General features: G+C 41.8%; 1 protein-coding gene across 1 annotated transcript; it reads right to left on the reverse strand.

Moving 5' to 3' along the window:
* Window positions 1-24581: 24581 nt before the first annotated feature.
* GPR37 (G protein-coupled receptor 37) lies at window positions 24582-40571 on the reverse strand. The gene is made up of 2 exons (XM_063323305.1): window positions 39297-40571; window positions 24582-27680 (listed from the first exon to the last, which is right to left on the reverse strand). The coding sequence occupies exons 1-2, from the start codon at window positions 39984-39986 to the stop codon at window positions 26862-26864; spliced, it is 1509 nt and encodes a 502-aa protein (XP_063179375.1). The 5' UTR covers window positions 39987-40571; the 3' UTR covers window positions 24582-26861.
* Between the last annotated feature and the right edge of the window lie 31518 nt (window positions 40572-72089).

The raw sequence follows: 72089 nt of genomic DNA on the forward strand, positions 1-72089 counted from the left end.
TCCCAGCTCCCTTTCTTATGATAATGTATTATACCAAATTGAAGATGGCAAGAAGAAAATTACTTGGATGATGTCTTAACGCATTAAACTAAGGCCTGCTCTCACTGAAGCCCACAGCAACACTCCCATTATTTGCTTAATGCTGATGTTGTATTCTCAGCCGCGTCATACAGTGAAGAACAGCTAGTCACACAGTGCTGAATATATTAAAATGTTAACAGAATTAGGAACTTGAATTCCTTGCTGCTATGGTGTTCTAATTTGATATTTGATGCCTTGTTAAAATGAAATTTCCTTGTCTAATCCTAAACAGAGTTATTCCTGTGTCACCTTCCATTGACTTTAATATTTAGTCGCCACACCTCATTTTAAAAGGATCCTATTTTCACACTTCTCTTTCACAGGACTGGTGAATAAAGGAGAAATTTTTAACTTGAATAATTCTCCCTCTGGAAATGCTGTGTTTCTGTAATAGCCCCAGAGGGCAATCTTTATTCCAGTGCAGATGCACATTGATTGAACTGTCTTCTAAACTTTTGAGTTTTCAGTTCTCACCGAACATTTGTCTTCGAAGGTACACAGTCACTTTGGTTTTAACAGATAAGTCAAGTTACCTCATAGGGAAACAAATTAAGAAAAATTTTTCTAAGACTACTTTAGACTTTTTATTACTTATAATTCAAGTTACCCACCTCCTAGTACATTAACCAGTGACAGTTTTTGTAGTCATAATTTAAAACTATTTTGGCCTGGAATGTATAAGCTATGTTTATCACTGAATCTAACTGGCAAGATCACTGTAATGAAGCAAGGAAAGGAGAAACAAGCCAGAAGCCTGACTTGTTTCTGGAGACAAACCATCTTCTATTATTAGTGTTGAACAATTATATAAAAATTATTATAATATTGAAATGCTATATAAGATTTTTGCATCATCAGTGTGGTAATCAATATAATTCATAAAAGAAATATAAATACAGGGCTAATCAGTATGCCAACATTAAATCATAGCAGTATTATCTAATTTCTTTGTATAGCTCTATTTACATTCACATGTAATAACTTAGGGTTCGTTAATAACAAGCATGTTTTCTGTGACTTTAGATGCTGTCGTGGTTTATGACTTAGCATCTCACGTTGTAGGGAGTCAGCATTTATAATTTTCCCTCAAACACCTTACTTTTGATAGATTCTACCTTTGTGCAAATTGGGCTTTAAACCACACAATAAAAATGGGACTCATGGCCATCTGGGGCTTTCACCTTGTTTCTCTTACACTCGCTTTAGTGAGTCAGACAACTCTGTTATGCTTGATTAAGTACTTGACTGAAATCCAGGGGGATGACTTGCAACTCATGTAGGCATACCAAGCTCTCTCTACACCAATTCACTCAGTTACAGATAATCATACAGCTAGAGACCGTGAAGAGAGATATTATGGGCCTGGGACATACACCAAAGCAGACAGAAATCTGGCTAATATGCTACTGGTATCACTGGAGTGAAGCTGACTTGGGTTCGTGCTAATGAGATATACAACTTGAATTGCAGAAGTCCTTGCCTTGTCGTGACACAAAAGGTCTCAAAACTGGAGTAACAAGGATGCTACATGGTGGTTGGACCCTGGTGGTAGAAGTTTCCACAGGCTCTTCAGGGGTTTTCTATCTCCCTGGGCTCCTCTGGAGTCCTTCAGCCTTAATGGCTGAACCTTGTGGACACTTCCAGGCAGCAGCTGTGAGGCCACGGTCTTATGTGTGTTAGAACTGGATCTACCCCGCAGAGCAACTCACCTTTGGCTTGGGTCATGCATGGGCAAATGTCCTCTCCATATAGGATTTGTGCTGGCTATGCACTTTTACCCTGGTTTTATGCCAATTAGAAAAGAAGAGCAAAAGCCTGATCTGGCATAAAGTTAGAGAGATGCAGAGAGATAATACTTGATCTGGCAGGCAGCCTGGCAATATGAAGTTAGATTATTAATATTTTAAAATAAACTTGAGTCAGCAAAGTAGGTACACAGCACATCACTGCCTTTCATCCTATGCCTGCCATGTTTTCGATTCAGCAGCAGGATAGGTATGCCATTATGGTGGTTAGAAAGGGCAGCAAGGACTGTATGCATATGGTTCAGAAGTAAGTCAGAGGCTGTAAGTTTTTCCAAAACTGATTTTCCCATTTCTGTCACTAATATATGTCTTCCTAGGAGGCAGACCCCTGAGGTGTCTTTCCAGAGACTTTCAGGGATGCACGCTGAAGTTACTGAACTCATTATGATTGCTTTGTCCTCCTAGTGGTACTACATCCAACTTTTTCCAAACTTTTTCTTTACTGTACTACAATGAGTGAACATTATTTTAAAAGTCCAAATCTCCTCTAAAATGCAATTTCCTTTCTGGAAGGGCAAACCTTGTTACTGATGCTATGGTTTCACGCTGAATGAGACCCGCAGAACTTTTTATTTACTGTCTTTATCCTCAAATACTTTTAATCACCCTTATGAATTCTAATGCTGGTAATTCTTAATACAGAATATTTGTACACACAGACAGATAAGAAGATACAGACTTATGCATGCTTTCAAATGATTTAATCTTAATGTGACTGTTGACTTTGTTGTCTGTTTACTTGGCTTTTAAAGATTTAAAGCCTATTCCAAGGTGCAGAGCTTTGCCAAAAGTGATTGTATCCTTCACAATGGGGAGAATCTGCAACTGTGTTCAGAAACTTTTCTAATTCCTTAGTATTACGGTCTCTTTCTGTGAATCTCAGAGCAATCTCCCACATCATTTAGCTGACGACACTGGATGAAAATGTTTTCAATTCAACGTGTCTTGTAAGGTAGGTGCTAAGAACCTGACCTGAATTTTTCAAGTAATTAATGTTTAAAGTCACTTGCTAGCAGAGGGTAATCTCATAGAGGCAAGGTATGTCTATTTATAAAACAAGCAAGAAAAGGGAGTGTGTAAATTAATTACTAGTCTTTTGAACCTTTGTGAATAGCTATTTTTACTGTGCGGTTAAGATTTATGTGGTTATTTAACTTTTCTACATGTAAGCTACTTTATTAGAGAACTGGGGAATAGGGGGCAGAAAAAAAATACTGAAGTGCTTGTCTTCCAGCAATTCAAATATCTCTGACACTGGTGATACCAAGAAATGTCAACATGTTCTAAAAACAGTCTGCTATTAATATATTGTATGATGTATGTACAAATCCATTAGACTCTGTTTGGATTCTGGAATGAACATAGAAATGAGTTTCTTTTCAGACTTCAGTCAAGACCTCATTCTTTTCACATTCATATCCAGCTACATTAGACTCAGAGAAACTTAGAAAAATAGGGCTGAAAGAGACCTCGAATGATCAGCTGTCCAGTGGTTGCCCCAATGCAGATTCTCTTACACCTAGGTCAGTCCTGAACAGGTGTTTTTTATAAGCCGCGGTGAAGACCTCCAATGACGAAGACTCCTAAGACTCCCCAGGCTATCCGTTAAGCTTGCTAGAATGAATTCCAGCGAATTTCAAACTAATCCAGATGTTGTGAAATTGGCTCTGGACTGAAATCTCCAGAGTATTTCAGTGTGGAAGAACAACCAGCTGTGTCGGGGCTCTGAGGAACCTTCTTTCCTTCGCTCCTGGATTATGTACATGCAAGGCTGAGAGACATTCACATTCCCAGCAGTGAAAGCATTCTCGTTCTCCCCCACTTTTACAAATACAGCCTCTCTTGTTTCTGCCATAACCAGCGTAACGCCTCTCCTCCTCTATCTAATGATCTTCCCTTTGGATCCATCACAAATAGCCGGGGGGAGAAAATACAATTACATCCCCTAAACCCATGTCAGGCTGCCAGGCATTGCACTGTATGTGAAAAACAGAATGAGTCATAAGAAAAGGAAAAGCCACAGAGGATCCAACAGATATTTATTCATTTTTGTCTGCACTTTTGTGAAAACTTTGAAAGCTGGAGACAAAGATATTCCTTATTCAGCTACAGTCCCATACGTCATGAGCTGTGACCACAAAGCTGCATATGTACCACCAACCAAGGGCTTTGGTTCCTCCCAAATCTCTATTGACATGGCTGCCTCCTGAACAGCTTAATTACCAAGCGTCCTTCAACAAAATATGAATAAAATAAAGACACCTAAGATAATTCCCTGGCAATGAGGCCAACTGGCATGGAACAGCCTGTGTCCATACTATTAATTATCTTAATTTTCAGAGCAGAAATGCATGCAAGGCATCTGGGAATGATCAGTGAACGGTATTCCCTAGTCACCCCAGAGAGAGGTTTGGAGGATAATTGTGACCAGAACTGTTCTGAAAATGTAGCAGCATAGACATATGGGTACTAATGACTACAGCGCTTCCGGGCAAGGCGTGTTACTCCCATAGGTATGAAAATGTTTACTTTGCTTTATCTGAGCCCGCATTTCTAAGCTGTATCTTATGGCTGCCCTAATCAGCTGGTATAGGCATAGAAAAAATAGATAGATAGATAGATAGATACATACATACATACATACTAGATACATACATACATACATAGAACGTACGATTGTAAGAGCATATTTTCTTTCCCAGAACTGGAACCAAGTTGTAACAGATCTAATTTAGAAATTCTTGTGGTTTGCCTGAGTTAGAGCTGACTCTCCAGGCTGACATACAAATGACAGTCAGTATTTCTGATTCACATTAGTGCTGTGGGCTGGGAAATCCTGCGACCCCAAGTCTTGTAATCCAGGGACCAACTTTCCCCAAATTTTTGGACAGTTAAGATTTGGCGTTGTGACTTGGGATTTTCTATTGGCCCAGTTTATTAGGGAAGTGGGATAATTCAGCTTTAACACTTTTCTCTTGGGGGTCCTCTGAAGGCTGTAAAAGCACCACACGGCCCCAGTAACGAAGTGTACATCTCAGCTTTTTCCCCTCTCTGAAGTGCAGCGCTCTTCCAGCTGGACAACCAGCGTCTACCAATACCGGTGCATATTGCTTGTTCCCAGTGCTCTCACGGGAGCTGACTGTAAAGTCGATTCTTTTTAAGTTGAGCTCTGGCTGAGCTGAAGCAGAGAGCAACTAATGACCTCAGCCAGGTACATCATGCCTTTCCCCTGTCTCTCCTTATTCAGCCGTTTTAATCAGTTATCCCAGGGAAAAGGAATCTTCCTCTCATATTGTGCACATAATAAGGTCAAGCAGGCCCGTGTGTCCATCAGCCCTTTATTACTGATTTTGATACTTGAGATCTTCTATTTTACAGGATTTAAAAAAAAAAAAGCCCACAACAACACAAAATGGAAGGTAGTATTTAAATTATTAAAGCCCTTGGCTGAGGTTTTCAAAGGAATGTACTCTGAGGCAGGAGAAACCCAGGAGCTGTATTGACTTTAAATAATTCTAGTATTCCAATTAGGAAAGCTCTGAGCTTTTTGTTTCTTAGCTGCCTGAAGACATGTCGGCGTTTGGCAGGCTTTTTAAAAATCCCTATAATTCTGATTTAAAGGCTTTTATATCTAGTCCTAAGGCAACACCTACGTAATAAAATTGTTTGCAGTTATCTTTGGTAGCAAGAGATGGTAAGAAGGCAATTGGAGTTGTTCGGTAAATCCAGCAGGTTGCCTGGTAGAAAGAGACTGAGGAAAACCATCAGCAATGGCTGAACAGGAGAAACAAGTGCTCGAGAAAGGCCCTGAGAAACAAATTCCCTGCGGCGTGCTGCCTCATCCTCAGAGCGGGATTATTGCCATTTCTCAGGAAAACCAAACTACAGAAGGATGAGAATAAGCAACAACACGCATAACGTCAGAGATTTTTTTTTCCTTAATGATCCCGCGGTTAAAAAAATTTACAATTTTCATTAACTAGAAATTCTATAGATTGGCATATTTTTCCCTGTCATAAAAGAATTTACATATATGTTTTGTGGGAAAAAGACTGTGGCTTTTCCAAGTGCTCTAGAACCTTCATTTCTGATTGGAGGCTTTGAGTATTAAAGAAATGCTATTAATTATTTATCAGTTATCATTATTACTACTGCTGTTGTTTTGTTATATTGCCACATATTACTATGCATTATTGGATATTATGGTTATAATGTATCACTATAGCATAAATATCAACAATAATAAATAGTAATAATATGAACAAAATTAATATTAAGAATATCAACATTGATCTTAATAATAAGCTCCAAGTGTGAAATAACAACCATGAATAAGAAAATGCTTTATGTGCCGGAATTTAATCCTCATAGTTGTGAATCAGAGTCACAAAGTTTCTAATGCTGAAAAACTTCAAGCCACTTTTTGAGAAATACACTTGTAAATTTAGAGAGCTCAAATTGAAATAATCTGGCATGGCATATCATATTAGAAAATATGCAGATGTCAATCTACAAATTACTGTTAGGAAAGAAATGAGTCTGTGTGATCAATGATAGGACATTCTTTTTTCTTGAGATGTCTTCTCAGTCAGAATTTTTTAAACAAAGGTCTGTTCTTCAAGATTGCTCTTGGAGTTGAAATGTAAAATCTAGATGAAATCACCCATAATTTATATTTTCAATTATTTCCCTGTTCAATGGTTTTCTCACAGAAAGGACATTGATTTGTAGCCCATGAATCATTTTTTAAAAAAATTAATTATTAAAAATTATGTGTCTGGAATTCTGCAGCTTTGTTTTAAAAAATGTGTCCAGCAGAGCACGTGGATTTCTGACATCTCTCATGGGATGGAAGAACTCTCCCATCAGCATCTTCGTTCTTAACGTAACTGCTAAATATCAATGTGTTTAAGCATTTAAACTACTACACATTTTTATATGGTGGGCAACACAGACACACTCGTCAGGAATGTGTTTATCCTGCTAAAAATTGTGGCCTTGATCTTGCCTCATTAAAGTGAGTGGCAGTTCTGCTGCTGATTTTGTGAGGAACAGATTCAGGCAATCAACAATCAGCAGAGAAAAACACATTTATACCACTAAGATGTTAATGTTTTTGATTTTCTCTCAAAGGTATATTTTTTGGCTGGCTTTACTTAAGAAAAACACAGAAACGTATTTAACTTAAACTATGTATTTGGGTCCCATTGATTTTTAATGGTACTCAATCATGTGCCTAAACAATTTGGTAATGACAGTCTGAAACAGGAAGCATAAATGTAGAAGGGAGTTGAACAAGTAAAACTTAATAAGCAGGTATGCCAGTATGAGGTAAAAGTAAATAGTTCTCTAACCCGCATTTATGTCTTTTCAGTATTATCAACACATTGCTTATCTAAATATGGGTTGTTTTCTACCTCATAAGAAATAATCGAAGTTAACTTTGCTGAGGCAAGAAATTTAAGGGAGAGAGATTTTCATTAGACAGCTCTTCTGCACCGTTATATCAGCATCTGATATGTTTAGTTACTACATGTTTTTCCTCTGCACAAAAGGTCTAATACAAGAAAACAACCTGATATTTTGCTGCATGACAAAGCTTTCCATTTATTAAAATGGGAGTTCTTTAGGATGTTGAATTTAATATATATTTTGGTATGTCTGCTTTAGTAAATAATGGGAATGGGGAAAGCAGGGTGGTTACAGATCTGAAAGTGTGCATGTGCTACAAAGTCATATCTACTATCCAAACTACCAGCTTTTAATGCACTAAAAATAAGTATATCAGCATAATTATTGCTGTTTGTTTCAATTTTAATGAGGAAACAAACATAATAATACATTAGAAGAAAGAAGGCTGACAGGTGTATTAGCAAATGGGCTTATAGAAGAACAGATGCAATTTTATTTTCATCGGGGAGTTAGAATAACAAAAATAACTTAAAATTAAGAAATACCTAGACAAGATAATCATAGAACCATAGAATCACAGAATGGTTTGGGTTGGAAGCAACCTTTAAAGGTCATCCAACCCCTCTGCAATGAGCAGGGACATCTTCCACTAGATCAGGTTGCTCAGAGGCCTGTCCACCCTGACCTTGAATGTTTCCGGGGATGGGGCATCTACCACCTCTCTGGGCAACCTGTCCCAGTGTTTCACCACCCTCATTGTAAAAAATGTCTTCTTTATATCTGGTCTGAATCTACTCACCTTTAGTTTAAAACCATTACCCCTTGTCCTATCGCAACAAACCCTACTAAAAAGTCTGTCCCCATCCCCATATTTCTTATAAGCCCCCTGTAACTATTGAAAGGCTGAAATAAGGTCTCCCCAGAGCCTTCTCTAATCCAAGCTAAACAATCCCAAGTCTCTCAGCCTTTCCTCATAGGAGAGGTGTTCCAGCCATCTGATCATTTTTGTGGCCGTCCTCTGGACCCGCTCCAGCAGGTCCATGTCTGTCTTGTACTGAGGACCCCAGAGCTGGACACAGTACTCCAGGCAGGGTCTCACCTGAGCTGAGTAGAGGGGCAGAATCACCTCCCTCAACATGCTGGCCACACTTCTTTTGATGCAGACCAGGAGGTGGCTGGCTTTCTGGTCTCTGAGTGCACTCTGGTCTCATATCTAGTTTATCATCCGTCACTATCCCCAAGTCCTTCTCTTCAGGGCTGCTCTCAATCCACTCATCTCCCAGTCTGTACTGACATTGGAGATTGCCCTGACCCAGCTGCAGGACCCTGCACTTGGCCTTGTTGAACCTCATGAGGTTCACATAGGCCCACTTCTCAAGCTTGTCCAGGTCCCTCTGAAAGGCCTCCTGTTCCTTTGGCACGTCAACTGCACCACTCAGCTTGATGCTGTCCGCAAACTTGCTGAGGGTGAAGATCAAAACTTCTATGCAATACTGAAATATCTTAAAACATGTCCTTCATCTATTTGAGGCCACTGAGAGTTGCTACATTACAAAATATTTTATGGGTTTTTTGTATCATTCTCAGTAACTGTTAAATATGATATTTAAAAGGAAAACATCCTCTGTAGCACAGTAGCCAGACAAGCACTGTTGAAAGGCAGGTGAGAGAAGTTCTTCTCTGCCAGATAAAGTGTGATTTTTCCTGTGCTACAACCAATTTATGATATGCTCAGCCTACAGCCAGGGCATAGTATATTCCAGCTCTTTTACTTAGTAGTACAAGAACTGTAGAAGACACCTATGTGATCATATTCCAAGATCACAGGTGAGATTTGAATTGAACATGCAAGCTCTGGAATATTGGAGACAAGCTGTAAATAGAAAGGGAATGTGTTGCAGCAGACAAGAAGCTGTTATCATTACGTATATCCCTGGGCTGTCCTGCAAATAAGGATTAAGCATGACACATCAAATCTACCAAATTTATATCTACTCCTGTAGTTAGACATGCATTTAAGAGGCATTTGATCCCTGTTTATTTCATAAAATAGGTCAGCATAGATCTTCCAAGATAGATAAGTACAGAAGATGCTTCATCACTGAAGAATGTAAATACATTAAGTTATTGGAAGCACAATGAGGAAAGTTGTAGATGTGCATTTAAATAGTTTGCTTCAGTCCTTTTTCTCATTAACAGTAACTTGATCGATTGGATCTCTGTAGGTCCATTTGCTATGTTCAGTAAAAGAGGAAAGACAAAGAAACTCACTTTTTATGTAAAAAGTCAAAGTTTTCAGCCAGAGATTTCCACTTTATGTCCTCTAATGTCCAAATATAAAGAACGTTAGTACGCAGGTAAAACTTTTTGTGACAGTCAAAAAGATATCTGTCATTTGAAGGGTCAGCCAAAGTCTTTCTCTACTGTGTAATGTATTTTTCATATGTATTTTTCTTCTATTTATTATGGCTATTCAGGGAGTCAGGAATTTTTAAAAATCAGATAGACAGATTTAATGAATTCCATAGACAATCCAAAGGGCCGTATTCTAGAAAGAGTATAGTGAGTAAATGGTATATTTGGCATTCATAGTGTTTGCAGCTCAAAGAGCCCTTTGGTGACCTCAGTAATTTCTATGTTAGACATTAGCTATGACCTTTTAAAAAGAAATCTTTCACTGAGAAGTTGTCTTGGGAGAAAACAGAATACTTCAGGCTTCAAGGAAAGACTTTGTTTACTTTTTCTAAAATAAACTTCTGAAAGCAAGAAAACGTATGTGACTGTGCTTGAATATATATGTACCTGTCCACATATTCACTCCTCCCAACAGCCAATGCTCCATAGTTTAATACATCTAATAATTTTGATCAAATTTGACTGAGGAAAAAAGCCACGAAAATGGGGTGTAAATGGGAGTGATGTTATTGATTGTGGCTGATAAAGTGAATGTCATGTAAATTTATCTCATTAGACACTAGAGAATCTACACTGGTTAGGTGACCTAATTAATTTTTTGTTCATAGAAGAAGCTTCAGCTGGAGTTTGCTATCAATCAGGGACACCTCTGGTTTCCACTGCTATTTTCTTTTTTCCTCTGCTTGGCTTGCCTCTCCCAGTAGCCACTACTGGCATTCCAAGGTCTTTGGCCATTCCCGGTCATCTGCTCTATCCACTACCCGGTATCAAAAGCTCTAGGGTCTTCCTCTCCCAGCACTCAAGAACTGCAGCAACCTCAGTCATGCAGCTTGTCTCAGGTGTCCTGACTGACACAAGGTGGCAAGTAGCAAGCACAGCAACTAAAAGCTATGTAACCGATGGGATGAAGCCATTCAATAGCCCAATGACTGTTATTAATGACTCTCATACACTTGGCAGTTCTTTAGACACCATACTGGATGTTTTTCTATCGTATCAAGTATTGTTGAACTAACCTGTCATCCTTGCAGATTCATTCACTTGAGTATTAGTCACTAGCAGCATTAAGTCTTTCATTTATGCATTAGGTCACACACAGCTCAAATGTTTAGAGATTCCCTAATCTGTTTTCTGTATCTTCACTTCCCTTCTGTGACTATTTTAAATAAGGGGGCCATATAGGCAAACCACAGTGATACTGTTTAGACACAAGGATGGTTCAGCTACCCATTTCAATCATCTTCTTTACATCCCACAACTTCAGCTATACCACGCAAAAACTTAAGATTCCTGTTTTCATCTTCAGATATCTACTTCAAGCATAATTCTTGACCAGATTTGTGTATATTTTGCTCTATCTTGACTATGTATAAGCCATATATGTATGTCTAGCAATTTAAGAATCAAGTAGTATAATAATCCTCCACATCTGTGCTGAGATAAAATACCTGATTGTAGCACTGTGTATAGTGTTAATACACACTAATTTGGCACATGTGATGCTAAATTAAAGAAGACATATCATGACTAAATTTGGGTCCACACATGAAAACTTAAAGGCATTCAGGTACCACTAAGAAAAAAAATATTAGAAGGTTCATGTTGAAAGTTAAGTGACATGGATGAATTTTTAGTTCCTGCCGTGCCTTCAGTATGGCTTTAAAAAGGATTCAGAGTATTTTCTGATGCATTTCATGAGACATCCATCAAGCGACTAGGACTTATTATCAACAGGGACTCGCCATTGTCTTATGAAATCAACATGAAGATGGCTGAAGACTGATTAGATGAAATCACAGAGATTTGTGGAGCCTGGCAACATTGCTTACGCACTGTTATCTCCAATTCGGTTATGATCTGTAAGGCCATTAATCATTATGGAGCCATTTTCTAGGGTCAGACAACTCAGATCTTTCCGATATCTTTAAGTGGCAGCCTCCTCTCTTGCAATTCAATAGAGGGAAATACAATACCATTTTCCACAGCCTCCTCCTAGAGAAAATGACGCTTTACAGTCTAGGCAAATGATCTGTGCAGTGGGTGGGAACTGGCTGACAGGCCGCACACAGAGGGTAGGGGTAAATAGCTCTTTTTCTGGCAACCTGTCACAAGTGGGCTCCCTCAGGGATCGATATTGGGCCCAACATTGTTTAATGTATTCATAAGGAATTTAGATGATGGGATCAAGTGTACCCTGATGACTTTCCTAATGATGCCAAACTGAGTGGGGAAGTGGACACTTTGGAAGGGAGAGCCACCCTGCAAGAAGACCTGGATATGCTGGAAGAGTGGGCCAACAAGAACCTTATGAAGTTCAACAATGACAAGTGTAAGGTCTTGCACCTGGGAAAACATAATCCAGGAGTGCAGCACAGGCTGGGATCTACCTGTCTGGGGAGCAGCTCTGTGGAAAGGGACCGGGGGATCCTGGTGGACAACAAGTTCAATATGAGTGAACAATGTGCTGCTGGGGCAAAGAAAGCCAACAGGGTGCTGGGCTGCATCAACAAGGGCATCACCAGCAGAGATAAACAAGTCATTACCCACTCTATTCAGCACTTGTCAGGCCACACCTGGAATGCTGTGTTCAGTTTTGGTCCCCTTTAAACGAAAAAAGATGTGGATGGGCTGGAGAAGGTCCAGAGAAGGGCCACGAAGATGATCAAAGGACTGAGAAACCTGTCATATGAGGAAAGGATGAGAGAATTGGGTTTGTTCAGCCTTGAGAAAAGAAGGCTTAGGGGAGACCATATCACCATGTCCCAGTATTTAAAGGGTGGCTACATTTTACAAGGAGTCACATGGAAAAGACGAGGGGAAATGGGTACAAGATACTCCTAGGGAGATTCTGATTGGACACAAGAGGAAAATTTTTCACAATGAGAACAATCAGCCATTGGAATAATCTCCCCAGGGAAGCGGTGGATTCCCCAACATTGGACACTTTTAAGATTCAGAGTGCTGGGCCGTCTTGTGTAGGCTGTGCTTTTGCCAAGGAAAGTTGAACCAGATGATCCATGAGGTCCCTTCCAACCCACTGTTCTATGATTCTATGAATTCATGATTCTATGAAATGGTAAGATAAATACAGGTGACTGATACTGCAGAGAGCTAGAACTCTTGTATGGGAAGTGAAGTAGAAGAAATTAAACACAGAACTGGAGGTTTCTTTTTTGGGGGCTATTTTTGCAGTACATGCATAATAAATTGCCAATAAATATAAAAATATTTTTTATTATATTCATTTGTTGTAAATGTATATATAAATGTTTTGTTTATAAGCACTTGAAGGCATTTGCAGACACTGTCAGTCAAAAACTTTTCAGGGAATGAAAATTAAACAGCTGTACCATCCTGTGACACACAATATGACACCTTGTATGACACACATTCCTGTTGAAACTGATACTGAAAAATGTTTGTTGATATTTTTAAGGGCTTTAGTTCTTTTATTTTCATTGCCAAGACCATCTCACAGTAGTGACCTGCAGAACCTTACTACTGCATATTTCACAAGGCATATTTCAAGAGGTAATGGTCACAAACTTGAGCATAGGAAGTTCCACCTAAACATGAGGAGGAACTTCTTTACCCTGTGGGTGGCAGAGCACTGGAACAGGCTGCCCAGAGAGGTGGTGGAGTCTCCATCTCTGGAGACATTCAAGCCCCGCCTGGACGCGTTCCTGTGTAACCTGCTCTGGGTGACCCTGCGATGGCAGCGGGGTTGGACTAGATGATCTCCAGAGGTCCCTTACAACCCTATGATTCTAAGGCAGCAGCACATAATTCAAACATAAGAAAATGATAGCCTCTCCCCACCTTTCAGTAAAGAGGGAATGATTCAACACTGTGGTAATGCTTCATACCATAAAAACATCACTACAGTGGTAAAAAATACTATACTGTGCTTTTATGATCTTTTTTGTCTGCTTTTCCCTGTTCTACTCATGCTATCAGTCCAAACCAAAGAGTTAATTGTACTGTGAATTACTACTGAAGGCATGCAACGAGGAAAAGATTCAAATTCATAATAAGATAAAAGGGCATGGAAATATTCCAACACCTTCGGAGGATGCCAAGGAATAGAAAGAATTCCTCATTGTGGCATTAATTTTTCAGCATACCTATGTGTGGCAAACACCGTCTCTTGCAACAGAGGAATCCATTGCATGGAGGAAGGTTTCATCTCCATTTAAATGAATGCCAAAACCCCATCTACTGAGTGCTTTCTGTTGGAGAAGGGGGAGGAGGGCAGGCAGTGGACTGTCTCTCCTGCTGCAGCTCTCCTACTTGACCAATGATAAAAAAAATGAACCTCATTTTTTTTTATTTTCCAAATTAATATCCTTGCCATCAGGCTACAAAATTATCCACTTTATGTTCATTGAGTGTGCCTACAGGGCCTTTGTAGACCGTGAAGGAATGAACTTTCGTTCCTAAGCCACCTGGTGTGGATGTGCCCATGTTCTTACTGCGCAAAGCTAGCACCTTCTGCAGAAGGCTGACTTCAGCAATGCTCTCTGTGGACCCAGAAGAAAACTAGCCTGTATTAGGAGGGAACTAATTCACTCCAGAGGAGAGGCCATGAATAGAGCGGTGTAAGCGCAGCATGAATGACCAGAAAACCAGCAGTTATGCAGCAAAACAGATATTAAAGTGAAATGACAAAGTAGAGGCATTTAGTGGGTTTTTATACCAAGTAAACAGCTTCAACAAGTGAGAATGTGAGGAGCTTCGCAAATTCCCCTAATTCTTCATTTGGATCAGTCACCTAATGTTTAGGGCCAAGTCTCTTCCACAAAATGGGACAGGCAGCAAATACAAACCCACATCTCAAAGATCAGTCATTAGATTAATGGATTTTGCAGGGTATCATTTTGTTTTTCTCTGCAACGCATAGCCCAGGATTTGCGCACTTACCTCTTGAGGTGCTTTTAAATTATATGCCCCTTGCATAAAAAGGCACCTGCCTGATCAGGTATAGGCGTCTTTAAACAGAATGACAGGAGCTGTAATATTCAGTGATGCAAAAGAATCGGTGTGGACTTTGCCCAAGGCAATATCTTTGACCTAGATTTGTTGCCTTTGGTTTTTAGACAAATTATAATTTAATATTCATCAGCTTTTGCATGCTGAGTTGTTAGCTGGGGACAGTATCACCTATAAATAACTTCAAAAAAATAAGCACAACCAGATAGGAACAACTGTGGTCAAAATGGAAATGGGATATGTTTGAACTGCAGAAATAAATAAAACGAGGTATCTACCTAGTAGCTCTGCTGCGGAAATTTAATAGCTTGCAATGACTGATGCCATGATAGACCTGAGCTGACAATTTTCTGTCAGGGAGATATTAGTCTGTCTTAAATTATTCCAGACTAATAAGCACATTAATATTGTGTTGCTCGTTTATCTATGTCTACAGGTTAACAGAAAAAGGGAAGAAAGAAGAAAATTATTAAAAGGTGAAGCCAAAATACTCACCCAAGTAGTTCCATTCAGCTGGAAGAATACCGTCTCCTGTCCCTTTTTACTTTAGAAAATAATTTTTATAATCAGCAATTTAAAAGGCAGCCTCCTTTGTATTTAATTGGCACCATACCTTTGTAGCTTTGAGGTCAAAGAGGTAAACAGCTGTGGCAAATGAATCCAAGCAACTAGCCTGGTAGCTCGTCATGGGGAAGAAATGGATTGTGGCAAGGCATCTGTAAAATTTCCCCAAGGCCATCATGATACAGTAGCTTAAACATGACATATAGTTTTGCAGCCTCCAAGTGATCATTTAGATTAGGTTAACAGAAAGATCGTTCTTTGTAACAATGAGAACAACAAATGGCATCTAAAAAATATTGGTGCTTCAGCAGAAACACACTTACTTAAATTGCGTTTGGTCACCCCCCACAGAGAGGAGAGAAAACCTTTTAGCACTCTTAAAAGTGAGAGACGAACAGCGCAGTCTAGAGCCAAGTGTTTCAGAGGTGGAGGCAATGTGTGAACCATCCCTCACCAGCTCAGCCAGGGCTCCCGATTCCCAACCCTGACCATGCCTCTTGCTGCGGGCCGAGCAGGCTGCCAGCCCTGCTGTCCCTTTGTGCTCGGGAAGATGATGGTTTTATGATGCAAATGAAGGTCGACTGGAAGCCACTGCACCGATCTTCCTCCTGACCACCTGCACCACTTTTTCCTCCTCTGAGACCTGGTATCTCCTTGGTAGAGAATGCGTTCATTTTTACTGTGGCTGCTCTTGGTGACTATGACGAGGCACTTGCTTCTCTGCAGGGATCTCCTGTATAAATCAGTATCGACTAAGGAGATTAGAGGAGTCGAAGACAAAGAGGATTGAGTGCCTATTTCCACCAAGGCCCTAACAGATCTAAAGTGCAGCAACTGCAGAATTACTCAGCTTGTTCAGTCAGAAGTGCCCTCTTTCTTTCCCCAAAAATAAATCTCCATGGGCTGGGGAGCTGGACTGGGTCCTAAGCAGAGAAGCCTGATGATGATGCAGACTGAACAGCAAAATCCAGTTTTTTCTCCTTGCTGGTTTAGTATATTCACACCATAGAAACACAGTATTTCTGGTTTTGACTGTATCTGCACGCAGCTCTGGCGTCAGCGGGAGCCGCAAGCCTGTGGAGCCTGGGAAGGCTGTGCAGGGCAACACCCCGTGCTGCCAGGGGATGCAGCAGCGGCTTTGTCAGGTGCCCCATGGAGAACTGGTCTCAGTGCAGAGATGTGGTGGCAGGCACCTAGACACTCTGCCAAGGGCTTTTGGTGCTGATCTTTCAGTACGTGAAGTTTCTTTTACATCAGAACAATCTCGGAGGACCCCTCCAGTGTACCCCCATAGAACTGAGATCAGCCGCCGATTCAAAGCCCTGGGTACTGGACTATATTATTAGCATAAATTATGGCTGAAGTGTAGTAAATTTTATCTTTAAGAGAGCAGACTATACATTATGTAATGTTCTAAAAAGAGCAAATGCCCCTGATGAATTTATATATTAACTTGCTTATTGACACCTAGAGCTTTTTTTGCTATTTACCAGATGTTGCCTTTCAGCAAACAATCCCCTATAGCAGACTGAAGAAAAGTTACTGTTGAACTTAATCTTAAAAATAAACATTGGAAGTAGGAAACAATTATACACAGAAGATGGGAGAAGAAACAAAAAATAATCAGGACTATGTTTAGTTGATAGCTTTAAAGTCAGACGGAATACTTTGCCCAAATGACCATGATGTGCCATCCTGAGATCACAGGAGCACGCCAAATGGAGCAACGTGCACGAGACTGTTTTAATGCATTTGCAAAAGGATTGATTATGCGGGAGGAGGAAGAAACACAGAGTTTCAGCTGAGGAAGGAACTACTGACAATTATCTTGCGCTGTCATCAAAACCCATATGTAAATATCCAGTAATGGGCTTATGGATCCTCAGGTTAGAAAACTGTTCAGTGTTCATTCCAGTGTAACCTGAGCCAGCTCCATTTAAATAACGAGATTTATTTGAACACGTACTATCAAAATTATGAAAGGTTTGTTGAGGTCATAGGGTTGCTGTTTTCTTAATGAGCATAATCCGCACTAGAAGCAAATGGAAGTGCAGGGGTCTCCGTCTTGACTGAACAATTAGATCTGCTTGGGGTATCCAAAACTGCACCAGGACTCCTGCACGGGAATAACTGCATGAAATTGTGCGGGTTCATTATGCAAGAGTTAGGCTTTTGTTGCCTTTCTGTCCTTACATCTCTATGTCACTGAATATTTAGCTCTAAGGTAAAGGAAAAAACATTTCTGTTTCCTACATAACATATATTAAATTAGTTAGCATATATATTATAGTATATATAAAAAGGTTCAAACCTTGCCTCAAATTAATCTTTCTTCTTAATTTAAATAAAGAGGCTTTCTCTAGAGGCAAACATAAATCTTACCTCATAATGTCCTTCCTGAGCTAGTGATTGTTAGGAAAGTGTCAAGGTGGAATTAGTTTTGCCCATAAGGAGTCTCATCTTTTAATACTTTTAGGTTGACACTAATATTTGGTTTAGATGCCAGAATCAACAGAGCAGTTTTTCTCCTCCAGCAGGGCCACAAGCTTGACAGCCTGCCAGCAGCTCAGGGGTAGCGCAGGTAAGGTACGCTCTCCTGGAACAGACCTTGGTGTTTCAGATGCTACTCTGCTGAACGCAGAATATTTCTGCTGAAAATACTTCATATTTCAATTTTCACTGTGTTCAAGATTAGTTCTAAGGGACTCCCATCGGTGTTTCTGACAGGTCCATCCCAAGGCAGGCTTTTGCAGCTGGCTGCTGAACGGGAGCAGAGATGCCCCCAGTAATGCTCATTTTAGCAGCCTCCAGGTTCTGGTAGCTTTTCGTTTACCAGCTGGCTGTTTTATTTTTTGGCTTTTATATTAAGTTATTTTCAGTTAAGACCCAAACCACATATATACATGGCAACAGAGTGAGCTGGAAGTGCTCACCAACTCCTTTAAGTCACCTTTTACTCACTGAACTCAAGCTCTGATTAAACAGGGGTGGCTGTGAGGTGCATAGAGGACCACACAAACAATTAAAATTCTCCAGGTGACAAGGAAAACAGAGACAGAGAACAGACTGAAAGAAGATGACAAAAATAAATAAATAAATAACTAAACAAAACCCAAAACAGAAAGGAAGAATAAGAAATTTTATGAATTCTTAAGCAGTAATATTGTGATTGACAGTAAAACAAATGTTATCCTATAATTGGGGAGTGGGGCATTAAAAGCAGAAAGAGGTAGATTTTGGCTGTGTTTTCACTTGGCTGACTACCTTCTGCAGATTCAATGTAAACCTACAATTTTGCATTCCTTTATAGGATTTGCAGTGTTCAAATCTCCATACTTGCCTCTGAGTGTAGTTGCTAGGCGTGGACATATTTGCAAATTCTGATTTGTGCTGCAGCGGTACCCCAGGAGGAAGAAGGTATTCAAAGCTAAGTCCTCAAACCTCAAAGAGTTAATGATGAATTTATTTCTTTCCTTTTATTTACCAAAAAAGGTTAAAAAAAAGCCAAGCCCTGCAGGCAGTGGAACCTTCAGGATCTGCACACATACAGAGCTGCCTTGTGCAGGATGAGGACATCCTGAAACAGGCACTGAGAAGGCACAAACTGCCCCTATTCATGGGAAACCAGGCTCTGCTAGAGTAAATACTAACATTGTTAACCCTTTCAACACCAAGTGGAGACATCAGGAAAAGCAGGCTAACCTGCATGCTCTCCATGCTTTGCTTGTCAGAACAGATTTACCGCTTGAACAGGCCTGCGTCTTTGGGAAAAAAAAAAGATAAGTGTTCTCACTGGGGTTTTGGGGCTCCATTACCAGGGTCACTGGCTTCATCCTCAGCAGCAGTGTGGAGGACTAAATTAGAGTCGAGGATTCAGTGTCCAATCTGCTTTAACCTTGGGAAGCTAAGAAACAGTTACAATTACAGAATTCTATCCCAAAAGACAGAAGTCAAGCTAATCCACATCTGAGCTTCTCTTCCTTTCTTCCACCTCTCTTCTTCCTCTTCTATTGTCAAAAGCCAAAGGCAAGTCTTCCTCCATGTGAAACAAGGACATCTTAAGGAGGAATTAATGGTTTCAGAGACTGGCTACTCCTTAAAGATTTTTAAAAACAGTGCTATGCAGGTGTCCCAAAACTGGCTCCAGCATTTGACAGACTTGTCCCCAAGTTGTGATCAGCTACCAGGAGGCTGGATGCAGATGTACTGCATTGCCCATGGGAGATCTCTGTCCTTTCAAGTTGCAGGTGCAGCTTCAAACAGTGCCACCCATACGTAGGCATATCTTATACCATAGATAGATCAACAGCTAATGTTAGCCCCCAGCTTAACCATACAAGCCTTATCTAAACTCATGACTGGTATGTGTTAAATGAAGCCCTGAATGAGAAATAGTTTACTCAGAGGTCACAAAGGCATCTAACGGCCTGCAAGAAGATCCTTTGCAGCGGAAACTGGAGACTCAGTAGAGAATCACCGTATGAAATTAAGGTACTTGAGCCAGCATTATCTCATGTACGAGCCTCCTGTGTTTTGGCAAGGGGATAATTCTGTTGTCTGTTGGCAGAGACTAATGATTTGCACTAGATAAACCAGTTTTAAGTCAGAAATTCACGCTGTAGTGCTGATACTCTGGCCACAGGTCTCTTACAGATTGACGAGATTTCTTTTCAGTTCTGCTAGCAGTGCCAGCTTAAAGAAAGAAAGACTGCAGGTTCCTTATTTGTAAATAGTTTCCGCAGGGAGAAGGACTGTTCACCCTGAAGTTTTCCAGGGGATAAATTGTGCAAAATGAATGAGACTTACTTACAAGCTCAATTTAAAAGAATTGATCATCAGAAAAACAGGAGAGGATTTTCCTTTGCTCAGGGGAGAGTTAGTAAATGGAATAAGACACTGAAAGGACTGATAAGAACAGCCAGCAGAAATTGTTTCAAAACAGAGGAAGGAAAGAATTTAGAAGAAAAGATGTGAAGTGTAACTGCTGGCTACAGTTACAGATGTTATTCTCAAGCTTTTGTGTTCCCTGTACAACGCTGAAAATACTGAATAGATTTTTCTTCTAGCACACATATATATATAGTAAATCTAATGGGAAGCACATCTTAGGGAAGAATTTAGTTCTGTGGTATAATAGCTAACAGACTAAAATCTATTTCTTCACTTAAATAGCTGTATTGTCTTCAGTAAGGATTATCACATGCATATCCAGCTGCTATTAGATCATTTTATTCCAGACTATATGTGTTCTGGAGTCCCTTGTGACAGTTATGAAATTCAACCACAAGCTATTGTTGAACTCTATGTATCTCCCATCACTTTAAAAAGATTAGGCTGGCAAGACCATAATTATTAAAAAAATATAGTTCTCACTTTACATTACTGGCCTTCAAAGTTTATTCAAATCTAATCTCTTCAAGATCAAGTTAGTCAAGACCACGTTTCTGATGTGAGTATTTTGGCTTCCTTTCTCAAAGAACAATGCCTAAATTCACTGTGGGTATAAATGAAGACGCTTGATGTAAGCTAGGGATGGATTTTCTCTAACTAGAAAAAAGAACGTGTGCTTGTGGGTTTTTGCATTTTGTTTCAGAAAAAAAAACAAAAACAACTTTGTAATCACACAAAAATAAAGGATAAAAAATAAAAAGCCAGGAAGCAAAATAAAAGCTTTCCCTTTAGCTATAAATGATCTACTACCTTAATTAATAATGCTGACACTAGCACTTTTATTAAATCCTCTAAACTGAGAGTTCTGTAACCCTGACAGGACAGATTTCTAGTTGAAGAAAACCCCCACAAATATTTCAGTTAGCATAATAATGTCTTCTACTTTTCAGTAATAAGAAGCTGGGATGCAAAACTAGAGCTGCAGTGCACAAGGAGAGAAATCTTTCACCTCATCCTTCACGGAGGTTGGGACAGCTCCAGGCATGTGGATCCTGGCATTCCTGGTGACACGACATGGGGAACGTGTCACCAGCAGGAGACAGAGCACTGGCTCTCGGTGCTGTCATGGTCACGTTGAAAACGCCAGGGAGTCTTTGTCCCAACATTTACTGCCTGAAAATCAAAAACTGAACCTACCAAATTGTATCACAGGGAAAGCGAGTAGCATGGATTTCAGGGGTTAAATGCAGTTCATGGGTAAACACGGCTCTCCTCTCAGCTGATGAACCTGTAGCCCTCAACATGAGTCAGTGTTTCTCTAGCTGAGACGGCTGGGTGCCCTGAAGCGCCTCAGCCCCTGTCTTTTCCATTCCTTCTTATTCACTACAAACCATACCCAGCTTTTGAAAATTTGACATCTGCTAACATAGGTGTTAAATGACTCCATCAAATACAAAACAGCAGTGAAAAAAAACCTGTTCCTGAAGCATAAGACGGTGCACGTAGGATACCGTTAAGTTTTAATGATTCACATCATCTGCTCCCATTGACTTTGGCTGAGCTTTTCAGGGAAAAAGGAAGGTTGAAAAGAAGAAAAGGAAAAAAAAAGAAAAAAAGAGGCATTATCTCAGAAAATGGTATAACTCCTCCTAATCACATTTCTCAGTGCTATTAGGAAGATGGACCTTACTTGTTACTTACTATATTTCCAGCCTGCAAAAGAAGAAGGATATTCTCAGGATGAAGACATAAGAAGTTAGGACGAGGAAGACCTACCTCAAGGTCCCAGTTTGCCTCTCTAATTTGGGCAAATCATTAGGTCTAGGTTCTTACAGAGCTAAGGTAAGCCAGCTTCTTGCAGGCAGTTTCCTTCACAGGCTCTCCCCTCCGGAACAAAGGTAATATACAACCTTATCTGTTCATACTATAGTCTTCCTGAGGCAGAGGAATTGCACCCTAGAGACTCAAAGCTGTGTATGTGGGCATCTGCCCATCGTTGCCCTGCTTAACTTCCAGGAGTGCTGCCACACTGCCTGCAAAAAAAAAGAAAGACCCTCAGAAACCAACACAGAGAGAAGACAGAGCTGGGCAAGAGAGAAGAGAGAATTTTTGATTCATCAGAACATGCACAAATATATATAAATATATATATAAAAAAAATATATATATATATGATGATGCCACTGTCCTAAGCCTGTATCTACTGGCAGTCTGCAGTCACCTTGGATGTGCTCTCCATACACACACAAGACTGGTTCCAGCTAAGGAGACCTCATTTCGAGCAGGTTTTGCCTTCAGTCTTAATTCCAACACAGTAACAAGGGGATGATTTAAGTGTTTTGGGAGTTTTGTTAATGTCGCCTGGCAAAAAAAAGAAAGCCCAGAAGCAGCTCAGCAATGTATCTGAGAACATCAAGAGCAGTTAGGCGCCCATAGGACAAGTTGCGTATATTTGTACTGTGCCTAAGACAGTGGCTCACAGATCCTGGGAGAGGTTATGAATGCTCATGTTCTCTAATTAATTTGGAGAAGCTACTCAGATCTTCAATAGCAACTCACATTTTATAGAATCTAGTTCACCTCTGAGTGCCAGGAGCACAACATGACAGTCTCACCATGTAGCCTAACATCACACAATTTCTTAAGAAGAGACATAGGACAATATGCTTGGAAACCTCTACATTGTCTTTAGGAGCCATTCCCAGAGCTGCTGGAGCAGCAGCTGTGGAACCTTACATCCGAGTCCCAGTGACAGAACAGGAGCTGAGCAAGTCACTGAGGTCATTTAGAGTTATTGAAGGTTGGATGCAGGAATTTATCTTGGAAGTGGTAAAACAAGAGATTTCTTCTAACTGAGCAATATTTTTCAATAATTTACCATTTGTACTTTGGCCTACACAAAGATCACATTGTTGTTGTTTAACCCCAGACAGCAACTAGGACCATGCAGTTGCTTGCTCACTCCCCCAGTTGGGATGGGGGAGAGAATAAGAAGAGTAAAAGTAGGAAACATATTTTTGATACAGCTCACGAAACATGATCTCATTGGAGATACCGGAACTCGTACGACAGTTCTATGGGTTTTAATTTCTTAATGGGACCAGCACTGGGATGGCAAGCGTTAATGTATTGAAGGTTTACATACTTGAGGGGTGTAAGGCTTTCCTACCTCACAATCTAATTTTCCATTCCATCACTCTTCTTTTATGTTGATCACCATGCTCTGCATGTTTCTCTATTTTATACAAAAGAATTAAATCCTTGCCATAAACATTTCCAAATCTTCATTCATCAGTCCATTATATGCCTTCTTGTTCATAGACAAATGTCTTACAGAACTGGATTCAAAACAGACAGAAATGGCTTCTAAGAATATTAAAGAAAGTAAGAAAAGCAGGAAAATTTCAAGAGTTCAGAGCATCAGTCCCAAAGCAGGAAGAAAAGCAATGCAGTAGCCCATCTTTAACAAAAGGAATCATTTATCATGACACTTAAATGCATTAACAAGCCACGCCTGCGTCAGAATGGCTGTGGCAATGCAAACAGGCTAATGTGGGATTAGTTTAACCAATTTACACACACACAGAATCACAGAATGGTTCGGGTTGGAAGGGACCTTAAAGACCATCTAGTTCTGATCCCCCTGCCGTGGGCAGGGACACCTCCCATTAGACCAGGCTGCTCAAAGCCTCATCCAGCCTGGCCTTGAACACTTCCAGGGACAAATTAGAATAAAAGGGTGTCTCACATGTCCAATTGCTATGGAGGTCCAAGGCAGCAGGGAGAAATAGCTGTGAAAAATGCTCTGAAATAGCTGTGAACAAGGCAAGGTTACACTGGGTTCAAAGAAGGCCCAATGAATATGAGGTTAGAGAACATTCCACCACACAAGTGGGAAGGTTATTTCCGAACACAACACTATTGATCTTCAAATTCTGCTTTCTCCAATGACTTTATTCTACTTTCTCCAATGACTTTATGAAACTTTTTTTTTTTGCTGATATTTTTTTTTTCCCCAGCAGGATTAGCGTACATATATTGTGGAAAGGTTTTAATAGAGAAGGAAACTGCACCACTCCGGGACACAGAGCATTTCACCTGGGAGCAAGCAGCACCCCTTGGCACAGCTTACACCTACCCACTGCAGGCAGGAAAGCTGGAAGCTCCCAGTGCCCAACGTAATTGGGGACTTTTCCTGTCCCAATGCAGTCTTGCACTCAAATTAGTGAAATGTCATCATTTAATATTCCCAAGTAATTTCTGTATTTCCTTCTTTAAAAAAAAAAAAAAAAAAAGGTGCTTCTTTCCATTCTGCTGCTCCTTTCTCAGGCCCTTGGGCCACCGCTCATGCTGGGACTGAAAAGGCGGCTGAGAGAAATGTTCCAGCAAGAAACACGACGAAGGAACAAAAAGGGCGGCTTTTATTCCCATTCTTTATAAATACTGGCAACTGAAAAAGAAGAGTACAAATCAAAATGTACCAATAGGAATATGTATTTGAGGAGACACAGGCACCACAGTGAGGAGATTTTGTTTTTATCTTTTCTCTTTAATACCTCTCATAGTTTATTGAAAGTAATCGAGCAATGTGAAGTTAACGAAGGGTTTATAAAGAAGGGACAGTTCTTTATAAAGAAGTCTTCAGAAGTGATTGACCATCTTACAAAACGATTAAAAAATGTAGGTACTTTAGCAAGTCCTAAACAGAAACACATATTTAAATTTAGGCCTGTGCTTAAAGCAGATTGCTTTGTTAGGGTCCAATGTCTGAATCAAAAATCAGAAAAAGAACTCAAGTGCATATATATATATATTTCGATTTGTATTCAGGTTAATTAATTTCAACTGCTTTCCAGTTGAAATTGTTATAGGTTAAAATGGTAAAGAAAAAGAAGAAATACTGCTTGCCCAAGCAGAGACAAAGGTTAAACATATTAAGTCCAGAATCTACAAATAAAAATATAGACTCCTTTCCAGAAGTTACAGCAAGTTCTTTAACACATTTAGAGGCAGGTGTCGGGAAGTCAGACTACATCAGTTACGGTCACTGTTAATTTCAAAGGACAAACGCATGGGATGTTACTTCCGCACACACTACTGCAATTGTATTATTTATTTAATTAGTATTAAAATATAAGCTAATTATAACAAATTCAGTTCCTTAGCATGTGTCTACACTTCAGCCCGCTGCCCAGTGTAAATACGAGCCAGCTTGCCTGCCAAGAACAGCCTGCCTGCTTCAGCCAAGAAGTGGGGCAAACAGGCTCTGCTGGTACAGATAGGCACTTTCCAGTCCCCAACCTGGCTTGTTTCTAACAGCTTTAGGTTTTACTATATGGCACTGTTGCCGGCAGTGTTGACATACCCTCATTTTAATAACTCTGCGGACAGCAAGAAGCCATCAGCAAAACACACCGCGGTTCTCAAAAACAGCTTCAGAGCTGCGAGCTGCCGGTGAATAGCAGTCTTTGTGAGAGCAGCATGATTTATAATCGGTATGCAGAGCCCCCGTGATTAATATTCATGTTACATATCCCAGAATAAATAGGAGATGCCAGTCTGATCCAAAACCCTCTCAAATTGATGGAAATCTTTCCATTGACTGCAATGGGCTCTGGGTCAAGCCCCAAGCGTCCAAGTGTGTTTATATCTTTTAAAAAAGAAGGAATTCACTTTCCACATGTTTCAGTCCCTCACATTTATTGTCAGCAAACCCCTGGCAGAAGAATGCCTTCCTCTGCAATGGGACTCTTGCTGAAGCCAGTAGGAGCTATATATACAGAGACTGAGGACATAATCTCAATGTAAAACCAATAACAAATTGGAAAGAAATTTGATTTTGAAACTACACAAGACAAAATTCAGTGAGAAAGCAAATCTTTCTTCATAAGAAGTACAAAATAACTCAGGTTTTGCATACCTGCAGGTTAAGAAGGAAATTTTCAGTGAGGCACATTGAACCTTCATAATATACATTAAAAAACACTCGTGTAAATCTAATACCATTATAACCACCTTCCTTAAACACTGTAATTATAGCCTCCAAGGGTAAGTACACGAATGGTACATTAAATATGGCCATTTAAATTATTTTATGCAAAGCAAAGACTTTTTTTTTACTTATTAAAAGAATTTAGTACTACTTATAGGTGTCCCTGTTAAATGCCGATTGACAATGAAGTTAAATAATAAAACCTCATTTATTAAAATCCTACTTTATAAATCTTCTGAAGTCCAAGTCCTCTCACAATAGTGTACAGTAATTGGATTAAAACTACCTTCAAATACTTTCCACCACATCTTTTACATGAAACATCTTGCAAAACCCACAATGTCTATATAATCATTTTACAGTGATTACAAAAAAAACCAAAAAAAACCCTATGGAATTAAATAATAGTGGATTGATATGTATTCTCCTCCCCAACCAATAAAATCCTAGCACCATACAAAATATAATGATTTAAAACTGAGTGCTGGCTCTCCTTCTCTCTCTTTCTTTCATTTGAACAACCAAACAAATTATTTTCCAAAGCACGACTGTTAATATGCAGACTGGTTTCCAGAGTAGTTTTTAATAACAATTTTTTTTTCCCTTGCATTTTGCTTGAAGAAGAAAAGTAGAAAGTAAAAAAAAAAAAAAAAAAGAAAAGAAAAGAAAATAGAAAAAAGAAAAAGATACAGGAAATAAAGTCCGAAGGTCAATTAACAGTGAGTCCCCACGGAGGCAAAAGTGGACATTTCGCGACGGATGGTACTGAAAGGGGAGAGCTCCAGTTCTGTGGTGTACTCGTTGTCATTGTCATCACTCGTCACTGTTGAAGACTTCTGGATGCATTCATCACAGCAGCAACAGCAACACTCCATAAAGGCCCGGCTGAAAGGTTTGCAGAGACAGAAAAGGAGAACCGGGGTAACACAAGACTTAAAGAACAAAAGGAACTGACTAATGAGATGGAGGAGGTCCATAGTCTGCCGGGAGACCCCTGTGGACATATAGGCAGTCACAATGTTGCAAATATTTTCGGGAATGATGCAAAACCCATATAAAATGGTCAAAGCCACCACTGTGCAGTTCATCTGACTTTCCAGCTGAATCTGTCGCTTGTTCCCCCTTGTGCAGGCCTTTTCTGCCCTCCTGATTTTCCTTGCTGTTACCAGGGAGCAGGTAATAGTGAAAAGGGTGGGCAAACAAAAATAGCAGCCAAAGTACCACCAGAGTCTTGCCCCATCGTAAGTGAGAGCTAACACGTAGATGGTGTCAGGGAGGGCGGTGGATATCTTCACCACGCACCGCTCCCCCGGTGGGATGCCGCTGTATTCGGGGTCCTCCTTGGCCAGCTGGCGCAGCACGACCTCCGGCAGGGCCAGCAGCAGCGCGCCCACCCAGATGACGGCCAGCTTGGCCGTCGTGGAGGTGCAGTTTTCGATCATCTCGTAGTACATCTGCACGTTGGTGGCGGCACGAAACCGGTCGATGCAGAGGGCGCAGAGCGTGAATGTGGTGACTCCGAGAGAGGCCACCTGGGGAGGAGAAGAGGGGGATGCAAGTTAATAGAGGTGCTGCCTGGGGCAAAAAAAAAAATTAAAAAAAAAAAAAAATGAAAAAAGGACAGCTACAAGGGTACAGTCCATTATTCAGTGGAGAGTGGAAAAACTTCACCTCCTTCAAAAGTCCCCTGGTCCCCTGTTGATGGCAATCTTCTTAGAGGCAGAAGATGAAGGCCTGAACTCGCTCAGGCCAAAGAGGGAATTAATTTCTTATGCATTGGATGAAGGCTTTTACCATTGACCTGTTCCCTGGAAGAGGCTTATACTCTTTCATAGCTAAAGAGAGCTCAAATTGTACTCTGAAACGCCAGTCAGATCTAGCCCCTTGACTGACAAGGGCAAAGGAAGATCTAATTTAGGGGTATCAGTGTAGGAGACAATTAAGCATCATGGTGCTGAGCACCATCAAAGGAAACATCACAGACATAACTTGGCTTTCAGTGTTTGCTGAACTACCATCCAGCATACATCACAAGAAAGTGTGCCCTTCTGCTTTTCTGCCTACAAATATTTACTTTAGCTCGGCATCATCCTTTCCTGGAGGCACATGCAAGCATCCGTGCAACACTGGGTGGAAAAAAATTGGGGAACTGACCAATATGCAAATCTAATACCCTACCTCCCCCCCATTTTTCTAAGGGGTGTTTTTCAGAAAGATCAGTTCTGCCACAGGAGTTGGAATTTAAGTCAAAAGGGAAGAGATGGGAGAGTCTTCCTTCAGCAGAGGTATCAACTTATGCTCACATCACGTGTTCACCAAGCATGCAGGGGACCATAACATCAAATCCTTCCATATCTACAAAAATTCGGAACCCTGCAGATTAAGCATCTACCAGATGAAGTAGGGTCTGACAACTGATTTTGTGTATTTAGGCTCTTAAGTGAAGTTTTGACTGGATGTAGGCACGCAAAATCTTCCTGTACTGTGAGTTCAAAGAGACAGTCTAAAATCTTCGGACTTTCAGAGCCTGTGCAAAAACTATCTTGACTATTATAGTTCGGCTTTAATAATCTCTCTTCAACATTGCTTTTAGAAAAAAAAAAATCTAGGCTTAATTTCATAGAAAACATCTTGTAGGAGGGTGTACTGAAGGCTAGGAGAAATGGCAGAAGTTTTTTTGTTTAAATGATTTAAAGACAGAGCTCTCAATTATACACTGTAAGGAGCAAGTACAGAACAATGCATACGTTCTCTAGCTTTAATAACCATCATTCTATGCATGAATAGAAGTCTTGTACTGTCACAAAACATAATTTCCTATCATTTTATCCTGTTTATAATTAAATTTCCTAAAAACAAATTTGCAAGAAGACTATATACATTTTGGCCTAATCCTATTTCCAATAAATTCAACTTCAGTTCAAATTCAAAGCAGAACTCCCATTAGCTTAAATTGGAGAAAGATTAGGTGCCCTGTTGCATTCTAATTCATTTATTTTCTTGGCTTTGCATGCTTCTGTGATGCTGAAAATGTGTTGATGCAAAAGAAAGGAAACTGTTAAATAGAATTCCTAATAAATTTAAAGAATGATTACTTTTATCATGAATAAACCCCGTGTCTGTGCAATTAACTGGAAAATCCGGCGTAATAGTAGGCAGTTCACTAATTTTTGCTTACCCAAATTTGATGTGCAATGATATATTTAAATTTCACATCCGTACATTTTAAAAAACACTTCCTGATTTCCATAATTTTGAAATATTCCTGATTATGTATCTCTTGTAAAAAGTTCTGCGAAGATAGACAGTACAATTATGCACAATTATATAAATGTATCATTAATTTTGGCCTTCAATATTTAATGGCCGTATCAGATTGCTAAAATTGAATATCACTGAGAAATATTAGGCACTTGGGATTAGATCTGTCAGGCATTGGCTTAGTTGGGGAATTCTTTGAAGCAGCTTCCTAAAAGATGGGTAAGATGCAATCTCTTACTAATTAACTCGTAGGAATATTTAATGATGACAAAGCAGTACCGTAAACATTTTTAATAGGCAAACTTATTGATTTAGGAAGTTAAACTGCCCGACAAGTTTCAAAGAAAGCTTGGTAAATACAGCAAAAAAATAAAAACAATTAAAGAAAAATTACACTTACAGGGAAATCTTAATGAACAGTGATAAACTTAGCTAATGAAAGATAATTTTCATGTATCACTGCTGAGAGCCAGATTTATAAATTCAAGACTAGGGACTTTGTTTCCAAAACATTTAAATGTCTGTGCAGTCTTCAAATTCCTTGGAGTGACAGGAAAACCTTTAGCCAGAACATCCAACCTGAATAACAAAAGGATCAGGACTCAGCTCCCTACGATTACGGGAGACAGGGAAATAACTGAGACTCAGGAATGAATAGGGATTGGAATAAAAATTCAGCAGAACAGAAGAAAATCTGAGTTTTTGTATATTAACGTCTTCCCTCTCAGCTCTGACGTGAGCCTCTCCCCCTGCCCCCAACGCACAGGCTTTTATTGCTTTGGCATTTCATTGCAAACAGGCTGTTATACAGTGGCTAAGACATTAAAGCTCTGCAGCTGTTAAGGCTGGACTAATGAAAGAAGACATGTCTACCATGAACAAACATAACCTACGGGGTTCCTGTCACATTAATTGACCAATAACTTGGAGGTTTAAGACAGTGAAATAGAGCAAGAGGAAAGAACTAAGAACAGTGGAAGACGGCTTTGAAAACTCTCCCCTGGATTCACTGATGAAACAAGCTAAACAAACCTAGCGTTCCTCTGGAACAGGCAATGGTTTCCTACTTTCTGCAGATTAACGGAGTTAGTAATGCCATGGAAAAAGCTCGCAAAAAAACCAAACAAACACTCCCAAGCAGGTGAGCAGGGATTCACTCCAGCTGACTTGCTTAAAGGCAGTACAGCAATTTAAGGGGCTGATTACTTACCCCACATTGCAGACTATGAGTCATAGCCAGCAAAGTCAATGGGTGCTGCTCACAACCCACGCGGGTGAGAACTGGGACACCTATTCTGCACATTCATACTATTTCAATTTAGGGGTGTTTCTTCATACCAGTCATACTAATCGGGTTGTTCAGCCTGGAGAAGAGAAGGCTCTGAGGAGATCTTATAGCAGCCTTCCAGTACCTAAAGGGGCCCTACAGGAAGGATGGGGAGGGACTCTTCATCAGGGAGTGTTGACTGTTATGATTGGACACTGGGTAATGGTCTCAAACTGAAAGAGGGTAGATTTAGATTGGATATCAGGATGAAATTCTTTACAGTAAGGGTGGTGAGGCACTGGAACAGGTTTCCCAGGGAAGCTGTCAATGCCCCATCCCTGGAAGTGTTCGAGGCCAGGCTGGATGAGGCTTTGAGAAGCCTGGTCTAGTGGGAGGTGTCCCTGCCCATGGCAGGGGGGTGGGAACTAGATGATCTTTAAGGTTCCTTCCAACCCAAACCATTCTGTGATTCTGTGTAATTAGGGTTAAGCTGAAAACATGGAAGAAGCCAGAGAAGTTTCCTTTTTAGCCTGTTACATTGCCCCGAAATAACTACAGAACAAAGATAATTCATTTGATGGGGAGTAGATAAAGGACAAATTAACAAATCCTAAAGTGGTGCAAAGCTGCATGGAGTTCAATGATGCTCTTCTTGTTGTAACAGCTGACTTTCTGCTATGCTGATGTGCTGTTGCAGTCTTAATTCCAACAACCTGGCAGGAAATGAGGCAAGGCAAGGGCAAGTCAGGCTCAGTAGTTTTTGATCATCACTTAGTCGTCTGATTTATTTCCATATGGTCCCTATGAAGAGTCTCCTTCAGTCTCTAGACATTCAGGATGACACCAGTTTACGTCTTTCTCTTGCTAGATGGTAACAGAAAAGTCCCCAAGTTTCTAAATGAATGACCACCGATCTGCTTTCAGGAGGTGGTGAAGTAACCCCTGCTTTGAGGAGGTGCCCACACCGCTTGGGCAGAGAACTGCTGTTGAAGGAATTACCAGCTACAGCATACACGCACTAGAGATGACATTATTGTTACAACAGAGTCTCTTAACACTGTTGCTCCTTTAAAAGCATTGCCAGGGATGTTAGTGGGCACAGTCATGCTCCTTTGAGACACTGCATAAACCTTTTGTCATTAACTCACCAGCTGCTAGTCAACTGTGACAAAATTCATTTGGGGAACTGAGGCCAGAGAACAACAGTAAACTCATGAAATGCTCAGCTTAATTGCACCAGTTCTTCTCTCCGTCCCTCCAACGTACCCATTCCCCTTTCACCAACTTTAACAATTACCAAAATGTTCCCAGGCCTTCCCTGGCCTGTCCTACTTCTTCTGGCCGTGGTCCCACAGCTCTTGGCCCTGGCCTGTAGGAGCAGAGCCTCGGGCTGGCCAGGGAAGCAGTGCAGATGTAGTGCTATCAGCAATATCAGTGGAAATAAAGACTCCAAATTCTCTCTCACTAACACCTGCTTGACTAGATAAAGGTAATGAAAACAAAACCAGAAACAAGATCAGAAAAGGTCACTTGGGTAAAACGGTCAATGAAGACCAAAATTTGTGAGTGAATATAAAAAAGAGGTTGGGACACTTGATCCAGTAAGATGAAGACCAAGAATTGATATTGCTGCTATCTACAAATAAGTCTATCTTGAGATACAAAAGTTACTTAAGCCGAAGGACAGCGAATATAACAGAATGGGAACCAACCAGCCATGAGCAACTCAAGGCTGGAAACGAGACCGACCATTAATCATCTCAAGCATTGAGCATGCCTTCTGATGGAGAGCGGGGGGACACAGTGTAGATTGAGTTTATATGGAACAAGATAAAACAAAAAAGTTATGAGAAGTGGTTGCTTCTACCAGCTGAAGCTGGTTTTTCCAAGATAGAATATATTTTATGTTGATAACACAGTTTCTTAAACTACGTGGCACTCTTCCTTCGTTTCAAGGCAGGATGGGTATTCAATACATTTTCCTGTTGTAATAGGAAAGCTGAACTACAGAAAAGGTTGACGACCACTAGCCAAGCCATCTCTGAGCTCTCAGTGGCACTCTGTAGACTCTTTATATCCATTGCTGTTCTATCATATAAACAACTAATTTTTCCCCCCAAGCCATTATAGTCTATCATCTTATTATGGCTGTTCTATATCCACATCTAACTTCATAGCTTCAGAGTATGTTAATGCAACATGCCATGGTGGCTCTTGCAGACTTTCAGTTTTGCCTAAGATAAATTAACAAAGTTAGCATAACCTTCAATACCTTTTTTGTGCTACTCTACGCTTACAGTAGAGAGTCCAATAATAAGACTGGAATACCGCAAAATAAAAGGTCATGCCATTGAAAACAATCATTTAATTAAGTTTATCTAGATTCTGGTTTCTGTTCTTTCAATTTAAAAAAAAAAAAAAAAAACAAAAACAAAGAAAACAAACAAACACGAAGAATGACAGTCATTACTATAAAATAATAAAAATATATAAATATAATATCTCTACACATATTTCTTACATGAAGTGCTATTAAACATTAATGGCTTTATGCTGTAAGATAGGTAAGGGTCACTCAGTCGAAACACTACTGCGGTGCAGCAGAAGTAATACAGTAGCTAAGGGGTACTGGGGGCCAGGGGCCCCTCTCACATTAGCAATTAGCGTAAGCATTCTGGATGAAAATCTACATCACCTTAATTATCTAAAAGACATGATGGCAATTCTGGAAACTACTATCATGGAGACGTCCCACACACGTGGAACAACGGGTACAGTACGGCTGTTTCCTTTGTAGTACTATCAACATTCATATCTGGGAGACATAGAGCACATGTACTTTGCGTGTTTCTTCTCCTTCTGTATATCCTAAGAGTAATAGTGTTCAGAGTCAGAATCCACTTCCAAGAGCTGCTCTTGAATTCTGTTGGAAGGGAAACCCAAACAGACCGTCAGGGCACTGGAAATACTCATTAGTACACCACATGCTTATCTAGAGGGTTGGAAAAAATTACAAAACAGAAAGGGATTTAATTTTTGTTCATTTTCCTGTTTGCAATCTACCATGCTACCACATAAGTAAATTAAATTTACTTCTTTTTTTTTTTTTTAAAGTAAAGAAATGAGTGTCATTCTCTGCTGAGGATCAAATTCTCGTCACGCTACACAAGGGACTCCTGCACTAACTCTTAATATTAACAACGTGGAACTGCTGCTAAAAATCTGCCTCTTCTTCCTTTGCAGGAAAAATCCTGTCATACGGAGAAATGACATCCCGGTGCTCGGAGTCGAGTCAATGGTGCTGGGATCGCAGATGCTGCCTTCTTCCTCTCTGCACATATGTAACTTAAATATTACTGACCCAATTTTAAACCTAGCCTGACACAAATTCATTTCCATGCTGAAAGGCCACATGCAAAGTTAAGCCAAAAGCAAGTTTTTATGGACAGCTTATAAGCCCCTAAGGACAGGGCTTGCAGAGGAGGGAAAGACTGACAGAACAGCCAACAGGGCAGCTACTATCATCATGCCGCTAATACCTAAAGGGCAGAGATATATTAACACTTCTGTTTTAAAGAATTATTTATTGCGTGATAAGTGCTGAAGATATTCTGCTCAGTAAGAGACACATGTAGCCATTGCCCCAGAAAACTCTCAGTACGAAGCTTTGAAACCGCAAACCTCTCTGAGGAGCTTTGCCTACGACCCAGAGGACTTACGGGAGCTTCAGGAGCCCAGCTCCGACTACAGTCAAAGAAGAGACATAAAGAAGATGCCACACAACAAAAGACACTGAGAATACAGATAACACCCAGCTTTTATAAACTCCCATGAAAAAAAACGTATTTGCTTCCCTGAAGTGAAACTTAAAATAAGGATCTTTTCTGACAGCTTTGGAACAGGCAGAGAATGGCCACTTTCTTTGTGCCTCTCGCTTGCATCTACCAAGTAAAAGAGAGAAAGGGGGAAAAGCCTCACCTCAAATTGCCCTGGAGGGTCAGCTCCAGGGAAAGAGAGTAATTTGTATTCCAGGCCAAATCAATCCTTATGCTTTCCACTAAGATTACTAATTGTGAGAGCTTTCCTGAGCTGGAAGTTGCCCGCCAGGCAGAGGAGTGATGCCACAAACGGATTGCCGAAAGCACCTGCAGAGACCGGGCATCAGATTTCAGAGGCTTTCACTGTCAGCCTGCCCCAGGGTCAAGCCAGTCTCCTATGCACGATCTGGTCCAGATGAGGACACCACAAACTTTGTCTTTCTCTTCTTAGTGGCGGGTATGAGAAAGGTGTAGGGCCTCACGGTAATCAGCACTGAGCGCAGGGCTCAGTACCGTCACCAGCCTCAGCAGCTTCTTGCTCTGTGCTGGACCACACGAGATGGTACATCAGCCTCTGCAGACCCTTGTTCTAGATGCTTCCCCAGTTCTAAATCCTTACTCCACTACAAGAAGCTTTTCTCAGTCTGCTGGCATAGAAAGTGATGCCTACTTCCAACAACCCCCCTCAAACTCATCAAGCTTCTAGTGTAACCTCCAAGAGCAGAAGGCACGCAACTCAAGCGAGCTTCCTTTTAAAGCCCAAAAGATAGTTTCTAGTCTTAGTTGACACAACCCATTTGTCATCTTGAGCAAGCTGCTCCGAGCCTTAAACAACTTACTTAACCTCTTCACTACAGGCTTCCAGCATTAAAATAAAAAAAAATAAAAATGCTGCTTCACAGGACCGTTGCATTTAACAGCTGTGAAATATTTAGAAGCACAGTAAAACTACTGATTTTGTCTACACCCACACTTGTTTCTATCAAGGCCTAGCATAAATCTGTAAGTAGGGGAACTAGAATTATGTTGTTTCATACTCCTTTTTTTTTTCCCCCTAGTCTTTTTGCTGAAAAGACTGGACACGCTTAAACAAAAAGAAAAGGGTTCCACATCCTCAGGGCTTGTGGAACAGGAATTAGCCAAAGCTACTACCTTTGTATTGTCATTTACTCTGTATCTCCTGATTCCGAGCAACACTCAGAAAAGTCTATGGAAGGCAACATAAACACATTGTACAGGTAAACGCTTCAGACATGCATGCCTAAAGCCACACTTCGGAACTATCTGCAGAAAAGTGGCAAAATTTTAAGAACTTATGTGTAGAGGATTAAAACTACGAAGGAGAAGCGCATCTCCACACACCCTTATAGGCAGAGTAGCTGCCCCGGTTGTTCTAATTCCCTTCTCAATTCCCTCTCAGTGCATTCAAAACTCCTCCTCCAGGACAGTGCCATCATCAGGGTCAAGTGAAGTTCTTGGTGGAGATAATTCCATCCACTTCTATTAATCGTCTGTCTTTCTAGCTTTGCTCCCTAGCAGTTATACTCTTATCACCTAAAGACCTCATGAGAAGAGGTCAGTCTCTTCCTCAGTCATGTGCACAAGCATAGCCAAGACATAGTTTTAAAAGGTAGTTAGAAGTGACCAAACTGTGATACAACATATGGCTGAAATGACTGCTTAATGTACTTGGTCACAGCAGATCTTCATTAGGTATGGGAAAACTGCCCTTTAAATTAAATACTGAGGAGACCTTCCACTGCTCGAAGCTCAACATTTACCTATACAAACGTGCTTGAAGATATCATAAAACATTTCCCCAGACTGTGTGCGTGTGTGTTATCACTGGCAACAGATGTTTTGTTGAAATTCTGCACAATACCCATTAAACAGCACAAATAAAAAACAATTGGCCACAAGAGGTTAAACTAAGAAAACTCAAGGTTCCTCACTGGGATCACTCGAAACCTTCAAACGCAATACAAAGCATGCTTGAGTTCTGTTAAAAGACTGTGATCCCCGCATCACTTGCTCTGGATAATCAGACATCCCGCTTTCCCTAGTTATGAAAGTACAAGCTGGTATGAGAGAGGGCTCAGTCCAATAAGGGTCTGTGGTGCTTGAAAGTGAGATATTTCTGGATCTACAACTCTGGGTGAGACACGTAGCTCCCTAAACAGCACATAAGGAGACTTGGCATGCAAAAAAAAAAAAAAAAAAAAAAAAGAGATGCAGAACGTGGAAGAAAGACACACTTAAAAGAACAAAATGCTGGGCTAACTTACAGAAAACACAAACAACAGCTTAAAATCTGCCCATCTTCAGGAAGATGTTTCTATTTGTATTCCATGAAGGTCTGTCTGGAAACCTCTCCTGAACATAGCTGTCTACAGCTTTCCTCTCAAGGAGCTAAGAAGACTTCATCCCTCTCCCATTGTGTGAGAAGGGGATGAGCCTGCCCAGGTGAGTTACAAGGGAGACAACAGTGTTAATTCAGCCGTCAGATGAGCGCACGGCTGTGAACAGCCCTTGACAGAGCACAGAGCAGCAGCTGCTCACGGGGCAGATTTCATGACACGCTCCACATCTGCATCGCTCCTGGTGGTGTCAGCGCCACTGTGTAACGCCTCTGAGGTTTGAACAACACTTGGAAAGTGGCAAAACTTTGCTCTAACTCCCTCCTCCATCTCAGCGGGGTCAAATCTTGATTTCCAGGACAGCATCCTCCTCGCCAAGCTCAAGACAAGCTGTGGAGAGGCACAATCCACTAACGGGGTTCAATATCCATCACTCATGGCTACAGTTTACAAAGGAGGGGGAAATCCAGCCTTTTACTTACTGCTCCCGGGGTGATGAATTTTACATATGAGTATTATATTTAATGACTACTGAGTGAAAAATATATAGTTCTGGGAGCAACACAGAACCCCAAGGCTATATCTTTTTAGGTCTGTACCTTAGATATAAATTAATTACATCTCCTTCAGGGACAAGGAGAATGTTGTACTTTTAGACCCCAGTAATAATTAAGCCTAAGACAGGCACAATGCTACTGGTCCATCGCGACTGGATTGGTGCCAGTTCTTGAATAAGACTTCAACTCTAGACATCTGCATAACTTTAAAGTGAAAAAATAAGGTGTCATTAAAGCATAAAGTAAAGCAGCAGCTGAATGTTTTTCAGGATTACAGTTTTGAATTTTGGCAACTACATTTCAGATAAGTTACTTTCAGTTTGACAAACTCTTTAGTGCCCAAAGCTGCACAGCATGAGCAACTAATTTCGAAGGACAGCGTGGCCATGCAATTCATTTCAGCTACTGATCTTTAATTAGATTCATTTCTATTTTGTATGTGGATGCACCAAAAAAAAAAAAAACAGGCTAGGAAGCGCAAAATGTCACTATAGGAAAGTCCTGAAAACACTTAAACTACACTAGCTACTTTAACTGAAATGGTTACACTTTAGCTGAACCAGTACTACTTACTTACTTTACTGGTTAACATAGTAGTCCCATAACCCAATTCAGATATTTTAAAAGCTCCTAGTACCATCAGTTTCTCAAGAAATACATATTTACTCCTTCATGTCTTCTTAAACGCAAATAGATTAAGTTGTACTCCGAGTTTTTCAAACGTAGTGGTATACTACTGGCCTGGAATTCATCTAAGCGTAGCACAGCTCCACCCTTTGTCCAATGCCACCAGTAATGAAGTATATCACACAGGAAAGAAGCAACGGCAATTGAGTGGCAATACACATCAAACATCTTTCTAAACACTTAAAAATATCGGTTGACAGTTAATTATGTATTACTGTATACTAATGTGCTGTTGAAAGTGATATTTTGTGTAATAATAAAAAGTTGGGTTTGGGTTTTGGGGGGGGGGGGGGCTGTCTTTTGGGTTTTGGAGTGGGGTTTTTTTTGTCCCCCTAATATCTCATTCTCAGGACAAGAGAATCAACAGTCATTTCCTCAGCTTTCAGTTACAGAATAATGTTGAACATCAGGTTTTGGGAACACAGTGGAGGCAGCCAGAATTACGGGCTACCACCCTAGCACCAAGCCTCAGTGTTCAGTTCCAGTAAATAAATAAAGTGGACAACCTGAACGCTGCCGGCAGGACTCCGGCCAGCTGGCTGAGAGCTTCTTTGACAGAGCCTCTGAACAACCGCCAAGAAGCTGCGATTTAAATGGAGCTGTGGCCATTTAAAATAAAATAAAATAAAAAGATAAGCCAAATAAATAAGTGTGAGATTTGAACGCTGAAGTATAAATTAAGAGCACATAAATCACATTGATGGTCCTTTTTTTAATAATCACCTTCTCACAGCCTATCCCCAGTCCCCCCCCCCCTTCCACTTTCCTGAATCACTTCACTTTAGGAAAACAAAAACAAAAAAAAAACAAAAACAAAAAACAAACATAAACCAAAAGAAACTTGAAATGTAATTTGGAGAGGATTCATCGCCTTTCGGGATCCCAAGGAGCAAGGAAAGTTTGGCAGAACTCGCGCGAGTGGCAGGAAGAGCCGGCTGCGCTCGGTCAGAGGCTGCGGAACCCCCGATGCTGCTGGACCCGATGCGGCCACAACCTCCTCCTGTCACTGCGGGGCCGGGACGGGGCCCCGCTCCGCCCCAAGAGCCACCGGGAAACCCAGACCGCGCCGCAGCGGGATGTCCCCGGGCCGTCCCCGCCCGCAGCCAAGCGGAGAAAGGACGGGGAGGGCTGCTCGGGGGGCCGCGTCCTTTCGGGCGGCCGGGCGGCCCCGGGCCGGCGCATCCCCACCCACCGCCATTACCTCGATGTACGGGACGATTTTGCAGGAGAAGTCTTCGAGGAGCCACTTCTTGGTGAGCTCCTGGAAGATGACCAGCGGCAGGCAGAAGAAGACGATGAGGAAGTCCCAGAAGGCCAGGTTGGCCAGCAGGGAGTTGGAGATGCTCCGCATGTAGTAGTTGTGGCAGACGATGCACATCACTGCCATGTTGCCCATGATGCCGATGCCGAAGATCACCACGGAGAGGCACATGACGGCGTAGGCGCCGTACGACTCCTCGGTCAGCGGGTAGAAGGGGTTGCGGAGGCGGGCGCGGCGCCCGGTGGCGTTCCCGCGGCCCCCGGCGCTGCCCTCCGCGCCCCCCGAGCCGTTCAGGGGCAGCCAGCGGGGGCCGCCCGCCGCCCCCCTCCCCGCCGCCGCCGCGCCGGCTCCGCGCTCGCTGCTCCGCGCCCGCCGCCGCCCGGCCCCCGCCGCCCCGCGGGGCGCGCAGCCGCCGCCCGGCCCCGCCGCTCCGCCGGGCGCGGCGTGGGCTCCGCGGAGGAGGGCTCCGCGGCCGGGGGAAGCCGGGACGAAGGGCGTCGGGGCTGGCGGCGAGCGGGCGCGCTGCGGGGGCGCCGGTAGCCCGTTGGCCGCGGCGGGGGCCGGGGCGCAGGCAGCCCAGGCGCCCAGCACCTGGCAGAGCAGGGCGAGGGGAGCGCGGAGGGGCCGCATGGCCGGGAGGCGGCGGGGCCGGCCCGCTCCCCTTCAGAGGCGGCGGCCGCCCCGCTCGGCGGGGCTGGGAGCGGGAGACATGCCCGCCCGGCTCCCGGGGACGGCCCGCCTGGCCGGGGCGGGGGCAGCCGCCACGCCGCTGCCGCCGGAGCGCGGCTCCCGCTGCCGCCGCCGGGGTCCGCCGCGGGAAGCGGCCGGCGCTGGGGAGGGGGCGGCGGGGAGGCTCTTCTCGCCGCCTCCCGGGGCAGACCCGCAAAGTTGTGTCGCCGTCTCCGACGCGCCGAGTTAATGTAGCAAGTGCAGCGCCGGGAGGACCCCCCTCCGGCGCTCCGCCCTTTCCCGGGACCGCTGCCTCCTCGCCAGCAGCAGCACCGGCCCCGTGCTGCCTATTGACATCCTCCTGCCGCTGCGGGCAGTGGGTGGCTTTATGGGCGAGGAGAGGTCCCTTGTGGAAAAACACCTCCCCTCTCCGGATAATCGCGGGCACTAATTCCTCCTCTCCAGCAACCTCGGAGAAAACAGGTTGCTGCGCGCAGCTTAAGGTGTTTAAGAGCTTTGCAAAACTCTTGCCTGGGATTAATCACCGCGCCGCCTTTTAAGCGCTCTCATCGCGGCGGAGAGCGGCGAGAGCGAACCGGAAAAGTTGCTGCCGGCGCCGGGCGGGCGCAGCCCCGGCACCGACCCCCTGGGGGCTTCTCCTGCCCCCCCCGAGCCCTGCGGGGGAAGCGGGGCGGCAGCCGCGGCCGCCCGGGGCTGGTCTGCGGCGGGCTCGGCTCCCGGCTCCCCGCGGCTCCGGTCCGGCTCAGCCCAGTGCGGTGCGGCTCGGTCGCGGCTGCCGGGGGCGCGGCGGGGAGGCGGGCGAGGAGCGCGGCGGCCCCGCAGTGCGCAAGCGCCGCCCGGCGGCGCGGCGTCCATCCGCCGCCCACCCGCCGGGGGAACCGGGCGGCAGGGAGATGGGGAGCGGCGGGGACCCGGTCAGCCCTCCCCGCCCGCGGCCTCTCCCTGCGGGGATGCGCCTGGAGAAGCCGCTTCCCCGCCGCCGGCGCCCCGGCAGCCCCGGGCCCGCCGCCCCCCGGGCGTCTCTGCAGCCTGGCGGGTCTCCCCACGCCGCTGCCCGCGCCCCGGTCTGGGGGTCCGGCTGCCCGCCTCGGCTCGCAGGTGGCAGCTGGGCCCCGGGGAGCGACAGGAGAACGAAGCGCCCAGCCCCGGTACGGGGAGTCTCGCACCCCGGCAGGAATCCCGAGCGGTGGGATGCGGGAAGCTGCCGGCGTCTGGGTGGGAGAGGAAGAGAGGTTTTACCGGCCCGAGGGGGCACCTTGCTGCGGGGGGGAGAGGGCACAGCTGGGGGGAGAAAGGGGTGTTCCCGTATGAGGGCGCGAAATGGAGCAGAAGAGTGCCCTTGAAGGAGACGGTGTTCAAAGCATCACCCTCGCAGCGGAGCAGCATCAGAAGCGTCTCCAGATATTTTCAGTGCCTGGAGAGCAAGGTCGACGTTTCTTTCCTGTTTTGAACATCTGTGTGTGGTTTTCTTTCTTGCCTTTGCACAGTCAGATAAACTTCACAGCTCTTGCCCCTTGTTTCTCTAGTTTTTATTTAGTTCAGGGGTCAGCTTACCAAAGTTGGATATAATAAATATTTCACTGTAAGTTTCGTTGTTTCCATTTTTAAGAGATTTAGTGTAGCTTATTCCCAACAGTTTTAAAAGTTTTGAACTTTTAAAGCAGTTTGAGAAGCATTCCCCCCCACCCCCAACTTAACCCATTTGAAGTAAAAATCAGAAATTTAGTCAAAGCTACCAGAGCTCTGCATTTCAGGGACTGAAATCAGGATTGTGGATCTAATAGTTCTGTAAATTCTTTTCTTGTGAGCCAGTTGTATGTAGTATGTAGGTTGTGCTTGTACATTGAGGCCCTGAGGCCATTTTTTTTTTTTTGTATTAATGATCAACAAAGAAAATGACATAAATCTACAGTAATAGAAAATACACATCACATCCATGCAAAAAAAACCCCAATCTATCAAATGCAATAACAGAGACAAGACTGCTGCCACTTTTTGTCAATGGGGTTGAATCAAGTTGTAGTGTCAAAAGGATCCTTTTGTACGGATTGTTAATTATTGTTTATTTGTGAAAACACAGTTGCACAAATTCACTATCTGGCAGAGAGGTAAGCTTTAACTCACCAGGCTGACCTTGCCATCAGCAGAGAGAGAAAAGTGCCTTCCTGAGGTCATTTATCTGATATTAAAGTCCAACGTGTGTGGTATAAATTGCTGTCTGGAGGTGCCGCTCGCACACCGTCTACCCTGGAAGGGATGAAAAATGTGACCTTTCAATGGCGAAAATCAGTGAGTCCTTTCCCGTTCCCATCCAGGTGTAGTGCCATTCCCCTGGCCATGATGGTTACCCGGAAAACACACAAACAGGACAAATGGAAAGCTTTTCCTTTTCCTGAAACCATTCTCTCCCACATGTGGGTGAGGTGTGATTGTGGGAAGGTTAAGGTGTTTCTAAGCTTACGAGAATGATTGTAATAAGTTAGGCACTGCTGTGTTGAGTGTCCCTTAGTATAAGTCAAGCCGTTTTATTCTTCTTCTTTCTTAGCAATATCAGTGTCATCTTGTGGAGTTAAATGATCTAGCTAATTTTAAGCTTTCCTAATAAATAGTAAGTTTTGTCTAAAAAAAAGGCATCTATGAATGAAGAAAAAAAAGCAACAATACCTACCAGGAAGAGAATGGTAAATACCTCCCCCCCTCATATTTTTCTCCCATTTGTTTCTTCTGAGCTCAGCTGGTGTATAAAAGGAGTTAATGATGATAATGAGCTTACATTTACTGCGCCTTTCTTCCTGAAGAGTCCCAAAGGGCATTACAAACAGATATGATAAATTCACTGCTTGTTCTTAAAGGATACTGAGGAATATTGCTTCTGGCTTTTATATGGAAGGAGCAGACAGCAGTTAGCAGACATACTGCCCTTCTGCATACTTCTGCAAGAAATATGGATCAGGAAGAAGAAGGTTAAGCAGTGTTCAGTTTACGTCACTGATCCTTTAATGGTGAGAGAAGAACTGAATCGTACACAGGTTTTCCAGTCTCAGCATTCCGCCTGCTTTGCAATAGGGAAAAGTGATTTCTAAACACAAAAAACTCTCATAAATTATTATCCTTTGCTTATATTTTGTCACATTTCTCTTCATTAAGTATTTGGTCTGTTACGAAGAGCGGCACATGCAAAAAACCTGGATTTTGTAGCTTGTGGCCATATAACCACCGTGCCTGGAACGGCAGAGCTTGTTGTATTTATGTAGAGGTGACGGAAGTCTTCTTCTGGGCTTTTGTCTTGCTAAAACATTTACATCAAAGGGAAACAGAGGAATGATATTTCCTAGAGCTTTCTTATCTCACTGAGATGTGGTTTTGTGTAGAGTTAGGTGTAAATGCACCCCACCATAATTTCCTAATTCTGCCAGTCTAAAAAGGCCCTATTTTGCTGTCTTTAAAAACAATTAATTTGCCATTACGATAGTCCCCTGTTTAGTATTGCTGCCCTGTCAGGTGCTGAAAGTTACCGTCTGAAGGTTCCGTTTTCCCGGTTTCTTTGGTCTCAAACATTTAATTGAAATTTTGCTGCAGTCTGTATAATTTTTGAGTTGGTTTTTTTTTTTTTTTTTGGGGGGTGGATGGAGGGGGTGTGTTGTTGGGTTCTGTTTAAGGGGGCAGTCCATATGTCTTGTGTCTTTCAAATAATGTTGGTACTTCTTATGATAAGATCTTCCTTTAGGATAAAGCTCCCAGTCTGTCATATTCTGATACAGCCTCCAGTGCAGTCAGGCTTTCACAACTCATAGTGCGCTTCTCTTCTAAAGGAGTCGTACATGTTTTGACAGTCTTTCTACCAATTCATGCATCAGCCTAGAAATAGTCTCACAAACCACAAACAGACATTTATAACACATTAAAAAAAAAAAAAGAATTTTTCTCTGTTAGATGAGGGAACTAAAATTCGGAGATGTTTTTGCTGCCAAAATCTATAAAAGGAAAACCAATAAATATATTCCTACATGAAAAAATATAAAACGATGGAATTTGGAAGGTTTCCAAATACATTCATTCTTTTTTTTTGTTGGTCTTCTACAACATTTCAACTATGATAAAGAAATAAATAGGCTTTAAATGCCTGCAGTGTTGGTTTTTTGACATGTCCAATGTTCATTACGTGGGTAAGTGATGCTCTTAGCCTGACCACGTTACTATGTTGTAGCAAGAAGGCCTTACTGCTGTCCTTTTCAGCTCTCCTCAGGGATCATATTCAACAGGTCATCAATGAAGAAGAAAAGGAGTAAATTTCCCAAAATAACTTATATTCTGTTGGGTTTTTAAACTACGGTGTTCTCGGCTACCTTACACTCCACTCTCCTTCCTTGTTTAGGCAAATGTAATAGGACAAGATTTTTCCTATAGAAAAAAGACTGATTTGTTTATGCTGTCTTTTTACATCTCACTGGGTTTTGATGTGTATTTTCTTGCCATAAAAATCTGAGTTCAGAGAGAACATAAACATTTCTGTGATGCGGTATCATTGGAATTTTTATTTCAGACAGATCAAAATCCCCTAATCAATAGAAGGACTTTTGTTGTTGCTTATATGGTTGGGTCGGGCTCTGTAATAATAAATAAATGTTGAAAAGTTTGAAATTGAAATTCAAAAATGAATTCAAATTTTAATGATAATATTGGGAATTTCATGTAATTGATATTCTGATTCTGCATTTATTGATGTCCATTAGGAAAGCTTTTGGTGGCTCCTGAGTACAGGTTGCTATTCCTGTCTAGTTTCCCATTTTAAATTATAATACTTTTCCTTTTAACCTTTCTTTTTTGCTGAAGTTTGAGTTCCGTTTTAAAGGGCAAGCATCAGTGCTCCCACCACATAGTCCAAATAGACTTGTTGTTTAAGTTGTCCTTGTTTTGAAAGGTAAGTACCAGCAAACCTCTATTACTATTAGTAATAAAGAAACAAGTGATCTATCTTACATGGAAAACTAAAATGTGGTTGATACTTGCATTACTGCTTTTCTGTCCTATTTTATCCAAAAAGCAGAAAATATGTAGATAGAATATCCAACAACATTGATCATTGGAGAGAGATGTCATCAATACTTTTTTAAGGTGAATTACTTGGGTAGTAAGTTCTATTTATACAATGTGGAGCTCCGGGAAAGAGCGTCTATTATTAGTGAGTATCCTTGATAGACCATGGATTAAGACAATGAGGGTGAAGCCACGTGTGTCATGTCCCTCCACGTCAAATCGTTCTATTTCAGACTCTCATGTCAGCATCATCCCTTTTACCTGTGATCATCTTCACAAGTTTCTGTGCAGAAAGTGCTCAAACAGGTAAGAGGTCTCAATGATCCACGGTACTAGAGGTGAGATGCAAAGACTGTTTGTTTTTAATTGGCCTGGCTATGAAATTCAGATAAAAGCTTTCCTTTTTAAAAGTTTATCCAAGATTTTCATTCTGTAATCAGTAAGAAATCTAGAAGGGCGATAAGAGTCTTATGGACACAGGTTAAACCTTTACACAATTTTAAAAAGGTAGCTGGTTTCAGCTTTCAACCGAACAGTGATTTTTCTAAAGCGTCCACCACGGTGAAATTCTTTTGATCACTGCATTTCAGAGATTTCTTAGATAATTGTTTGTTTGGTTGGTTTTTTTGGTGTTTTTTTTTTGGTTTTGTTGGGTTTTGGTTTTTGCTATCTATACGAAATATTTTTTCCTATATTTACCAGAGGCCTTTTGCTTGCCCCATGCAGAAAAATGGCCATGGACCTTCTCCCTTTCTTGATCTCCAAGACTCCCTATGTCAGCTCATGTGGTTTGGAACTATAAATTCTAAAAAGCTCAAAATAGTATTCAGAGCTTCAAGTCACTCTGCCCTTGCGATGCAGATAATCACCAGGAACATTGCTCCAGTTAGTCATTTCTTGCCCTGGTTTGTTATTTAATGCAAAACTGAAGTTCAAGGGAAATTAAGACCTGAACTGTGGTGACTTCTAAGTTGTGGTCCATGAACTAAGGAAGATCTGGGAGGCCATAGCAAAGGTTTCACAGCTGGTGTGGAGAACGTGATGGATGAATGAAAGCTCCACCATTTCCAGTTGAAGCTGTACTGAGAAATTCCAAAGAGTTGGCAGTAGTTCATAGATCCAAAAGGTTTCGGAAGCACTGCTGTCCTTGGGATGGCCCGGGTTGCCCAGCATAGCAGCACCTCCTCCAACCTCGCCTGCAGTCCAGCCTGGACTGGGAGATAACATAAATCTCAGAGTGGCAGAGGCAGTCAAATGACATCTCAGTTGTTGGTTTTAAATAACCAGTGCAGCTATAAAAAGAAATTAAGAAAATGAAGGGAAGGGGAGCTGAGAAAGACTCTGAAGGACAAAGAGGGAGAGAAGTCAAGGTGTTTGACAGAAAAAAAAAGTCACGAGTGAGGAAGAAGGTATCCTCTTGAGAGAACATGAGTAAAAGAACAGCTTAAGGAATAAAATGGAGGAGGAGACCCTACGGCGTAGAGGCTGCCTCATCCCTTGAAAGCACAGAGCAGACAACTTCAGACTATTTGTCCCTAGCCCCTGTTGTTACCTCCCAGTGTCATGGTTGCCGTCTCTCCGTCTCTCGCTCCTGTGTGCATCTCAAAATTTTTCTCTAGTTCGGAATGCTAAAGTGTATTTCACAGAATCATGGAATCATTTAATTTTAAACACTTAAAACCCCACGGTTCCTCTATACACAGAGGATTTTCTCCCTTCTTGTGCCACATTAAACTACTAAATACGCAGACAAAACATACATTAGCTTTTGTGTCTGACGAAGTGCGCTCCAAACCCTCACACGTGGTGCTGCCCTTCGTTCCTGAGGGTAAGTGAAGGCCATTGCTTTGCCTATACAAGATAATTGTTTTTCTGCTGTGGACCGTCCCTTCTCCAATGCAGTAGCTTGCTGCTGTCTTCTTGGTTTTAAAGTTGGACCTTAGTTTGTCCTTTTCTGCCACTTTAAAGTTACTCCAACTGTAATTTCACCTGCAGAGCTCATTTACATGCTGTTTTCCTTTTCTTCCAGCTTATTAATGAAGTTATTAAAACGAGAAACGACTTTATACCTTGCAGGAGACCCACCACATCCTTCCCCACAACTTAGTGCAATCCTCTGCCATTTGTCATCAGCCAGTGTTTGTGATCCTTCAACCTGTTTTCAATTTACATGGCAGCGCTCACGTCCAAAGCAATTTGAATTCATTTTGGGAGATTTAGTGAGACACTGTATTAAATCCTTTATTAAAATCATGCTGTGTATCTTTCATCCAGGATTTCTGCAGCTCTATCAAAAAAGCAATCACGTTTCCTTGGCACGACATGTTCCTTATGAACCCGTGCTGCTTATTGCTTACTGTTCCATTATCCTTTGAATGTTTAGAGGAGTGTTTTGGGGTTGGAGTTTTTTCCGTTTATTTTCTTTTTCCCCTCAGCAATTGTTCAGTTCTTTCGCATTACAGAATATGCTTGAAATTAGACTCCTTGTTTAAGAAACCACTCATCTTCCCTTTACTGATGTTTGAGGCTATACTTGCTATGCTATATGACTTCTCAGAAATAATTTTTGAGGGCTTAGTGTTTTCAGTGTGCACTCAGGGATGCCTTTAACCTGGACTAATTGGCTGGATACAACTGTTTTTCTTACCTGTGTGCTATCAATAGCAGTTTTTTATTTCATGTTTTCTGTCAAACCCGCTTTCAATAAGAACAAATAACAAATACATGTATCTGGGAATCATGAGTTTTGCCCACCTCTCTTCTACCAAAGCAGCCCTACTTTTGGGCTATGTTTGCATTTATTTTTTTAATAATATCTTCTAACAATCCCCTTTGGTATCATTAACTTGTTCTTGGCTTTATCCTGAAAGCCATTGAGCACTTTGACCGTGGTCTAATGAAATTGTAAGAATATATTTATTTTTCATCACTGAAATCATCATGCAGCTTTTTTGGGGGGAATATTCGTACATACAGGTTAAGCACAAGGTTTAATGCTTTGCTGTTGCTCATGCAGGTCTCCTTCTACAGTTCATCTTTTCCCTGGATGCTAGCCCACTCTGTATATTTTGTTTGCTTTCTTCTTCATAAGTAAATACATCACCCTGGGGAGAAGAGTTATTTAAAACTGTATGATATATTTCATACACATTCTCCCTTTCATGTCATCTTTGTTCTCAGTAAAGCACAGACCCAGAGCGTGTTAAAGTTGGTAAGAATATTCCAATTCACTGCAATGAATTTGGATCGCACTCTTAGTTGTCAAATTGCATATTTTGTTTTTATTTGGGCTCCTCTTATCTATTGTTTTGTTGTGTCTTGTTTTTTCCTTCTCTTTTATTTTTTTCCTCTCTCCCACTTCAATATCCCATGATAAATTGATAGTTTCTGAAGGTTAACAATGAATAGGGAGATCTACTAACTGCATCTCAGCAGATGGAGGTTATATTTTGTATTTTTTCATGTTAAGCCCTTGTAAGGGATGTATCTGTTACCTCTTTTAGATGTAGCTTGATCTTCTGCATTAGCATAATTTTCCATACTTGTTTTAAAGACTGAAATTCTTGCCTTCTATAACACAGTTCCAATTTGCCAGCATCTCTTAATGAGGACATGGTATAAAGTCGTTGGTAATGTCAGCAGGTCATTGAGGAGAAGAGGCCGTCAGGGATGCCAGCTCTTCTGTCGCTGGTCTTATGAATCATAGACGTCCTGGACCACACAAGGCTTCTGAGGGCATTGGTAAAAGCTGCTTGTGGTCATGTTATATTAGGCTGTGCTTTTCCTACCTAAATTGCATCAGCACTCATGTCTGTTTAGGTGGAAACCTCAGCTTGCTGCATGAGCTAGTATGATTCCATTAAAATGATCGGTGATTACCCTAATTTAAGCAAGCACCATTGTTACCAGAATGTCTCTGTCAAATGAAATATCACGAGGAGGCACTTGTTAGCCATGCCCATTAATACATTCCAGGATGCTTTTTACAAGACTGAGGATATCTTGACACTGAGAGCGCAGTCATTTCCCATACCAGAAATGTCTTCACTTGAGTGGTGGGTGAATGACTTGTACAGTGGGACAAATTTTTGGCCATGGTTGTTCTTTGCTAAGTAAATTGTCTTTTAGCTACATTGATTCTAAAGCTTCTAAAAACTGCTTTGGGGTTCAGGGACGCTTGCAGAAATAGTGCTCTGGACTGTTATCCGCAGCCCTTTTTCCTCCTGAGGGATGTCACAGAGCCATCCTAGATGGTGTTCGGCAACCAGCAATTTTCTTAAATCAGGAAAATCTCACTTGCCTTGTTTTAGCTGCTTTTTAATAGTTGTACTTCATAGCGTAAAGGGACCAGAAGAAAAGGTCAAGGATCCAGTTTGGTCGCTGTAAAGAGCTTTAGAAATGTGTCATTGACCTGCCGAAGAACTTAATTCCATGGGATCCTGAACAACAGAGAAAGCTATATGCTTTCCAGAAGGAAAATATATTATTGGCTGGAAGAGATGATTAAAAATGTTTTAAAAAAATTATAATTCAAAATCCACCAAATAATCTGGAATCCCCTTTTAAATAACTCCGGTTTGAAAGAAAGCTAATGGCATTTATTTTTCTTTCTAGCTTTACTTACAGGCTGTAAATTAAGAATTATTATAGTCTAATCATGAAATGAATGTTATCTGTTTTGATATGCTTATTTCTTTGTTCTTAGCAGCCGCTGTCAAACTGTATTTCATTTGGGTGCTGGCAAAATGTTGGCTTACTGTAGAGCGAACGACAGACACGCTCCATGTGTAACACACGTGCAGCGTGGAGTCTGAGCCTGGCTGAATGGCACCTCGCTGTGAGCTAAGGCTTCTGTCACGTCCCCTCCAACATTACAACGGTAAGGGACAGAATTTGAAAAATACATTCAATTAATATTTTAAATAGGAAAGGGCTGTGCTTTTATGTTTGTGAAGATCCTTCCTTCTGTTTTTGAGACTGAGCCTCTCTGAAAAGCACTCACAGCTCAGCTCGAGTCACCCACTTGAGCTTTGCTTAAAACGAGGGGCTGCTCTTTTTAACCACTTGCAGGGAAGGCTTTAGCTGGAGCCGGGAAACGGAGCACAACCCGAGCTGCCAGCTTGTTAGCGTGAGAATCCCGCCTTCATTGAAGTCTTCGGATTAATGAATTCAGACAGACAGATGTGAGACTCCGAGGCCATGTGTGGGGGAAGGGGTTTCTTGTCGGAGGGCCCTGGAGTGTTCTTGGTGGCGAGTAGTTGCTTTATTCCCTGAAAAACACAGGGTGGTGAATGAGCAACTGTGAAGGAAGGCCGGGAAAATGGAAGGGAAAATATAAATATTGCAGGTATCTTTGTGCCGGGAAGGAATGCACAGCGGCTACTCCGAGTCTGTCCAAGAAAACCTCGTGCCTTCTTTATGTTCACTGTATAAATCTTAAGCCAAAATGAGTTCCCATCATCTGAGTATAGTAATGTTACCACTGCATCGTTGCTAATGGAAGTGATCTGAGTTTCCCATGAGCCAGCATTGCAGGAGAACAGATATTTCTTTGGGGTAGAAGATTTTATAAAACACCAGATCTGTCATGGCAAATCCATCAAGATTATCCCCTGCACACTAGCTTTCCTGCTATGCTATCAAAAGTAAATAATATCAAATAAAATCTGAACATCTTCATCAAGCACTTATAAATTAGGGGATCCCTCTGGGGCACAAGTCACAGTATGTGCTTTTTACAATAAAATATTTACATATTCTGTGACATCCGTATAGTAGAAGCGAGTATAATCTTGAATAGCATTTGGAATGCAACTGTGCACATAGAAGAGCAAACAGAAAGTTACACAGTATTTCATAGAGTGCTTATAAAATTATTATGGGAGTATAAAAATGCACAGCACTGATATCCTGAAATCCATGTAATAGGTTTTTTGTACAGGTTTTTGATAGTCCAATTTAATACTAATTACATTTTTATAACACTGTATGTTGTAAACGCACATATGCACACGTACTGTTCCACACAAACACGTGCTCTGTCATACACTTACTAAAGTGTGTATGTCACACTTTCCATTTTATGTTGTAAGTTAATGTTAAAACCAAGAAAGCACAGGCATATTTTCAGTCTAAATTCATAACACTGGGAATGGATAAATGGGAACAGATGTGATGTAGAAGGAATTTTATTCTGGAGGGCTGTCATAACAGATTTAAGCTATCCATCTGACTTCATATTCAATGGTAGAAACTTTCGACAGTGGGTGGTGTATGAGCACAGAGGCACACCAGTTTAGAGCGCAGCGAGTAGTTCTTAAATATAGCCAACGTAAAGCCCGGTGAAAGCTTTAGAAATAATATGCAGCAGCTGATGCAAAAAAATTGCTGGGTGGACATAATGTGTCACAATGGCCCATCACATTGAGATAATGTACAGCTGCAATGACGTCAGCTGCCCTATCAAGAGTCCTGTGACCGCGTCTTGGAACAATGCAACTGAACAAAAATAATAAAAAAGGCTCTGTTAGCATATGCAGTGTGGCGATAGGTTGCGGACTTCTGAGCACCCTCTTGAAGTGTGTGACCTCTGCCAAGAACACGGATTTTCTCAGGTTTGGGGTTGAATAACTCTTGACGCATTCAGTTAACAGTATCTTTCAAAATTTCCCATGGAGCAGGCCCTGCAGCTACAAGGCCAGAAAAATATATCTTGCATCATCAGCATAATGGTAATACTCTGTCCTGTGTTCAGTAATGATCTCACCAAGAGACTTCGTATTTACAGCATGGGAAATGGGAAAGGAAAAGAGCCTTGAAGGGTGCCACATTTCAAATTCCTTTACTGTGACACATAATTACCCAGCAGAGCCAGTTATCTCCCATTTTTTAGACAGCTGGAAAAGGAAGGATGCTCTTATGGGTAAGACCTTGGGAGATACAAGCTCGATAGCTGGCTCTAAGAGACTTTTTTTAGTGTGCCCTTGAGCAAGTGCTTCAACTGGCCGCTATTTGGTACCCCTTATTTACAAGACGATCACTATTTCTGGTCTTTTAATTGTCTTGATATTTCTAGGCCCTTGGGGATGTCACTGGGTTGCAGCAAAACATCTATAAAGTGTCAAACACGTGATGTTCCAGTGCTATTTGGACCTGTGTGCACTACCAAGCTGCAAATAATGAACAGCGAATAAGACTTCTGGAGAACAGCTTTAGAAACACCAGCCATTTTCTCTGGTTGCTAAAATGAAATTTTATGGATTTAAAAATTCCAGGAAAATCTAAAAAATACGAAGATATTTTAGGGATATAGCAGTAATGACACCTATAAATAATGCTGCCCTTAAATTTAATTCCAGAGTTTTTCCATCTTCCTAGAAACTGGCAAATCTGAGTAGGATTATTTGCTTCAGGCAGAATTTTCAGGCTATTTTCTTGGAAAGTTTCTGGGTAGACCGTGAAGGAAACAATCTATTGTTTGATCACTGTGAAATGCTGACACCTGTTTCCTTTGGAAGCTTTCAAGCAGAAGCTTGAAATGTTTTGCAAAAGGGCAGAGAAAGAGGAGGTTCCCTTTCACTGTTTCCTTGAAATGTTATTCCACTCAGCTGGTTTTTCTCTCTGCGAGATGCCTGGTGCGCACCCTGTTTTGCCTGCAGATGCTCCAGCACTCTGACCCAGACACACACATGCCGGTGCCGATGTCTGTGCACTGAACATTCACCACCCCGAGGGAACAGCACCAAATCAGGACTTTTCTCTGAAATTTCTCATCCCAGTTGCTGGTGCCATGAAGATGTATGTAGCTGCAGACACAGTGAGCAAAAGGAAGGAAATTCCTTCTTCTACCATTGATGTTGTTACTAATCTCCCTGTTCTAACCAGAGATCAGAAAAGAATTAGAAAAGAATTTCAGCATCAGGAAAGGAAGGAAGACAGGAGTTTTGCAGGGGAGGCACCTAGGGGATAAGGAACGGAATAGAAGGGGACATGGGAGAGGGTGAAGTTGAGGGAGTGAAAACTCATGAGTCTGGAGGAGGGGGAAATGGGGCAGGAGACTGGGAGCTGACAGACAAAAGAGGAGATGGAGAAGGCCTGGATGGGGTGGGAAGAGGCTGGGCAAAACCCTCTAGAATCAGGAGCTGAGCTCAAGAATCCCGAATCTCAGCAACATTTTGCTGTCCAAAACATTTCTCTTAAATCCCCTTTTAATGGGAATCCTTTACAGAGGATATTGGCCTTCTATGGCTGCCACCCACCCATCAAAGGCCAGAGAACTGTGCCAGGAGCCCAGGATCTCCTGTCAAGGGTCTGTCAGGGGAATCCCCCTCTCCCTATTCCAAGCATTTTAGTGTCTTAAAAATACTGTGGACAGTACTCAGAGAATTTAAAAGTTGCATGCTCAGAAAATATTTGAAAGAAGACTACTTCGCCACTCTTTACCACCTGCTGCCTGAGCATTATTTGGCTGCTTAATATATTTACAGAGTGGGGAGAAAAACTAACCTGGCTTATTTTGCCAGCAGCCTCCCATGTTTCTCAAACTCTCTGACGCAGAGATTTGAAAAGTCTCTTTCCAAACTGGATGCACACTAAAATGTGCTCTTCCAGCAAGAGCAAACTACCTAAATGATGACTGTCCATCCATGGGTTTACCTGGCCGTATGTCCCAACAGTCCATTTCTTAGGGGAGGTCACTTCTGGAGCTCAGAAGAAGAATCCTGACCTTTCTAAAAGAGACCCACTTCGGACATGAGGCTAGTCTCTAGCACTCACATAGTCCTACAAAGCTTTGCCTGGCAGCAGCCACACGTGTTCATACATTTCAGACTTCTGAAGAAACATTTGAAGTGAACGTGTCTTTTAAGCATGAGCAAGATGGAGCCAAGTTTAGCACTCCTAACTTTGGCCAAGTTTTGTTCAGGCAAGGGCAGAATTTCTGGGATTGTAAGTAATGATGGGATTGTAAGTTTTCAGGCTCGCTTGAACCAAAGCCTGTTCAACTGATTTTGCTTCAGCTTTCCAGACTTTCTCATGGAGACAGACCATGTGGATCTGAAGTGCCAAGGGAGCTTGAGAGAAAGCTCTGAGCAATGCAGGAGACAAGCTTGAATGAAAGCCATGTGTCATAGTTAACAAGAAGAACCGTTACAACATACACGGGATGTTTAACACAAATGCAAAATGTAGTGGAGGGGCAAACACACCTGCCCTGAATAGAATATGTTCAGGAGGAAGGTATGGCAGTGTAGTTCATCACTTGCTACTCACAGACAGGGAAATCATCAGAAGATGGCAAAGAAGTGGGGCCAGGACACCACTTCTCTGTCACCAACACAGGAAAAGGGAGCTGGGACAGAGGGGACCCAACGTGGAGGGGAAGTAAGAAGAGAAAAAAAATATGCTGCAGTCCTGTGCAAAACTTATACCAAACTACAGGAGACAAACAGGAGCTCCTGAGTCTTCCCCCACCCCGTGCCTCTGTGGCATCCTCACTCTCTATTCAGCTCTCTGAATTGCACAGGAAAGACCCAAGTATTTTTGCTAAAAAGGTTTACACAGAAAATGCTCCACTGAGAAATGATTCCAGCCAAACATATCGGTTGCAGCCCTCCACAGATACAGAAGTATTCCAGAGGTGAATCTCTTGGTTTGGATTATTTACTGTCAGTGTGTCAGTGGCAAGAGCCTGGTCTGGGCTTTCGCTGCACAAGGGGGAAGAGAGGAGCAGGAAGAGTCCTTGCCCCCAGAGCTTGTGGGCCATGAATACCTGCTGCAAGCGGGCAGCAAGAGACCCCCCCAGGGGCAACTGGCAGCTGTCTCGGAGCACAGCTGTCCCTAGAGGACCTCATCAGTGCAGCAGAGCTGCGGACACACTGCAGAAGCAGCCTGGGCTCTTCTGTCTTGCTGGTGTAAGGGCAGGACCTTGAGGCGCTGTAGGCTCATGGCAGGCGTTTGGAGTCCTCCCCTGGCGCACACAAGCACGCACACACGCACAGGGACACATGCTGTCTTGGGTACCCTGCCTCTGACGTACCCTGTCGGGGATTTACTCTGTGTGCCTGCTGGTAGTGACAGCAAAAGTATCAGTCACCAGAGACAGGGGAGGAAGGGATGCGGGTGAAATCGGAAGAGGTGATGCCAGTGAGCATCGCAGCACCAGTAATGCGCAGGCTGTTCTGTGCAGCCTGCTGAAACCGCGAAGGCTCAATCAGCATCTTCTCCCAAAGGACTGGCAGCTCCTCTAGCCCCATGCCTGCTGCGTACAGTGAATACACGCTGAAATGGCTTGTAAGTCATGTGACATATAAGATCTTGCCCTTTCTGAGCAAAGCACCTCTCCATCTCAGCCATATATGCTGCTAAAGATCTTTTTCTTGAGTCTCTGTGGTTGATGTTCATGGAGTGAAAGAGCGGGGAGTGGTGTTGGCCGTCAGCACGAAGGAGAAGCAGCAGGACCCTGGCTGCCACAAGAGGCGTTTAAAAACCTGAATGCTGACACCTCTACAGCACTTCCCTGAAACTATATGCTGGATAAAATAATGGGAGCCCTGTTAGGATTTTGCACACCAGCCTGTTAAGTGAGTGACCACCCTGTCAATCATTATTTTGTCTGAATACCACTTCTTGATGTGTTTCCATCCACGTGTTCTAGAGTGCCTTTTATATCAGACTGACATGGACTTGGTAGATTATCAGAGCAAGCAGACAACAATTGAGAAAATTATTGGTGCCTATTAATAAGAGAATGCTGACTATTATGCTAATTGTGTATTCACAAAAGAGCCAGAGGGCAAATATATTGTACCTTCACCACAAAACAAAGTGTTTCAGATGATGTTATTACTGATTACATTTTAATTCATACTTTTCAGAACACTTGCGCTTTTTTACTTTTCTGCTTGACAGCAAATGTCTAAAAATATATTTGGTGATGCTTCCTGGTACCAGCCGTGCAGCGTCTGCAGTAATTTGTTATCCCAGAGAGTCATTCTCATGGTGGACAGCACAGCTCAGTGTGGCAGGACTCTTAGGAACGGTAATGTCGTTTCGTTAATATGTGCCCAATGCTTTATTATTTAAGGACTCTGCCGACCACACACAAACACACACACACAGTTATGAATGCTGCATTGTCCCTGTAGAAATGTGTCTGTCGTATTTCTGCTAACTGTGACATTTTGTGTCACTCATGGGTGCCGGAACATGTCTCTGTATAAGGGAGACACCAACTTTCTAGTTTTTCTTGCTGGTTTCCCAGGCTGCTTATAATCAAAATAAGTGTAGGAGCACCTTTTTTCTCTCCTGTTACCAGATTATTGCTGTTTCTGACATCTTACCATAGAGGAAGACTAGAGAAAGCAATCTTGTCCTAAGCCGCCATGGTGGGGTACCAGTATAGCACCCTCTTCTCTAGAGCTGGGGACTAGAGAAACACCTTCAAAAAACCTCATTTTCCAGCAATGAGGTGACTTAATTAACAACTGTCTCCAGCAGTTGTGTAGCTCATTTCTAAAATTCTCCAGCACAGATCTCCCAGCCTCTGTGGGAACAGCCTCGGAAAACGCAGGATTTTTCCTTTACACAGAGATGTCAAATAAACCTGTGTTGTACCGCTTAAAAGTTAAGACCAAGGAAGGAGAGCAGTCCCGAGAGAAAATAATACACCTGCAGAAAACTCTTTCCACCTTACACGCATTTTCCTCTGAGGCTACAATAAGTTGAAAAGAGATGACCTCTCTCTTAACAAGCAATCAAGGATGTTCAAGGGTTACTGGAAGATACTCCTACTTGCTGATCAAGCTGTTGAATTTTCTACCTGACATGATTTGGCATGATTGAAAATAGAAGTAACGAAAAGAAGTCTGACATAAAATTTCTATTAAAATGTGAAAGGGGGAGCAACACATTCTTCTCTTTCCCTGGGATCACAGCAATTAATTCACAAAGTTTTTTTAAATCCCACAGCAGCTTGGTCAGAATGAGAGTGAGTTTTTAGCCATTTCTGCTGAGATGTGCTTTAAAAAGAGAAATGATGTTTCATGGGATACTTTGGCAGTTCTAAAAAAATACACTCACCTCAATGCAAGACTGATGAGGTTTGAGTACCATTAGCAATAACCATCTCCAAATATCCTCTAAGGATGCTACCGTTATTACCATCGAAAACTCAGCAATCCTGCTGTAGCAGCATAAAAATTAAACTGATGAGCTGCAACTTCAGTATTTAACAATAAGATGTCAAGCGAACTATTCAAATATGCTGCCGTGTAGCAATTCATAGCTGTAACTAACGGAGAATGCAACAACAAGTATTAGAGAGATTAGTGAGAAGCATGCAGTGTGAATGCTGGGGAGGGCATAATGGATGGCAGAAGAAACGACGCAGCAAAGATAGATAATTACTGAAGGGACAAGAGATTTTAGTAGGTCTGAAGTTGACAGGTAGTAAAGCGTTAAACCTCTGATCCAAAACGATTCAAGTTGATGATACTGTAGTAGCAGCAGGCAATTTTTTCTGTTACATTCTAACGGGTAAGGTGCTTGGCCAGGAAGATGCGCTTTCAGACCAGCACAGCTTTTTTCTTCTCTTGTGTAGCCAGGAATGTAGGAGTTACAGGAACAAAAAGGAAGGAAGAAAGAGCGGCTCCAGAAATGAGGGCTTAGACAATCACCTTTTGCATCACAGGTTAGTGACTAGCACCTTCCATGGGGAAATAAAAGCCAATGTTCATATCCCTCCTTGAAGTCATTCAGACACCTGTCTCCTGCCTACCTTGCGTCCCAGGGCTAGGACTTTCCTGGGAAGGAAGCGAACATGGCTCCCACCTCTGCTCCCCAGGGCATTTCTGCACTTTACTTGACCTGCTCACTGAGGAGCAACCCCGAGCTGCCAGGTGAAAACCTGTGTGTAGAAGCCTGCTGGTGACCGAGCAGTAGTCGAGCAGTGTTCTGCCTCTCCATCCACTAGCAGGAGGAAGCGCTTCTTGAGCGCTATTGGCAACAGAAATCTTAATGTGAATGGAAAAGGAAAATTATTCTGGATGGACTGTATGAGATACTTTGCCAGCTGCACTCCAAAATGGGGAGCTGCAATCCTGGCAGTCCAGAAACCTTAGGAATGACAGAGCTCTGCTGAGCTCCTGGTGTTCTCCTGAGGACCTGAAGGCTCCATTCAAAGATTCATGTATTTTTTTCTTGCTTCAACTCAGGCCAGTACCTCTTCACTCTGAATGGGCATTTTCCAGAGCCAGAAAAACACACAAAAACAAGACAAGGATTTGGCTGATCAGACACTTGATCTGACTCTTGTTTGTTGTTGATACTATTTTTCATTGCCTCCAGGCTATTTTTCCTGTTTTTACTCAGGCAAACAACCACGAGTGAAATCAGAGTCAAGCTGTTCAAGTTTAGCCAAAAGGACAAGTTTTTGCAATCATATTTAGTTATTTGTCCATCTCGTGGACCCCAAAACTGATGTATGCATGCAATTATTTATCGTATTGCTGTTACTGCTTTGACCGACAGGAGGGAATAAATAGAGTTTCATGCCAAGATCAAAAAAAAAGGGTCCAGACATACGTATTAGCTGGCTTTGAAGCTCCCAAAGCTCCTTTTTCTGAGCCAAGATAAAATACAATACAAAAGTGAAATGCAGAGTTTTTTGCAGTATATTTATCATAAAACTGAGTGAATTACAGTGATACTTGCAGAAAAATACTGTACCAAGAGTGGCACATAAATATAACTTTTAAAATGCAAATATTGATCATGAATCTGTCTTATAAGAATATAACACTTTCTTTTTCTTTTACTCAGTAAAGGTCTTAAAATGTAAGGCTGTATCAAAATTATTTGTATATAGGTAATAAATAGTATTAGGTGGTGAACAATGTTTGGTTCCAAGGCAGAAGGAAGGCATGGCTATTTCTCGAGCCTGAAGAACCTCTCTGTGTAATAACAAGCACAATTCCCATGTTTTTCTTCAACATCAATGTTTTCAATATAGACATAAATTGAACTTTAAAGATGATTTTGCAGGCAATTTATACCAGTGTTTGTAGTTGTTTCTGCAGGAGGAGAATTTGCACAGAAATAAAAAGTCTATTAACATCTGCAAGTACAATTTCCCAAGACAGAAAAAGGATAGAGAAGAGGAGGACACCATTCAAAATTATGATAATCACTGTCAAAATTGTTCTTTCTCTATATTCCATAACAACCATCAGTCAGTATGAAAGTGAATATGTTCTTTATTACAATTTTCTTTCCTCCAATTTGTGTCCAAGTAGGCTTGATGAGATAAACCGGTGGGCTTCTGGCACTCACATTCCCCTTTTGGAAGCTAAAGAGAAAGAAAAAGCAGATTAATTAAAAAAAAAGTAAAATGTTAACATTACAGAGCAAAAATGAGAACAGAGCAAGATACATTTCAGCCCTACTAGTTTCAACAGTGTGTCCATAATTAGAAATTGTAGTGGTTCTATGAACTTGAGTCACGTTTGGTTTTTTGCTTGACCTTTTGCAGGCAGAGGCAGGTGAGGGAATATCCAGTCCCCTATGAACATGTTATACTAATGAGCACAATCTTGGGAAGGGAAGGCAGGGGTTGGGGGGATGCTATAGACCCTAAGAAGTTATTTTCCATTCTCTGGCCTCCCATCCAGAGGGTGTTCAGTGCTTTTCAGAAAGTGTTTAACCAACATAATTAATCCTATTGTGATTTTTCAATTTAGAGTGCAAGTGATTAACTGATGTTGCTAGTTAATGTAGCGGATATGTTTCTGTATATGTTTTACCTGTGTGGTTTAGGCTGTGTTGAAATAGCATCAATTTGCTGTGTTAACTGTTATGCAGCATAGACAGGGCCTTTACAGAAATTTGAATTGGGAACTAAACGAAAGGAGGCAGAGGTAATTCCAGCTGTCAGTATTTCCAAATTATTTTCTTTTAATGCATACTTCTCCCATTTTAAATACTAGTTTGGGGCTACATATGGGTAAAACAAGAAACGATTTTTGACTCAGATCTTAGTCGCCCAGGTACCACACAGGTGGACGAACTGATGTACGCACATACAGAGCGCAGAGCATTGCCGGCGTTCTCACTTGCACAGAAGGCTCTTGCTGTCTGCCCTGCAAGAAACGCCTGTAATTTGTCCAAAGACTTGTGTGCTACTGATACTACAAAGACATTACCAATATCCAAACAGCTTCTCCTTCAGCGCTTTGTGCTGAAACTCGTAGTTTAAGGGCCCTTAGTGTGGGGGACAGACCGGCTGAGAGTGCACAAAGCTGGGATGGAAATCCTTTGCCAGATGCCAACAAATAGCCAGGATTTGGTAGAAGAATTACATTTACTTTAACTTTATATTTTATATATTTTATTTACGTTGGCAAAAAAAAGATTGTGGCATTAACACCATCAAATGTGTGCAGACACATTTACCTAGAGAAGGACCAGAAGGCTCAGCTAAATATTCCTTCCTCCCCCGATGAGGTGGGGATGTAGTTAAGCAAAGCAAGTGGCTGGAACGTGCTGCTAGGCTGAAGGTCTGTGGGAAAAATCATTTCCTCTGTTCTTATCAGCTCCCTTTATCTGTTTCAATCTTGGAGACAGAACAAAACGTGTTTCACGGGCATCCCTAGACAATCCTGCATAGCTGCACTTGCTGTTTCTCTTTAGCACACTGAATGATTTTACACATCCACCTCCTAAAATATGTAGGGAATAGCTCCCTCCCCTGCAAAATAGAAGGTATTGCTGCAAGCCATAGAGGACCAAGCTCGTACCTATTCCTTAATTGTTAAAGGGAAAATCAGCCTCTTCAATTGGATTGCAGTGGTAAATTGCACTTGCTGATCCATTTGTACAGTAATTCCTATATTTAGAGTGTGCAATTTGTGAATTACAGTCAGACATCTAGGTTGTAAATTCATTTACAAATATAATAAGATTCTTTAAGAAACACAATAGAAACAGCTCATTAAGGAAATCCTTCACTAAGAATAAACAAACTTTGCATCTGTTAGACTTCTCTGATTGGAGGGCTTATACATTCTTCCAATAAAAAGAAGATAAAAGAAGCATCTGTTTCACAGTCAGCATGTTGACAGCATAATAGTGTAAGAATACGAATACTACAAGAACTGCAGATGCTGGGTCAGTCCATCTATCATAATATCTTGCCTCAAAAAGTATTTGATGTCCAGTGCTTCAAGAACAGTGTAAGACTAGCATATACAGAGAGCAATCTTTCCCTAAAAAAACCCCAAAGCCCCAAAACCCCCCACTTCGCTGCAAGATCAGGGCTTGATGCTTTAGAGTTCATTTTGATGAATTCCAGCGTGTCATGTGTTTGCAAGAAAATGTATGAAGTAGTTGAACAGATTATGCATCCTCTGTAAGAGGTATAGCCTAAGAAGTAAATGAATGGGGTTACCAAAGATTAGAAGTGTTTTAGATAATATTTTCTGCTTGCATTTGCTTAACTGGTGTTTGGAAATATCCATACTAATTGGGACTCCTGGGTGCAAGAGCAATACAAATAATAAATATAATGTCAGCACTGATCAAAGTCCCTCTCTTCCCCTAGTGTTACGATTAGAAGTATGAAATTACAAGAAACACTCGAATGGATTTCAAAAAATTGAAACAATATCTACAACAAGAAACTTCTATGTTGTTATCCATCAAATTTGTAAAGGTATTTTAATGCTCAGCAAAAGGCACCAAGGCAGATTCAGACCAGCAGCTGAGAAGAGGCTGTTTCTAGAGGTTTGCTGGTCAGAATCTGGCAACTCTGTTTCTGTCTGACCCTTATGTCACAACATATTTCCATGTCTCTTTTTGTAAGGTACATCTGATTTTGGACTCCACTGATGTTAATAAACATAGCATTAAGAGTCCATTTCTCCTCCCACAGGCATTGATTACACTGTAAGTAGCACACAGCTAAATTCAGGTCCCCAGCATGTGGTCTGGGGTGGCCAGGAAAGAGGTAAGGTACTAGCCAACTGCTTACCTAGAACTATTCTAGCTCAGTTGTATTCTTGAGCCAGCCTTAGTCCCTCATACCAGCGACCTTCCCAGGATTACAAAATTAAATGAGAAGACTTTAATTTTGAGCGTACTCCACTGACATCTAGGGAAGTTTCACCATTAGCTTCAAATAACACCAGGACGAAGATCCTAAACAGCCAGAGCCCTGGGGTAAAAGGGCAGGTCTGGCCGTGTGGCATGAACAACTGCTCACCCCAGAATCAAAAAGGTCCCCTTCTGGTGTAGAGTGAGTGGAAGGAGTGAGACACTTGGATTTTAAAACTGAACAAAAAAGTTTCTCAGTTGACCTCAGTTAGAAATGAATATTATAAGTTTGTCAGATCCTAGTTATATTGCAGGCCCACAGTTGCAGAACAGATTATAAACCTTGCTATATAGCACCTACTGAAGAGTCCATTATTTTTGCTCCCACTAACGTATTCCTTTTGATTCTGAAAGTATGATTGTAAAGAAGCATTTCTTTACCTTTAGAAATTTAAACGCTGGTTCTCATAACATCCTCCTCAGAGTTACACAAGTGGGAACTGAGTCTGCTGTATTGAAAACACTTAATAAATAGCAATTTAAGGCCCTTTTGTTTTATTTTCTAAAGAGAATCTTCACAGTATTTATACACATCATTCTCAACATATGCTTAATAACAAATAATGTGCAACCCACGAGTACTCAAAAAGTAGATGCAAACATATGCTATTTTAATAAGTAGCCACTAAAACTGTGTGTCAAATATGAATGTCATATTGTTTTCCAACATCTGATCTGCAAAATACCAGGGCATGCTTAGAGCAAAAGCAAACTGATAAGCTGCTTGGTTTTGACCACGATGTATGCTACCAGAGTCCTTGTGAAATCCTCACTCTTGCAATTGGTAAAACATACAAATTTATGGAGAAGCTGGCAGAAGGAAACTGAGTATTTTAAGAACAATTAAAACATGGTGATGAGCTAACAGGTTTCACCTCTATTCTCATTTCCATGAGAAGTGGCTAGGTGCAGGACATAAAGCACTTCAGGTCTCCACCTGTCACTGCTGACATGTAACATTCTCTGAGTTTTCTTTGCTTCCTGATGAATCTTCCCAGATGATAAAGATGCAATAGGAATTAAGATCTGATCACAGTCATTACCAAATCATTACTGGAATAAGAGAAGTAAACCTGGCAGAATTTGTAACATGGAGTTCTTGATGCACTGTTCTTTGTTTCCTTTTCTTTTTTCTTCCAGCAAATATTTTTAAACCCACAATTACTTTTTGGTGTTGTTGGTACAATTTTGCTGGGTTGCACAGCATATTTCTGGAGTCCAATTTGTCAGCTGCATTAAAGGGCATAACCTTTCTGAGATTGATTATGCTGTCCCGCTTTCTTTCAAACGACACACTGGCCCACAGCTGAGGACAGCAGGTAAATATATAAATATATATACAGTTTGCAGTGCTGCATATCTGATCTTTCAAAGATATCCTTCTGGCAAAGACAAAATGGTGAGAACAGTTACTGATACAAGAAGCCAAACCCATTTTATAATTCAAAGGAAGCCTTTTTAAGAAGATTGAATAGATGGATGGCCATTTAGCTTATTAACTGTTGAATAAATACAAAATAGTCCTGTAAAAATTTTCATTAAGAACATTATCTTCTTTTGCATTATAAGGCTAAATGGTAAACTATAATGGAATACGCTGACAGTTACGAGGAGCAGCTGAGGTCCCTTAGTTTGTTCAGCTTGGAGAAGAGAAGGGTGAGGGGTGACCTCATGGGAGTCTACAGCTTCCTCAAGGAGGACAGTGGAGGGGGAGGTGCTGATCTTCCGACAGAAGATGATTTTCCGATGTGCTGATTTGTGATTCCGAGGTGCTGATTTTCCGACAGAAAAGGACTTGGGAGTGTTGGTTGACAGCCGGCTGAATATGAGCCAGCAGTGTGCCCAGGTGGCCAAGAAGGCCAACAGCATCCTAGCCTGTATCAGGAATAGTGTGGTGAGCCGGACTAGGGAAGTGATCATCCCCTTGTACTCGGCACTGGTGAGGCCCCACCTCGAGTACTGCGTTCAGTTTTGGGCCCCTCGCTACGGGAGGGACATTGAGGTGTTGGAGCGTGTCCAGAGAAGGGCTACAAAGCTGGTGAGGGGTCTGGAGGACAAACCTTATGAAGAACGACTGAGGGAGCTGGGGTTGTTTAGCCTGGAGAAGAGGAGGCTGAGGGGAGACCTTATCACCCTCTACAACTACCTGAAAGGAGGTTGTAGAGAGATGGGGGCTGACCTCTTCTCCCTGGTGACAAGTGATAGGACGAGGGGAAACGGGTTCAAGTTACGTCACGGGAGGTTTAGATTAGATATTAGGAGACATTTTTTCACTGAAAGGGTTATTAAACATTGGAATAGGCTGCCCAGGGAGGTGGTGGATTCACCATCCCTGGAGGTGTTTAAAAAAAGGGTAGATGGGGCACTTAGGGACATGGTTTAGAAGTGGCTCTTGTCAGGGTAGGCTAAAGGTTGGACTCGATGATCTTCCAACCTCAACAATTCTATGATTCTATGATTCTATGATCTCCTCTCTCTGGGGAACAGCTTTAGGACATGAGTAAGTGGAATGGAGCTGCCTCAGGGGAAGTTCAGATTGAACATTAGGAACAGATTCTTCACTGGGAGGGTGGTCGGTCACTGGGACAGGCTCCCCAGGGAACAGATCACGCCACCAAGCCTGTCAGAGTTCAAGGAGTGCCTGGACAATGCTCTTAGTCCTATGGCTTATTTTTAGGTATTCCTGCAAGGAGCAGGAAGTTGGACTTATGGGTCCCTTCCAATTCAAGGTATTCTATGTTTGTAAGCAATGTGAGCTAAAGGAACAGTTGGTACACTCATCACAAATTTACAAGGGGAACTGTAAACTCTCAAACTTTTTCAGGTTTTCTCCAGATGTAATTGCAAGACAATTTCAAGTCAATTAACTGTAAAAATTTGATAAGATATAGCCCTGTCTCTCCCATCTGACAAAAGCTGAGGAAGAATATAAGAAACAGCGCTGATGAATAACATCCTTTGATGTGCCTTAGTGGTTTAGGGATGTGCTGTGTCAGAGAGTTCATATTTCTAATTAGTCAAGAGTAGCCTGGAAGTAGGAACTGCTAAGCAATTAACTGTGGGCATATACTCCATCAGGAGCTAAACCCAGGCAAGCTTTTGGTGAAATCCAGCCCTTCTTGAAATTAAAAGCAAAACACACTTATTGATTTCGGCAGCACCAGCAATGTATTGACTGCATTATTTACCAGTTCATCAGCCATTTTGTCCTCGATCTGTTTGCTTTTCTCATCTTCAATGCATCCAGTGTGAAATTCTCCCATTTCATGCTAGAAAGGTGGCGTGACCAGTGGCTTTTCAATCCACAAGAGGAAAATGCTCAGAGTGTCAACTGATAGTGTAAAATCATGGTTGAATTCATCTAGTGTCTCCTGCAGTGAGGTGGTGTGGTTGCAGTGGGGTGACACCAACCTTGGCTGCGAAGAAATCTTCATTGCTTGTGGCCTTTCGAACTGAAAAAAGTTAAACCCAAAAGGAACATGGTGTACTTAAGAACAATGTCACCTCTGGTGCATGGCCTGAGAAACTGTTCCCTGTGACACTGAGTAACCTAAGGACCCTGAGCTGGGAATAAAAGGACTGGTGGGCTTGTGTCATGACTGCATTCAACTACAAGTCCTCTTGTAGTTGTTTTGTTGATGGCAACATCCAGAAAGTTCCTAAATGTTTGAAGGAAAAGTGAAATGTGTTATAGATTTTTCATAGTCTTTGCACTAGGAAAAGAGTTATGTGCAACATTAAGCTTAAATTGATTTTCAGTGTTTGAGCATTAGCCTGGAGAGTGGGTCTAATTAGCATCTACAGTTATTTAAATAACAGTATTGAATGCTTGGGTTGCAACAGTTCCCATCTTGGTTTAGAATTATATTTTGTTATGGAAACTCTTGTTGTGCTTCCGAGAGGTGAATTTACTGGGGAACTTTAGACATCGAATAAAATTTGCTTTTGTTATTTAAACTGTGATAGTTTTGCCCAAGTACTCAGCTTAGAAACAAGCAATGAAAACAGAGGCTGAGCCACTGAAAAATCTGGCTGCCAAAAACCACATCTCATGGGAACCATAAATCTCTATTTATAAAGGGCTTAAATTTGCCATGATCTTTTGTCAATAAACTTGGTCTTTGGATGTCTTTTCCACCAGCTTTGAGCAAAGCAGGCAGAAAACTGGCCTGAGCGGTACCTGTAGATCATCAGGAAACAAATCCGCGGTAGTCTAAATCACTCCTTTCTTCATCATAGAAGCATTAGAATGTGTTGGGTTGGAAGGGACCTTTAAAGGTCATCTAGTCCAACCCCCTGCAGTAAGCAGGGACATCTTTAACTAGATCAGGTTGCTCAGAGCCTCATCAAGCCTGGCCTTGAATGTCTCCAGGGATGGGGCCTCCACCACCTCTCTGGGCAACCTGTTCCAGTGCCTCACCACCCTCCTTGTAAAGAACTTCATCCTAATGTCTAATCTAAACCTGCCCTGCTCTAGTTTAAAACCTTCTGTAAAGAAGGCTTTTTTGGAACAGAAAAACTGTGAAGATGGGGCCTGGGAGGGCTGTGGGTCTCTATGTTCACCCAAGAAACCAGTCCCACGGGACCTGGCACATGTTAAATGAACCAGTCGAATCAAAGAAGACAAGACACCTGTCTCACCCTGCGTTGCACTCCTTGGCCACTTTCCTTTAGAAAAAAATTGTGCCTGGCTATTACATGCTCCTTTCCTTTCAGAGTAAGGAAACAAGACAGATTTATAACTAAATATGTATGACAGACTTCTCACCTACTCCTTCAGCTTCTGGCTAACCTCAGTTCCCATCAAGGGCACGTTAAGCACAGGAGTGATAGCACCTTGCAAATGTGCGTAAGAAAGAGTATTCAGGGGTTGCAATTCAACAGAAGCAGCGACAGAGCTTCGGTGCAGGGTAACACCAGGGATGTCACACATTTTCCTTATGTTGTGGTTACATTTACTTTCTGTACGAGTCATATTTAGATTTTTTTTTTTTTCTCTCCACAAATCACTATGGAATTATAATGGTAGAAAAGTGTAATTTCAGCCTCTATATTTTGAGTGATGTTCCTCTAATTCCCAGTCACTTAATTAAGGTCTGACATGGCTCAGCTATTCTTTACACTTACAGTGGTTTGCCATCTGGGCTTCACTAATAAATAAGCACTTTAATGGCTGAACTACTTAATAAACTTTCTGTGAGAGAGGAGGGAAATCAAGTCAATTCTTTCATTATGAAAATACGCTGTGCCATCTAATTGTTCAAAAGCAGATGTCACTCAAATTCAATTAAGCTGTTTAATAACCTGTGTGCTTATTACTAACTTGACTGAAGGTCTGACACAGTTAAAGTAAATACAAATGGCTGGTAAGATTTTAGCTTCTCACGTTTCTGCTTTTTGCTACTTGCTCAAAATATCCGCTTCGGTCTGTGTTGTTTTCTTATGACACATGACAAATTTGCACTGTCTGCTCTGAAATCAGGGTTTATGCAAATTGTTAACAAACATATTTTTCTTATTTTCTCTTCTAAATGTGTAGTGTTGGTCTCACAAAGAATGTGTCAAATGACTCAAATGTGAGGCAATCATGAGTATTGTTGGTTAGATAGACAGCAAAACTCCCCAAGGAAGATCTTTGGTGATTTAGCTTTTTTTTTTGTTAGTGACAGATTGGAAGAGCTATCAAGGCTGCTTTTTCTCTGTAAACAATTTCTTATAATATGCCAAGTTTTAGAACATGTTAATGAAATCTACGTATAAGTTCCTCCTGTGTTATTAAGAAAAAGACATGCAATATTCACTGACTATTAAAAAGTTACTCAGCACTTCAGTTTTTACAGTGTGCTTCCCTCTTCCTCGTTTCCCTCATCCTCCTGACTTTTTTAATTAGCTAATTATTGCTTAGTCCTCATTACTTAGACAAAATCCAGAATGGATTACCTCCGTTACAAACTTAAACCCGTGTTGCAGATTTCCTGGCCACATATGGGTTGTGAGGTGGCTCACCCAGTCTTTCCCAACACAAATAGGAAGTTGTGTTAATTAGATGTAGGTCATCCTGGCTACGCAGTGGTACTGACTTAAAGAAATTCCGCCGAGGCCGTGCCTCCCACAATAACGTGCACATGTTAACTGTTGGCATGCTGCATAACTCGACCTCACAGTATTCACTGCCCAAGTCCTTTTCTTGACCTTGCCATGGGCAGCAAGGTCAGTTACAGCTGGTCAAAGCAAACATTTGTTGAAAAGGTCTAGGCATAGCTAACCCTGCCTGGGGGTGGGAGAAGGACTAGACGGCCTTTTAAAATATGATTTTCTACTGGATCCTATGCAAGTATCTATTTATTACAAGCAAATGAAGTTTTTCAGACGTGCTGATAATTCTGAAACGGTGACTCAAAACCAAAAAGAAATGCTGAAGTAAACCCTAATGCAGATGCTGTAGATGGATGGCTTCCTGCTAAGGGGCGGGAAGCCTGTCCTTCAGACATTCATCTCAGCTCAAGGCTCTCTTGATTTCCAGACTCCATGATGGGAAGCAGATAACCTGGGAGCCCTGGAGGCGCAGAGCCATCCACATGGTGATGCAGCCCTAGAGCAACAGACCCTGAAAAACAAGGCTCTTCAGCACCTGGTGCTGCCAGGCAGCTGGCAAGCCCCCAGCTGGGCATTGTCTATGTTCCAGCAGAAGGGTTTGAATGGGATGTGTTGCTGCAAAATATTTGCATTTAGACTTAGTTGTCAATTTCTATTTTACAAAGCAATTTTTAGCCTGCTTTTGCCACATCACAGCCCATGTTTTGCTGGGTCAACAACCCGCAGCAGCACTTCTGCTGTCCATTTCTCTATCCTTGAAGGAATATGGGGCTACCTGGAAAGCACTGCTCCACCTTCTAACTCTGAAATGTGGCCATGTGTTTCACAAAACAGCCAAAGGTACTTTTTTTTTTAACTAGCTGTAAACAGTTTGGACTGGAACTCACCTCATTTGTGCTTTCCCATGTTCGTAAGTCATCCATTTGTGTTAGAAGTAGGTAAATTTATTTGCCTATCCATGTACTAAAAGCAAACTTGTAATTGTGAGGACTCTACAGTTCAGACATGGCTAAAACTTGAGATGTAGAAAATGTTTTAAGTTCCTCTGGTGGAAAATACAGATATTTTTTTAATTCAGAAACAAGAAAGGGCACAGCCAAACCTAACTCACTTGACAAATAAGTACCAGAGATTTACTAGAAACTCTTCTGAACAGCTAGAAAATGCAACAAAATTAAGACCAATAAATCCAGTGACTCCATCACTGTATAACATTTTCCTTCACCTTCTCACCTCTACGGCTACAGTCATCGGCTGCAATTCACAAGCTTTTTTGGAAGGTGAATCACAAGCACATAAAATATAATGTTATTCTCTTTTCTTCCATCTCTTCTTTTTTCTCAATTTTGTACAGTTTATACTTCAGTCAGCTTGTCTGGTGTTTAGCCAATACAATCCCATTGTATTATTCCAGGATACAGATGCTCCTTAAGAAAGTTGTTTTTCTTTCCTTGGTTATGTTCTCCTTATGTGTACTCACTTCACTCATCTGGGTGAAGTCTCTCACTTATATGGATTCATCTGGGTGAAATCTTGCTCTGCCTACTTCAGAGTTCAATGTCACAAGGGTCTTTTCCCAGGGCAAGGCTACTCACATCTTAAAAAAGATGATGCTCTTTGCACTAAGTGCTGTAATTATTCAGCAGAAGAATCAGACTTTCACTTGGGGTATTTCAGAGGAAAATGTAAATGTGTCCTACCAGTGCTCAGAGCTGAATGAAGTCCATGTTGGCATGGTTAGTACAGTTCTGAGCTTGGTCAGATCGTTCACAGAATCACAGAATGGTAGGGTTGGAAGGGACCTCTGAGATCATCTAGTCCAACCCCCCTGCCAGAGCAGGGTCACCTACACAGGTTGCACAGGAACGCGTCCAGGCGGGTTTTGAATGTCTCCAGAGATGGAGACTCCACCACCTCTCTGGGCAGCCTGTTCCACTGCTCTGCCACCCTCAAAGTAAAGAAGTTCCTCCTCATGTTTAGGTGGAACTTCCTATGTTCAAGTCTGTGCCTTGTGCCAAGTTACCTCTTGTCCTGTCGCTGGGCACCACCGAAAAAAGCCTGGCCCCATCCTCCTGACACCCACCCTTTAAGTATTGATAAGCATTGATAAGATCCCCCCTCAGTCGTCTTTTTTCCAGACTAAGACGATTCAAATCCCTCAGCCTTTCTTCAGAAGAGCGGCGTTCCAGTCCCCTAATCATCTTTGTAGCCCTTTGCTGCAACCCAGCTTTTCACTGTACTAACATCCTCCTGTGGCTTTTGGCCAGCTCAGAGTAAGGGGGGTGTATAGCCTGTGAAGCACTGTAAAACACTGTGTTTTTTCAGTCTGAAGAGAAGGGCTGATATTATCTAAGAATATTATTTCTGAAAATCACTCTGAAATTAAGAGACAATTTTGAAACTTTAATAGATCTCTCAACTTCATCCAATAAAAAAAGATGTTAAGAACCTACCAAGAGTTAAAACAGAAAAGAAGTACAAATACTTTGTGGAACACTACCCAAGGATTGCCCTGTCTACTTAGTCTTTCTAGACATATTTAAACGTCACTACAGGCTCATCAGCAAATCCAGCTTAAGAAGTTACCTCCACCATTTCTGTTATTTATTCCCACTCCTTCTTAGTTCTGGTAACCCAACTTTTTGTGTGACTGTTTCCACAGCTGCACTTGTGGAATAACATAGAATAAAGTGATTGCTTTCTAAAATTTCCTTTTAAGGAAATTTCAGTTTAGAGCAAGACATTTAAAAATTGTTTGAAGAGCTGCCATGCTCAAATCCAGAGGAGATCAAAAACTTTTGGAGAGGAGATGTAGGAGAACACAGCTGGACACAAATATAAATCTGGAAGTGGATTTGCTGACAATAAAATAGCAGCTTGTGTGGAGAGAAAGCTTCTTCTCCCTAACTAGTCATTCGCTGTAATTTAAAAATTGAAAATTCTCAGTTAAACTCTCTTTCTATAAGGTTTTGATGGGGAAATTCTCAAAGTTCAGAAACGATTTGTAGAACAGGACACCAAGGAAGAGCTACCAGGCTCTTAATGGCCTCTAGAAGCAAGAAATAATGCATCAGTTTCTGCTGATGAATGAACCCAAGACTTATTAAAGATGAAACCTCTTTCTCTGCATATTGTCAGGATAACCCTACCTAAATAAAAGTAGGTAAGGAAAAAAAGTCACATTTTCTATTCAACAATGAAGGAAAGTGCACAGATCTTCTAAGTGCTATTTTGCCTTTCACTGTTCAGCAAAGGAGAGAAGAGGAAGAGGTAGAAAGAAATAAGTTTCAATATGAAAAAGCTAGAAGTCAGAGGATAAGGACTAGGCTAAATAAAGAACTTCAGCCCCTCAAGATTAGCCCGGTATAAACACTTGCATTCCCACAATCTCAACTCAAAATGACTCGTGGAGCGCTCGCAGCCAGCTGATGAGAATCAGGTTATAGGTGACCTCCTGCTCTCCTAGTGTGGGACCAAGAGTGTCCACATCTCTGTTCTCTGGACTGTTTCTGGGTTTTATGTAGTAGTTGTTCAATAGAGATGCATGCATAGTACTAAACTTCTTATTGAACTTAACTGTAAAATATTTGTGTTCCTGTCTGCAGATCAACATCTGAATACAAGTGTTTTCTCGGAAATTCATTATCAGGATGTTGAGGGACTCTCTAGCACAGCTTTGCTTTTGGCCTACGTGAGGACTCTGTTTTTGTGTGGACCAAATTTTCCCTTTATATTGGTGATAATTTTCAGAAGACAGTTCTTAAG

The sequence above is a fragment of the Chroicocephalus ridibundus genome, chromosome 1, assembly GCF_963924245.1.
Source record: "Chroicocephalus ridibundus chromosome 1, bChrRid1.1, whole genome shotgun sequence".
In the NCBI taxonomy this organism is placed as follows: domain Eukaryota; kingdom Metazoa; phylum Chordata; class Aves; order Charadriiformes; family Laridae; genus Chroicocephalus; species Chroicocephalus ridibundus.

Bases quoted from the DNA above. Each gene is read 5' to 3' on its own strand.
- GPR37 (XM_063323305.1), bottom strand. From the start codon at position 39,986: ATGCGGCCCCTCCGCGCTCCCCTCGCCCTGCTCTGCCAGGTGCTGGGC. The intron at 27,681-39,296 runs GTAATGGCGGTG...TCTCCTCCCCAG, and splicing joins AAATCGTCCCGTACATCGAG to GTGGCCTCTCTCGGAGTCAC.